The 72,089-nt window shown below is 35.9% G+C and overlaps 1 non-coding gene and 1 pseudogene across 1 annotated transcript; one reads left to right on the top strand and one right to left on the bottom strand.

Moving 5' to 3' along the window:
* Nucleotides 1–32,359: 32,359 nt before the first annotated feature.
* Nucleotides 32,360–32,433, bottom strand: TRNAR-UCG (transfer RNA arginine (anticodon UCG)). The gene has a single exon. It is a non-coding gene; the product is annotated as a tRNA-Arg (tRNA).
* A 1,648-nt stretch (nt 32,434–34,081) lies between these two features.
* Nucleotides 34,082–36,020, top strand: LOC149539328 (uncharacterized; annotated as a pseudogene).
* The last annotated feature ends 36,069 nt before the right edge of the window (nt 36,021–72,089 follow it).

The following is a 72,089-nucleotide window of genomic DNA, read 5'->3' as shown; positions in this document are numbered from 1 at the left end:
GAGAAAACTCCTTATCACAACTTTGGGGTTCATTTTTGGGAGACACGAATTTGGACGGGAATTTTTGGGAGACAACTTTTGGAAGCGAATCTCAGAAGGCTAATTCCAAGAAAGATTTTTGGAAGAAGGTTATTGAAGAGGAGCGAATTCTCTTACAGTCCTGGGGATTGCATAATAGCATCAGGATCAGGTAGGGTCTTGTGTTTTGATCATCGATTAAATATGCGATTATCCTTTCCTGTCTTCTTCGTGCCTGTGGATTGTATAACTAAATTCTCTGTGATGAAAGCTTAAATATTTCAATATTGTAAATTATTAAATGCTTGTCAATATATTTGACATACGTAAAAATTAGAAGAGTGATCAAGAATTCTTATTTGATAGATTAAAGAAATTTGAATTTAATTGGGGAAGGGTTAAATTTTAAACTTATAAATGAAAATTGTAGATTGAAATTCGAATGGTCAATATTATTTTCTCTATCAGAATATATTTGTGAATGTTTTATATATATATATATATATATATATATATACATAAATAAACATATATTATTAAATTTTAATTAAGAGAGAATTGTCTTTTGATAAACAAAACTATTTTTTAAAAAAAGGCGATTTTAAATTAAGTTTAAAAGTTTTTTTTTTTGTTATAAACAAAATAATATATATAAAAAACTTGATATTTGTAAGTATGGGGGGGGGGAGGGATTTACCCCGTGCCCCACCCCCTATCGCTGTCTACGACCAGTACTCTATGTTGCAAGTACTGCGACGGCAGGGTACTTTGTACTCGGCCGCTACAGGCCCTGCGAAAGTAGGTACTATGGCTTTGAGGTCGGCAGCCTTTTTAAAAAGGCTTTCTTTTATTTATTTATTTTGATTTCTTTATTACGTGCATCTTAAATCATATTTATTTTATGGAATTTTAAATAATATTAAATTCATAATATTAATTATTAATAATTTTATTAATAAATTTATATTTTTATTAAATAAAATTTTATTATTAAGTTATATTATTAATTAATAATTAAATAAATTATTAATTCATGAATAATAGTTAAATAAATTATTAGTTAATTTAATTATATTTGATTTAATTAAAGATTAATCCTAAACTATTTTAGGATAGTAAATTTAATAATAAGGGTAACCTTATATGTATTTTTGAGCTAATAAATTAATGGGTTGACTTGTAAATTAAGCGGAGAATCTCATGCACTTAGAATGTACTTTGAAATGCAAACTGAACTTTACTGCTAACCCTATTATGTATTTTGAAAATCAACCCAAACTATGAATTGTATTGTTTTGTTTATGTTATTTATGTTTTGGAGTTGATTAGATGTTGACCAGTCTTAGGATGTTACCAGAGGTTTGGGGGTTGTGCGATTGTGATGTTATGGTGAGTTGTTCTCGATCTTTATACCTGACCTTGGTAATGTGATGCTATGCTCTATTATGGATGTCTTTACTGGTTGTTATTGCTTTCCAATTTCCTTGTGTGAAGCTGAGGTGTTTTTAAGTGAATTGTTCTTGGTGATGTCACGTTGTGACATGTTTTGACTTGACCATTTTGGAGTCTTCGATCAGTATTGTGATCTATTATTGGGATACTTGTTGGTTGCTCATTGGAGAACCATTGGATATTGTGACTTATTATTGATGCCTTCAGTTGTTGATAGAGAACTGTTGTGATCATTATGATTATCATTTGATGCTTTCCAGTCACTTGTATAGAGCTGAGGTGATATTTTTGATTTGTGATTTCATGAGCCTAGGGTAGGTTATCTATGTATAGTGTCGAGAAGTGGCTTGCGATGGGGGCCGGGGCCCTAAGTGGCTGCCAGGGTAACTCATTGTAAGTTGTTTTAATAAGTGAAAAAATCTCACCTAAATATTAACTTAAATGAATCTTTTAAGATAACTGTATGTTCTCTCCCATGCCTTGAGTGCTAGTACAAACTGGGATGGGATAGAGAGAACACTTGGTTGCGACCTTGCATTTCGTAGTATGCCTTGTCAGTACGAGAGGATACTAGTGGCCGCAGGAACACAGGGGACTCGAGATTCCTAAGGGATTACTCGGGTAACTTTCGACATGACTTTTGTGATGACACTTTTTCGCTTGCATGGTAGGTTTCCTACATGTCTTTGTGTGCCTCTGGGTTTAGATGTCAATCTATTTTTAGGAACCTTTGAGTTAGCATACTTATAGGATTTCTTGGACTTAGAGAGTATTTATGTTACATGTTTTGTTTCCATTGGGACTTGAGACTATATCCTTAGCATGGTGGGAGTGGACCATTTAGGTTCCACGTGGTCGGGTGGTAGTGCTTTTTACTCTTACCATTGAGATCCGTCCGAGACACCATGGCTGGAGTATTACTATTGGTATATACCTTCATTCTGTTCATGGATCATTATGATAGATGGTTATATTATATGTTGGATGTAGTATCATTTTATGATGTATGTATATCTCTTGATGTATGGATTTATTATGTATGATGAATGATTTCATTTATTTATTGCACGTGTATCATGGATCTGAAGAGGATGATGTATATTTATCTTGTTTATGTATATTCTTTTAAGCCTTTCATACCCTGTGACATGTACAGTGGATGAATGAGCATTCTGAATTAATTTGCCAAGAGGCATTTAGAACAATTGTATATTTTACGAACATTGGACTATTCATTATTCCTTCATATGGATGTATTAAATGATGGACTTGGTTTTAGATTAGATTTTACATGTGATTCAACGTCATGGGATCTTTAAGGAATGCAACCTGTTATGTATGTTATTGCTTCCGCTACTTTGTGTTTGATGTGTATGTTATACTTTCTTTTAAAAAAAAAAAATGCTATCAAACTTTGTCAAACTTTAGGTTATTTCTTTTGGATCCCTTGGCAGGGTGTTACATGACTTGAGATTCAGGGTGTCTTTTAGCAATAATTCTAGATGGGGTTTTTGTCATTCTTAAACCAGTATTTGTTATTTTGGAGTTTGAACAGTTTTCTTGTTCAGTTTCATAAGCAATTTCAGACTCAACATTTTCAAAGTTTCTATCATCATGCAAAGTTTCTGGTTTTTGAAATGATACTTCTTCAGGATCCTCTTTATTATTGCAAGATAAAGAGTTTTCATCAAATACAACATTTATTGCTTCCACTATCTTATTCAAACTTTTGTTATAGCATTTAAAAGCTTTGCTATGTGTAGAGTATCCAAGAAAAATTTCTTTATCAGATCTTGAATTGAAATTTTCTAGACAATCATCATTCTTTTTGATAAAACATTTACAGCAATTTTTTTAAAAATTTCTAAGATTAGCTATTTTACCATTCCATAATTCATATGGAGTATGAGCTATTCTTACTCTTATTTGAGCTTGATTTAAAATGTAGACAGTTGTATGAACAACTTCTTTCTAGAATTTATCTGGTAATTTTTCTTCATTTAGCATAGTTCTGGCCATCTCTTTGACAATTCTGTTTTTCCTTTCCACAACACTATTTTGTTGTGGTGTTCGAGAAGTTGAGTATTGTCTTTTAATGCCATGTTTCTCACAATACTCAATGAATTCTTGAGAAGTGAAGTCTCCACCCCTATCTAACCTTAAACACTTTAGCTTTAAATCAGTTTCCCTTTTAACCATTTTTCTAATTTTTTTGAAATGAACAAAACTTCTCATTTGTGTTTTAGAAAAGTTACCCAAACCATTCTTGAATAGTCATCTTCGAATAACATAAAATATTTGTCACCATTTAATGATGCAGTTTTAGTAGGTCCACATAGATCAATATGCACAAGTTCAAGTGGCCTGTTAGATGAGTATTCTTTTATTTTAAAAGACACCCTTGTCTATTTTCCTTTCACACATTCTTTAGAAATGTTCACTAGTTTGCTGATTTGAGGTAGTCCTTTGACCTTTTTATTCTTACTAATCCTAGCAAGATTATCAAAGTTGAGATGTCCCAATCTTTTATGCCACAACCAATTTTCTTCTCCCTGACTCATAAGGCAAGTGTTAATTAATAATGTCACCTGAATTGTAGAATCAATTAGATTATAAAGGTTTCCACCTATCCTTAAGCCACTAGCAATGACTTTATCTCTTCTATTTTCAATGAAGCATCCTTTAGCATTAAAGGAGATAGAATACCCACTATCACATATTTGACTAACACTCAAAAGATTATGTTTCAAATCTTCTACACTATATACATCATGAATAGGTGTATCTTTGTTTAAAATTATTGAACCTCTTCCTATTATATAGGCTCCTGAATTATCACCAAAACGAACAAACCCTCCATCAAAATCTTCTAGGGTTTTGAACTTACTTCTACATCCAATCATATGATGTGAGAAACAAGTATCGAAAACCCATGTTGCAAGTTTTTGAGAAAATAGGGTTGTTTCAACTATTAAAGACTTTTTAGATGTCTTAACTTGTTTCCAAATTTGTTTAGGTTTTAGATTTAGTTTGCATTGATTTGCAAAGTGACCATAATGAAAACATCTGAAACATTTGATGACTTTTCTCTTACCTTGACTAGTACTATTTTCACAAAGAGTTTCCTTATGCCCAAAAATATTATAGTTAAAGCAGTAACCTTAAAGAAGAATTTAGTTTTCATTTTAGAAGACTTTTTTGATGAGCATTGTAAAGCATTCAGTCTTTTATCCTTTATAACAAGTAAAATTTTATGATTTTCAATGACCTGATTTGCTTCTTCTAACTCTTCTTGAAGTCTTTTTTTGTTATTTTCATAATTTAAAATTAGCTTCTTTAACCTCTTAAGTTCTTGCAGAGATTTTAGAAGTTCTTCTTCAAGATCAACATCTGTATCAGATGAAGATTTAGATTCACTAGACTCAAATTTTGAAGTGTTGACTATTTCAGCCATGAATAACCTTTCCCCTTCTTCATCAGGATCACTAGACTCTTCATTTGAGTCTTCTTTTGACAAAAGATTTTTCTTTTTGAAATCCTTAAATCTTTTGTTTTGATTCCAAGGTTTTCTTTTTGAAAACTTTTTAGTTTTCTCATTATTGTCTTTTGGTTCTACATTTCGACATTTTGCTGCAAAATGTCCTAATTGACCACAACTAAAACATTTTGGTTTTCTTTTATATTTCTTTCTCATTTTCCTAACTAATAATGCTTCTAAAGCAACTGTTAAATCTGAATCACTTTCTTCAACCTTAAAGGCTATCCCTTTTGATTTAGAACTAGCTTGACTGCTAATTCTCATTTCATAAGTAGTTAGAGTTCCTTGTAATTGGTGCAAAGTCATTTTAGTAAAACTTTTCTTTTCTTCTAAAGTGGAAATTTTAGTTTTAAATTTAAGTAGAATTGACCGTATAACTTTTGAAACTATATCACGTTATTCAATTTGTTCACCTAGACCTTTTCTAGCATTGACTATTTCATCACTTTTCAAGAAGTATGCAAAAATATTTTCATCTTCATTCATCTTTAAGTTATCAAACTATGTTTTGAGAGTTAACAATTTTGACTCTTTAACCTTTTCATCTCCTTGATAAATAGTTTCCAATTTTCTCCAAATATCATTTGCTAATTTACAGTAGACTACTTTAGCAAACACATCTTTAGTGAGACCACACAGAAGAGCATATTTTGCCATTTTATCTAGTTCACATGTTAGTTTATCATTAGCATCAATAGGTACTATTGGTGGAATAGTATACTTTGTAATATCAACATCCCACATTCTAACATCTAAAGAATGTATAAACACCTCCATCGTAACATTCCAAAAAACATAGTCATTACCATCAAATAATGGAGCCTAGTTAAGGGAAGCTCCTTCAGCCTGTCCATTTTACTTCCAATAAAAATCCTTGGAACAATTCCTAAAAGGAATCTTAGGCTCTGATACCACTTGTTGGAAGTATTGGAGTTCTGGGAGGGGGGGCGGGGGCTGAATTAGAACTCACTATTTTGCTTAACCAATTACAAATATCAACTTTAAAATTCTATAAATTGAATGAATTCAAATAATATTCAAATAATAATCATTCACCATGCATGAATAAAAAAACATGAACTCACAGAAGATAGAGACACAAATTTTTGCCAAGTGGGAAACCCTCAAAATTCCTTAAGGATTCATCATAGGGAGAAAAACCACTCCATGAACCTATAATCTTTACTGAGCTTCAACTCTTTACAATCAACAACAAAAACTACTTAGGGATTCAACCCTATTTATCTCTTTTTAATGGTATTACAACCTTACATACACATATAACTGTATGTAATACACCATACACCTATACATGTGGATAAGTTTATAATCAACCCTTCAGATCTCTTATACAACTTCAAAATATTTTGTGTCTTTGCTCTTATGTCACTGTATCACACTACTATATCAAGTGTTTACAACAATCTCTTTAAATAGAGATGTAACTCATACAAAATTAGTTTTGAAAAAACAAACTGAACCAATTAGAGTCATTAAAAAATAAAATGCCATTATTATATGTGGTTCAAAACAATCTGTTAATAGTTAAACCACCGAATTCTTCATGTGCCTTTTGAATAGTAAAATCATACCAGCATATGCCTTATAAAACAACAAACTGTGACATAAAACCTTCAAGTTTTTTTTTTCTTATTTTGAAACCTCTTTTTAAAAATAATGCCATTAGGGTTCAAACCAAAGAACCTTCATTTCTTTTCTTCTTATTTGTTTTGAAAGTTCTTTTCAAAAATAATGCCATTAGGGTTCAAAAGAGAAAAACACTTTTATTTTACACAAAAATCTCATATCTTCAAGATAAATGAAACATTCAAACTGATTGAAAAAATTCCAAACTTTTATTCCTCTTTTTCATTCCTTTTCAAAAAAAATTCAACTAACTGCAGTACTTTCAGCCTTTTATTTACCTTATTCTTCCTTTTCAAATTTTTTTTGAGCAAACTGAGAACAATCATACCTATGACTGAGCTTTACCTCCATTTTCTTTATTTTTCAATGAACCCTTTCTCTGTTCATAGTTTTGGAAAAAATCCTTTCTTTAATTTGCCTTCGCCATCCATGCACGCACATGAGAGATCAAAAGAGTGAGTATTTATATAAAGAAAAATATGAGAAGAGATTTATCAAAACTTTGATACTTTACTCAGCGATTTCATACTTTGTTTCTTAGAGCAATAAAAAAAATTCTTTCCAAATCATTTTCACAGTAACTCCATATTTGCAGAACATGAAAAATTTTGCACTTTTGCAAGGCAAAGAACATTTCATTTTTGCAAAGAAAAAGGTAAATATTTCAAATACAAAAGAGATACCCACAACCTGAATCAAGTTTAAACCTTCTTTCAGGTCCGCCATAAAAAGCTTACACTTGGCGAGTTTTGTATTACATGCAGTCCCTTATTAATTTCCATGTACAACCTATGCTCAAGCTATTTAAAACTTTATTTACTATGCCATTGTTTTACAATACCACATTTAACTTTGCTTTAATGTCAGAACAATAAAAAATATACCTTGTGCCACGTGTTTCAAATTTTCCTTTCTTGCCTTTGCTTTGTATTTGTGCCACGTAATCCAAACTTACTCTTGCCACCTTTTTGATGGGAGAACGTCAAAGCTAGTTAACTTACCACCTTTTTTGCCACCTTTTCGAAAGCATGGTCAACACAAAACTTCTAATAAAATGGTTACAATTGTTTATAATTTTTTTTTCTCTTTCATACGTTTGGAAATTGGCATACAAACTTAGCACATGCATCTGCTAGTTATTAATTCAAACTGATTGACTAATTAGGGAAAGCATTGGTAACATGGAAACTAAAATCACTAGTTATGATCAAAGCAACTATGCTTATGATCACAAATTAAATTAAGATGCATAGTGTTGAAGGTGAGTTAAAGAATCAGTTTTCTCAGCATCTTGTAAAGAAATTGGCAGTGAGAGCAAAGAGAAAACTTGATTAGCATTGGGGGAATTCTTATAAACTTCTTTCGATCTGGGTTGCATGGGATCTGCGCTATGCTTTTATGAGACACCAATATGGTTTCTTCTTTTTAAGTGTTGTGTGGTATTGGACATGGACATTTTCATTATCCAAGAAAACCACTGTGCTCTATGCACATGTTAACTATTGTGAAATGGAAGGGCTTAAAGGGTACTATAGGAAAATTGGCAAAGAGCCAAAAGGACAAGATTGTATTGCCATTGGCCCTTTAATAGGGGGACAGTTTAAATCATTATTTTAGAAATATGCAGATGTAGACTAAATCTTGTATTGCAATTATAAAAGATTTATATTAAATTATGTTGTAAAAGTTATTTTTAAGAGAGGATGGAAAGTATATAAAATTATTTTTAAATTAAGGTAAAATTAGTTTTTTTTGCATAATACAAAAATAAAAATGAAGGAGTTCAAAATTATAATAGTGTTGGTAAAGGATAAAACTTTGTAATTTTCAGCATCCTAAAATTAAAGTCTAGCACAAAACCAAAATTTAGCACATTGACCATATCAACTAAAGAAAAAAATAAAAAATAGATAGAGAACCTTGACTAAGCTAACTCCTTGAATAGCTTGGCCACTTGGATCTTAGCAACTTTCTCCTCTGTATTCTTTTCCACAACATTCTTTGCAACAACATTCACTTTCCACTTGTTATTTTACCTTGTCCACTCACTGCTTCAACCCGATAACCTTTTTCCTCTCTAGTCAAGTCCACCCTAAGCTTAATGCCCTCAACATTTGTTTTCCCTTTAGTTGTGATGAGTTTCTGAACTAGCCCTTGAATTTTGGAATCGTTATCCCCTAGAACTTTCTTTAGTTCCTGAATTTTCCTTGGGATACCTTCTTCTAGGTTTCTTCTAGCTTCAACCTCTTGTTGCAATTGCTTATCAATTTTACCCACCACCTCTTTAATGACTTTAATTTTGGTTATGAACCAATTGTCAAAACCAATCAAAGCCTCCACTTTCTCCTTAGCCCTATGAATGCTGTTAGCAACTTCCTGGTTAGGGGTGAGAGAAATGTCTTCCTTTTCTTTCAGACTATCATCACTATGATCATCTTCAAAATCCAAAACTGCCCTCTCCACACTTATCTTTAACAATGTCCCCTACCTACTTCTCCTTTCTCTCTTCTTTGGAGGTCTTCCTCTTAGTGGGGGAAAATAGGGGTTTTAAATTCTCTTGGCCAAAGGGGAATCATCACTTTCTTCGCCTACATCATCATCACCCACTTCCTTCCCATTTAATCTTTATTATCAGTGAAATAATATTTATTATGATATTTTAAATAATTAGAAAATAATAAAATTACAATGAATAAATAAAGAAATAAAATTTAGTATAAGAGACAATATTGGAGAAAGCATGTTAACTTTCTAAATTGAATTTAATAATAAATAGTAATAAACACAAAAAAGTAAGTAAATAAACAATATAAATTAACTAAATCTAATGAAAAATCAAGAGATATTTATTTAATAGACATGATCCTTGAAATTAAGATATAAAAGGGAGGAGAGTTTATCTTAGAGAGGGGGGAAAAGAAGAAGAGAAGATAGGAGTTCTCAAAGGAAAATTGGAAGAGGAAAGTAATATGAAGAAAATAGGGAAGTGACTTTCTCAAAAGGTATTAATGATATTGAAAGGATGTGAACCCTCAAAAAGATCAAAATTATAAATAGTTGTGAATCTTAAAAAATATTGTAATTATAAAGTATTAGGACTTTTCCAAAAGATTTTAGTTATGAAGTGTTGTTACTTTTCGAAAGGATTATAAGTATGAAGTGTTGTGACTTTTCAAAGAATTTGTATTATGAAAGATTGTGACTCTTAGGAAAGAAGAAATAAAAAAGTACATTTTATCCTTTTCTTATAATTAGAGAGGGAAGAATCTTAGAAAGTAAATATAGAGTTGAGATAATCTAGAAGGAACAATTCATTGAAGGGCCGGCTAAGGATATAGCCACATGGACCAAGCAAAGAGGAAGGTAAGAAAGGTATGCATGTAGATTATGTTTAATTAATTATGTTAATGGATTTATTTATATTAATGAGTCATACCTGTGGATAAGTGGAATGCAAATAGATAACACACATGACTTAATGGTTAATGATTTAAGATAAAGATAGTCCCTTTTTGGATTAATAAATAATCTAAAATAAATGATCTTAATGTTCATTAAAGGTTACTTCATCAACAAAATATCTTATGGAGAGAAGATTTGATCTTAATTTTTATAGTGGCAGTATCAGAGATGGGTGTAATCTCCCATTTGGCTAACACAATGAAGTAGACCACAAAGTCTCAGTGTTAGTATTAGAGATGGGTGTAAGTACTTATTTAGCTGACACAATAGAGATGGACATTTAGTGTTGGTATCAAAGATTGGTTAAATGCCCATTTGGCCAAATACTACATAAAAGGATACAACCTCTAGAATGTTAGTATGCGAGAAATTTTGTCTCCATTTGACCACCATGCCTGATGAAATAGAATGGTACGCATATTTTGATGGTGTCAACATACATGCATATGATAGCCTTAAAAGGTGCACTCTAGAAAAGACAGTTGAATTTAACTAAGGGTTAGGAAATCTGATCTAGAGATGTTTTTAAGGTTTGGGTTTAGACTAGAGGGTAGGAAAATATAATAAGATATGTTATTATTAAGATCCTAAGTTTAATTTTTGCAGCTTTTACCAACTTTAGTAGCATGGACATTACAACTCCTTTGCCAAAATCATTACAAATCTTAACTTTAGTGCAAGCTTTGAGGTCCTCAAGAGTGACATACTATTTCATTGTGGTTTCCCAATTAGTTTCAAATCTATTAATCCAGACATATGGCTCACCATTTCCATTAAAAAGAGATGTGCTTTCCCTTATGGTGGAATAATTGTCTTGTATTTTATTACAATCTAGCATCTCAACATAGCTAGGCCTCAATATGTAGGATGTCTATAGCATTGATCCCACCTAGATTTGTACTTTGATAGGGCCTTGTGTCAAGTTTTGAGTCCTGGTCTCTCCTCCAATATTCCTCAAACAAAAGCATGGCAATAAATGACACATCTTTAACCTTGGGTAACTATGGCCTTCAATGCAATACCTAGGTTGATAGCATTGCAGAGGAGATACACAAATGCTTAGAGCTTCTACAAGAAATCCAAAAGGTAATATGAAATGGAGGAGTTTGAAGGATTTTAATAGAAAAATTGGTAGCATTGGTGAACTAACGGTGGTGGGCACAAAATTTTGAAATTGGGAGCTACACTTTGCTATTATTGAGGTAACTTGTCATTGCTTACACCTGACGTAAATAATAGTTTCCTCAATTGATTACACTTTTTGCATTAATGGAAATTTTAATTTTTCATTTTTTCTCATGCTTCCCACGTTAAGCAATGGAGGATGATAGTGAAGGTGTTCCCATTGGAAAATTTAATAGAAAGAATTACAAAATAATGAGAAATAATCAAGGTTAAGTTATTTTTTCGTTAATTAATATTTAGAAGCATTTTATGAATATAAATATAGTGTAAAAATTTGTATACTCCTTGAGGGGATTGGAGGAAAATGGAAAGGAATCATTTTCCCTCTGCTAGGGTTTCATGCATTTTTTGAGTTTCCTTGCGTATGACTCTTTGTGTGAGTTTTCTTTCTATGTTCACCACCTGTTAAACCACATCTAGTGCAGGAGTTTTTAGGGCTAGTTTATAATAGCCCTGGCCACCAGTAACCTAGTTGTTGATACTAGTGTTCACGTTGTTGCTTTATATAGCCATGGCTCCTCCATTGAACAAGCACCCTCACAAATTTGTCTTGAAAGTCTTTCATGAGGTAATCTTGATATTATCCTTCCTCTACAAGAATTTAATGATGATTGTGATTGGTTAGAACAAAATACTTTGATAGGGTATTTTGTGGGTAGGACTCCTCCCAAAGCTATACTTCGAGAATGGGTTAACAAGAGTTGGACTCCTCACAGAGTTTGCCTTGATGTTGTGCAAAACCTTACCAAAGTTTTTTTTTAATTTCATTTTTCCAACCCATCTTAGGCAGACACGGCTTTTAACAATGGCCCTTGGTTAGTGTGTTCCTCCTTGCTAGTGTTTCAAAGATGGTCACAAGACTCCACTATCTCTGATGACAACAGGCTTAGGGTTCCTATGTGGGTTGAGTTCCTAGGTTTACCCTTTCCATGTTGGCCTTTTAGTGAGGCCATTACCAATATTCTTAGCAAATTTGTTACTAAGGAGCACAATTTTTTTTAATTCTTGTCCTCAAAAACAAATTTGTGTTGAGCTTGATCTCTCCAAGGATCTCAAGGATTCTGTGGAGATATAGATTGGTTTCCAAACCTTCTCACAAAAGATTCTCTATTTGAACTTTCCCAACACCTACTATGGGTGCTAGTCAGCAAAACAAAAGATTAGGGATTGCTCTTTGTAGTACCCAAGGTTAAATTCCCACCTAAGGGGGCCCTTGCCAAACTAGCAAAAGGAAAATAAAAGGAGGAATGGACTATTGTTGGGCACAAGGTCAAGGCTTCCTTGGCTCCTAAATAGTTATATGTTATTGTCATTTTAGTTCTTTCTATTCGAACAGGAGTGAAAACCTCATCCATTATAGGGTTGATGATAATTTTTCTAGAGTCAAATCATGTTGTTTCTCAAGTTTCAAACCCTAGTAGTTCACAGGGGATCAAGGCAGCCTCAAGGGCTACCACTTCTATTGTGGGTTGCACTCTATTTGCTGCATTATCCATTGTGACTCAGAATGTGCAGTATTCTTGTAGTCCTCCTAGACATGCTGAGAAACTAGAGGAGAAACAATGGGCTATCAATCCAAAAGAGTTTCCTATTGGCTTCAACCAAGTTTCTACTTTCTTGCAAAATAGCTACTCCTCTCTCGAGGATGAAGAAGATATGAAATAGTTTTCATGAATTTTTTTATCATGGAATGTGCAAGGTCTTATAGACCTCTCTAGAAAGTACTATGTCAGGGACACCCATCATGGACTTGGTAATTTAGATTTCATTTGCATGTAGGAGGTTAAAATTTATGGTTTCATGCTTTCTTCTACATGTCACATCATTTGGATGAAAGACATTATGTTTTCCTCTTAGCACAAAATTGGTAGAGGTGGTGTAGTTACTCTTTTGTCACCTCGTCTTCATTCTGCTATTATTTTGCATGGTTCTGACCCCATGCACAAAATAATTTGGATTTTTATTTCTATCAACAATCATTCCTTTGGAGTAGTTAATGTTTATGCTTCCAATGATGTTGTGGAAAGATCTCAATTGTGGTGTTGGACGGTTAACAACTTGCCTCCAGCTACTTGGGTTATGTGTGGTGATTTTAATATGGTTAAGTTGGCCTTTGACAAAGAAAACATTTTTCCTTTTTTTCGAACAATTGGGGAAAGGGAAGCCTGGTACTACATGCATAATAAATTGGGCCTTTATTATCCCAATACTAACTATCACCAGCATAGTGGGGTCTGGCACACTTGGCCTAATTTTTGAGCTAGCGCTGACCACATTTAAAAATGTCTCGATCATGCCATGATTATTGCACAATTTTTTTTCTCCTTTTGTGAGGATCAAGAATTTCCTATCATTCCTCTACTAGATGTGACATTATCAGACCACTAGCCCATTTATTTTACCATTTCTTGGCATACAGTTATCCAGCGAGCTGTCAAGATGTAGTTTTTCCTCAATACATTAGTGCTGACACATGCTTCCACTGTTGCTCATATCCTATATTTTTGGAGTTTGGAGCCACATCCCAATTCTCAAATAAGTTGGATTCAATGGTGGAATGACGTTGTTACAAAAACTCTTAGATTTCTATGCATCTATGTGCGGCAATTGGTACTTTTCAGACGATGCTCTTATGACTCCATTACCAAGGCCCTCAAGAAGGCTTTTGAAGCTCTCAACCTTAACCCTTTTGATGTTGATTTAAAAATCCCACTTGCCAAGCTTCATCATGACAAGAAAATTGTAGATAATTATGCTGCTCAAGGGGCCCAAATCTAAGTATGCCTCCATTGGTTAGAGGTTGGCAATAAGACTTCTAAAGATTTCTTGTAGGCTCTTAGAGCTTTTCATATCAATTTTGTGATTAAAAAGATTAAATAGGGAAATTCTATTCTCTCTAGTCTCCTCGACATCCTGCAAACCTTTTTTCACCATTATGAAAATGTTTTTGCTTCATAGGGAAAATTGGTTGCTTGGGAGGAAGCCCTTAAAAAGTATATTTTTGTTACTCTAAACCACCTAGCGGTCAAGCAACATGCTTTTTGTGAGTAGCTTCTCACCATCTGAGACCTCAAGAAGGCTATCTTTTCCATGACTAATGAAAAATTCCCCAGGTGTGATGGGTTTCCCTATATATTTTACAAGCACCTCTAGAAGTCTATTGTTCTAGACCTACACAAGGTTCATCTTGAAGCCTGTTATTATAAGAGTCTAGGAGCCATTATCAACCAAGGAAACATAAAATTCATACCTAAAGCTAGATATCCTAAGGATATTTGTAACTGGCAGCCCATCACTTTTCTTAATGTGTCATGGGTATGTGTAGGATCATGGTGTACCAAACTATGGCCTTAAGTGGCAGTGAAAAATTAGCAAATTAGGGTTATGTCAACTTGACACATAATTTTAAAGTGGTTATGGACTTTATATCAAAAAGTTGTAAGAAAATAATCTGTAGAAAATTGAATTTAGTTTCTAAACTACTAGGCCTTATCAGGAGAAAAAAATAATTGATTGGTCAAAAGTTTGGATTTTAATGTAATACTAGAAAAATTTCAAGGCAAAAATAAAAAGTAGGTGTATGTCTGACCACCTTAATCAAAATCAAATGATAATATTTTTTAAATATAATTATAGATATAAAAAGTAGACTCATGCTCGGATGTGACAAATATTTTTTGGTATTTTTATTCCAAATAAATAATTAAATATGAATTTTCTACCAAAACTTTTTCAGAAAAAAAAACTCCCGAGTCTGACCACCTTAACTAATAGAAAATTTTACCAAATTTAATTAATTTTTTATTTTTCTTATACTAGGCGAAGCATAGAATGTGACACAACTTTTATATTTCAAAAATGTTATACCATTTGAAAGTTATAGCTATTTTTCAATGAGTATGTCAATCAACACTTTACAATAATCTTCATTGAAAATTAACTAATAAATACTTATCAAACTCAGAATTTGATAGCAATTATATCGATGAAATCTCGAGAGTGATATTAAAAAATTCTTTTTGTTTCATTCAATTTCGATCAAAATAACATTGTCAGAAGGCTACCCGAAGTTTGAGTGTCACTGAAATCTTCCTCAAACAAGTTTTATGGGTTGACCAGGTAGGCTTGGTAAATAATAGGCCTAATGGGATATCCGATATGCTCTGATAAGTTCCCACCCATTTTTTGAGAAAAATTTGAAAAGGGAAGTTTTTTAAAATTTTAAATTTGGAGGGAGACAAATTTAAAGGGAAATAAACTTAAGAAAATAACTTTAGATAATTTTAGAAGAAAATATATTTTGTGAATGTGTGAACATTAATATTATAATTATTATTATATTATAGTAATATATATGATGATTATTATTAAATATAATATAGTTTTAAATATAATATAGTGATATATATGACATATATTATTATTATTAAATATATATAGTAGTATTATATGACAAAATTATTCTATATAATATATATATTGTTATTATTATTATTAAATCTATAATCTAGTAACATATATGATTATTATTGTTATATAATCTAATATTATATTATTATTATATTAAAATATATAATATAATATAATTATTAAATATAATATTGTCCCTTCGACCCATATGAAGGATTCTAATATGTCCCTAGGGGTCCTAGGACCCCTAGGGACATATGTCATCATGTAACGGGTTGAAGGAGATCATAGGTCAACCTATGACACCCTTCAACCCATACGAAAGATTCTAATATGTCCCTAGGGGTCCTAGGACCCCTAGGGACATATTTTATCATGTAATAGGTTGAAGGGGGTCATAGGTCACCCTATGACCCCCTTCGACCCATAAGAAGCATTCTAATATGTCCCTAGGGGTCCTAGGACCCCTAGGGACATATGTCGTCATGTAATGGGTCGAAGGGGGTCATAGGTCACCAAATGAACCCCTTCAACCTATATGAAAGATTCTAACATGTCCCTAGGGGTCTTAGGACCTCTAGGGACATATGTCATCATTTAATGAGTCGAAGTGGGTCATAGGTCAACCTATGACCCCCTTCGACCCATACGAAGGATTCTAATATGTCCCTCTAAGACCCCTAGGGACATATGTCATCATGTAATGGGTTGAAGGGGGTGATAGGTCACCTCATGAACCCCTTCAACTTATATGAAGGATTCTAATATGTTGATAGGGGTCCTAGGACCCCTAGAGACATCTGTCATCATGTAATGTGTCGAAAGGGGTCATCAGTCACCCCATGACCCCCTTCGACCCATATGAAAGATTGTAATATAGGACCCCTAGGGACATATGTCATCATTTAAAGGGTCAAAGTTTGTTATAAGTCAACCTATGACCCTGTTCGACCCATACAAAGGACTCTAACATATGTTGTCATGTAATTGGTCGAAGGGGGTCATAGGTCAACCTAAGAACCCCTTCGACCCATAGGAAGGATTCTAATATGTCCCTAGGAGTTCTAGGAGCCCTAGGGACATATGTTGGCATGTAATGGGTCGAAGGGCGTCATTGGTCAACCTATGAACCCCTTCAATCCATAAGAAGAATTCTAATATGTTCCTAGGAGTCTTAGGACCCTAGGGACATATATCATCACGTAATGTGTAAAGGGGGTCATAGGTCACCCTATGACCCCCTGCAACCCATAAGAGGCATTCTAATATGTCCCTAGGAGTCCTAGGACCCCTAGGGACATATATCATCATGTAATGGGTCAAAGGGGGTCATAGGTCAACCTATGACCACCGTCGACTCATAGGAAGCATTCTAATATGTTTCTAGGGGTCCTAAGACCCCTAGTGACATACATCATTATGTAATGGGTCAAAGGGGGTAATAGATCAACCTATGATGCCCTTCAACTCATAGGAAGAATTCTAATATGTCTCTAGGGGTCCTAGAACCCCTAGGGACATATGTCATCATGTAATGGGTCAAAGGGGGTCATAGGTCAACCCATGACCCCCTTCAACCCATAAGAAGGATTCTAATATGTCCCTAGGGATCTTAGGATGCCTAGGAACATATGTCATCATGTAATGGGTCAAAAGGGGTCATAAGTCACCCCATGATCCCCTTCGACCCATATAAAGGATTTTAATATGTCCCTAGGCATCCTAAGACTCCTAGGGACATATGCCATAATTTAATGGGTCGAAGTAGGTCATAGGTCAACCTATGACCACCTTCAACCCATACAAAGGATTTTAATATGTCCCTAGGGGTCCTAGGAACCCTACATACATATGTCATCATGTAATGGGTCGAAAGAGGTGACCTATGACCCCCTTTGACCCATAGGAACCATTCTAATATGTCCTTAGGGGTCCTAGGACCCCTAAGGATATATGTTATCATGTAATGGGTTGAAAGGGGTGACCTATGACGCCCTTCGACCCATAGGAAGAATTTTAATATGTTCCTAGGACCCCTAGGGAAATATGTCATCATTTAATGGGTCGAAGGGGGTCGTAGATCACCGTATGACCCCCTTCAACCCAGAGGAAAGATTTTAATTTGTCTATAGGGGTCTTAGGACCCCTAGGGACATATGTCATCATCTAATGGGCTAAAGGGGGTCATAGGTCAACCTATGACCCTCTATGACACCCTTTGACCCATAAGAAGGATTCTAATATGTTCTTAGGGGTCCTAGTACCCCCAGGGACATATGTCCTCATGTAATGAGTTGAAGGAGGTCATAAGTCACCCTGTGATCCCATTTGACCTCTGAGAAGCATTCTAATATGTCCCTAGGGGTCTTAGGACTCCTATGGACATATGTCGTCATGTAATGGGTCAGAGGGGGTCATAGGTATATCTATGACCCCCTTCGACCCATACGAAGGATTCTAATATGTACCTAGGGGTCCTAGGACCCCTAGGAACATATTTCATTATGTAATGGGCCAAAGGGGGTCATCGGTCACCCCATGACCCCTTTTGACCCATACGAAGGATTCTAACATGTCCCTAGGGGTCCTAGGGACATATGTCATCATTTAATAGGTTGAAGTGGGTCATAGGTCAACCTATGAACACCTTCGACACATAAGAAGGATTCTAATATGTTCCTAGGGTTCCTAGGACCCCTAGGGACATATATCATCATGTAATGGGTCGAAGGGGGTCATAGGTCAACCTATGACCCCTTTCGACCCATACGAAGGATTCTAATATGTCCCTAGGGTTCCTAAGACTCCTAGAGACATATGTTGTCATGTAATGGGTCAAAGGGTGACCTATGACCCCCTTCAATCCATAGGAAGCATTCTAATATGTCCCTAGGGGTCCTAGGACCCCTAGGGACATATGTCATCATGTAGTGGGTCGAAGGGGGTCATAGGTTACCAAATGACCCCTTTCGACCCATATGAAGGATTCCAACATGTCCCAAGGGGTCCTAAGACCCCTGGGGACATATGTCATAATTTAATGGGTCGAAGTGGGTCATAGATCAACCTATGACCTCCTTCGACCCATAGAAAGGATTCTAATATGTCCCTAGGGGTTCTAGAACCTGTAGGGACACATGTCATCATGTAATGGGTCGAAGGGGGTCATAGGTCACCCCATGACCCCCTTCAACTCATATGAAGGATTCTAACAAGTCACCCCATGACCCCCTTCAACCCATATGAAGGATTCTAACATGTCCCTAGGGGTCCTAAGACTCGTAGGGACATATGTTGTCATTTAATAGGTCAAAGTGGGATATAGATCAACCTATGACCCCTTCGACCCATTCGAAGGATTCTAACATATGTCATCATGTAATGGGTCAAAGTATGACCCCCTTCAACAGATAGGAAATATTCTAATATGTCCCTAGGGGTCCTAGGACCCCTAGGGAAATATGTCATCATGTAATGGGTTTAAAGGGGTCATAGGTCAACCTATAAGCCCATTCGACCCATAAGAAAGATTCTAATATGTCCCTAGAGTTCCTAGTACCCCTAGGGACATATGTCATCATGTAATAGGCTAGAGACGGTCATAGGTCACCCCATGACCTCCTTTGACCCATATGAAGGATTCTAACATGTCCTTAGGGTTCTTAGGACCCTTCGGGAGATATGTCATCATTTAAAAGATCAAAATGAGCCATAGGTCAACCTATGACCCCCTTTGACCCATACAAAGGATTCTAATATGTCCCTAGGGGTCTTAGGACCCCTAGTGACATATGTCATCATGTAATGGGTTGAAGTGGGTCATAGGTCAACCTATGACCCCCTTCGACCAATACGAAGCATTCTAATATGTCCCATGGGGTCTTAGGACCCCTAGGGACATATGTCATCATGTAATGGGTCAAAGGGGGTCATAGGTCAACCTATGAGCCCCTTCAACCCATAGGAAGTGTTTTAATATTTCGCTAGGGGTCTGGAAAATATGTCATCATTTAATGGGTCGAAGGGGGTTGTAGGTCACCCTATGACCCCCTTCAACCCATAGGAAGGATTCTAATAGGTCGCTAGGGATCCTAGGACCCCTAGGGACATATGTCATCATTTAATGGGTTGAAGTGGGTCATAGGTCAACCTATGACCCTCTTCGACCCATAAGAATGATTCTAATATGTCCTTAGGGGTCCTAGGACCCCTAAGTATATATGTCATCATATAATGGGTCGAAAGGGGTCATAAGTCAACCTATGACCCCCTTCGACCCATATGAAAGATTCTATTATGTCCTTAATGTTTAAGGGTTGAAAAGGGTCATAGGTCACCTTATGAACCCCTCTAATGCATAATAAACATTCTAATATGTCCCTAGTGTTCCTAGGACCCCTAGGGACATATGTCGTCATGTAATAGGTCGAACGGGGTAATAGGTCAACCTATCACCCCCTTGACCTATACGAAGTATTCTAATATGTCGCTAGGGGTCCTAAGACCCCTAGGGACATATGTCATCATGTAATGGGTCGAAGGGGGTCAACGATCACCCCATGACCCCCTTTCACCTATATGAAGAATTCTAACATGTCTGTAGGCGTCCTAGGACCCCTAAGGACATATGTCATCATTTAATGGGTCAAAGTGGGTCATAGGTACCCATAAGAAGGATTCTAATATGTCTCTAAGGGTCCTAGGACCCCTAGGGACATATGTCATTATTTAATGGGTCGAATTGGGTTATAGGTCAACCTATGACCCCCTTAACCCATAAGAAGGATTCTAATATGTCTTTATGGGTCCTGTGACCCCAAAAGACATATGTCGTTGGGTAATGGGTCAAAGGGGGTCATAGGTTAACCTATGACCCTATTTTATCCATACAAAGTATTTTAATATGTCCCATGGGGTCATAGGACCCCTAGAAACATATGTCATCATGTAATGGGTCAAAGGAGGTCATAGGTCAAACTATGAGCCCCTTCAAAACATAAGAAGCATTCTAATATGTTTGTAGGGGTCTTAAGACCCCTAGAAAAATATGTCATCATTTAATGGGTTGAAAGGGGTCATAGGTCACCCTATGACCCCCTTCGACTCATAAGAAGGATTCTAATATCTCCCTAGGGGTCCTAGAACCCCTAGGGACATATGTCATTATTTAATGGGTCAAAGTGGGTCATAGGTAACCCTATGACCCCGTTCAACCCATATGAAGGATTCTAATATGTCCCTAGGTGTCCTAAGACCCTTAGGGACATATGTCATCATTGAATGAGTCGAATTGGGTTATAAGTCAACCTACGACCCCTTTCAACCCATAGGAAGGGCTCTAATATGTCACTATAGGTCCTGTGACCCCTAGGGACATATGTTGTCATGTAATGGGTCGAAGGAGGTCATAGGTCAACCTATGACCCCATTTGACCCATACGAAGCATTTTAATGTCTCATGGGATCATAGGACCCCTAGGGACATATGTCATCATGTAATGGGTCAAAGGGGGTCATAGGTCAACCTATGAGCCCCTTTAACCCATAGGAAGCATTCTAATGTCCCTAGGGGTCCTAAGACCGCTAGAGAAATATGTCATCATTTAATGAGTCGAAGGGGGTCATAGGTCACCCTATGATCCCCTTCGACCCATAGGAAGGATTCTAATATGTCCCTAGGTGTCTTAGGACCCCTAGGGACATATGTCATCATTTAATGAGTCAAATTGGATGATAGGTCAAGCTATGACCCCCTTCGACCCATAGGAAGGATTCTAATATGTTCCTACGCATCCTATGACCCCTAGGGATATATGTCACCATTTAACGGGTCGAAATGTGTCATAGGTCAACTTATGACCCCCTTCGAGCCATAAGAAAGATTCTAATATGTCCCTAAGGACATATGTCATCATGTAATGAGTTGAAGGGGGTCATAGGTCAACCTATGACCCCCTTCAACCCATAGGAAGGATTCTAATATGTCCTTAGGGGTCCTAGTACCCCTAGGGACATATATCCTTATGTAATGGGTCAAAGGGGGTCATAGGGTTCGACCCATAAGAAGCATTCTAATATGTCCCTAGGGGTCCTAGGACCCCTAGGGACATATGTTGTCATGTAATGGGTCAAAGGGGTTCATAGGTCAACCTGTGACCCCCTTTGACCCATACAAAAGATTATAATATGTCTCTAGGGGTTCTAGGGACATATGTCATCATGTAATGGGTTAAAGGGGGTCATAGGTCAACCTATGACCCCCTTCAACCTGTACGAAGCATTCTAATATGTGTCTAGGGGTCCTAGGACCCCTAGGGACATATGTCATCATGTAATTGGTTGAAGAGGGTCATAGGGTGACCTATGACCCCCTTCGACCCATAGGAAGCATTCTAATATGTCCCTAGGGGTCCTAAGACCCCTAGGTTTACATATGTCATCATGTAATGGGTCAAAGTGGGCCATAGATCACCTTATGACCCCCTTCAACCCATATGAAGCATTCTAATATGTCTTTAGTGATCCTAGGACCCCTAGGTAGATATGTCATCATGTAATGGGTTGAAGGGGGCCATAGGTCACCTTATGACCCCCTTCAAAACATACAAAGGATTCTAATATGTCCTTAGGGGTCCTAAGACCACTAAAGACATATGTTATCATGTAATGGGTTGAATGGGGTCATAGGTCAACCTATTACCCCTTTTGACCCATACGAAGGATTCTAATATGTTTCTAAGAGTCCTAGGACCCCTAGGGACATATGTCATCATGTAATGGGTCAAACGTTGTCATAGGTCACCCTATGACCCCCTTCGACCCATAATAAGCATTCTAATATCTCCCTAGGGGTTCTAAGACCCCTTGGGACATATGTCATTATGTAATGGGTCGAACCTTCAACCCATAGGAAGGATTCTTATATGTCTTTAGGGGTCCTATGACCCCTAGGGACATCTGTCCTCATGTAATGGGTCAAAGGGGGTCATAGGGTTCGATCCATAAGAAGCATTCTAATATGTCCCTATGGGTCTTAGGACCCCTATAGACATATGTCATCATGTAATGGGTCGAAGGGGGTCATAGGTCAAACTATGACCGCCTTCGACCCATACGAAGGATTCTAATATGTCCCTAGGGGTTCTAGGACTCCTAGGGAGATATGTCATCATGTAATGGGTCGAAGGGGGTCATAGGTCTACCTATGACCCCCTTTGACCCATACAAAGCATTCTAATATGTCTGTCATCATGTAATTGGTCAAAAGTGGTCATAGGTCACCCTATGACCCCCTTCAACCCATAGCAAGAATTCTAATATGTCCATAGGGGTCCTAGGACCCCTAGGTACATATTTCATCATGTAATTGGTCGAAGGGGGCTATAGGTCACCCTATGTCCCCCTTCGACCTATATGAAGCATTCTAATGTCTTTAAGGGTTCTAAGACCCCTAGGTAGATATGTCATCATATAATGGGTCAAAAGGGGCCATAGGTCACCCTATGACCCCCTTCGACCCATACCAAGGGTTCTAATATGTCCCTAGGGGTCTTAGGACCCCTAAGGACATATTCTATCATGTAATGGGTCGAACGGGGTCATAGGTCAACCTATGACCCCCTTCGACCCATACAAAGGATTCTAATATGTCCCTAGGTGTCCTAGAACCACTAGGGACATATGTCATCATGTAATGGATTGATGGTGGTCATAGGTCACCCTATGACCCCCTTCGATCCATAAGAAGCATTCTAATATCTCCTTAAGGGTCCTATATGTCGTCATGTAATAGGTTGAAAGGGGTCATAGGTCACCCCATTCCTCCCTTCGACATATAAATTATATTTATAGATTATAGTACTAATAACATAATATATTATGATATATTAATAACATAGGTCATAATAATAATAATAATATATTATAGATGATAATAATAATAATAATAATAATATATATTAATAACATATATACGTATATAATATTACATTATTATATTTAATAAAAATATACGAAAAATAATAATATAATATAATAATATATATTATATTTATAGATTATAATAAGAATAACATAATATAATATTATATATTAATAGATTTTATGTTATATCTTTACATTACGTTATTATATATATAATATATTCTAATATATCTGTAAACACCTACAAATCTTTTAGAAAATAAAGTATTTTTATTTTTAGAAAAAGTTCCTAATGACATTATCATTTATTAATTAATTAATTTATTTTTATGCTATTTAATCCTTTTATCTTAATTAAAAATATTTAATTAAGGAATCCCTCCCAAAAATGTTTAAATCTTATTTAAACATTATTTCCTTATTTATTAATTATTTAATTAATAAATTGACCAAAAATTCCAAAATAAATAATTTAATTTATTTTTTGTCCAAAAGTTGGCCAATTTCCTTAAGACCACTAACCTCTTCCAAAATCTTCTAATCTTTCTTTAATTTTGATTAAAGGCTAACCTTATCATTTTCTACCCCTAATCCCAACTCAAAATATTTAATTAAGATTAAATATTAATCCTCATGTTTATTAAAAATATTTTAATAAATATCTCCTCCTTCACCCACCCTCATTAAATGCCATCCACTTGCCCATCTTTAACAAGCCTAATCTAATCTTAACCTAAGCCTAATCCAAGCCTTAATCATTTGCACATTCCTAAGTCAAGCTTAAGACTTTCATAATCCAACCCAAGTCAAAATATCTCAACTCTCTCACAAATATCCCAACCATAAAACTTTATGAAGCCCTCAAAGCCATAAATGACTCTTACAAGCCCATTCATTTCTCTTACAAGCCATTATGAAGGTCTTTATGAGCTTTGAGCCCTCTTTGTTGACCCCTCAACCCCTCTTGCTCTAACCAATGACCCTGTGACATGTGTCACTCCCTGATTGGCTGTAAAGAAGCACAATCCATGTGCTCTCCTCTCATTCAATCTAAACCTTCCATAAACTATCTCATCCTTGCATCCTATCCCTTGATCCTTCAAGCCCTTTGCCTATTTAAGGAATCCTCTCCCAAGCCATTTTAAACATCATCACCCATAGTAACAAAGTAATGCCATTTTGATCATGAAGTAAAGCCATAATACCATTTTTGACAAGCCATTTTACATCAAATCCATTCACCCAAGCCAAAATCCATCAAGAACACCATTGAAGTGTTTGAAAAATTGAGCATACATCCTATCTAATTAGACAAAGCTACTCAACAAGAGAGCTTCTCATTAAGAGAGCCCATTAATGGCTCATATTCTCAATTGAGAGCTCATCGTAGTCTATCTTGAAGTTACGTTTATTTAGTTTTGTGAATACTTTTGATTTGATATTTAGTGTTCTTTGCATTACTAATCCTCTTATACATTCTAGCATGCCCGGTGGGACCCCGCATGGGTCATGCTTGTTATCATTTGTAGTCAAAATTGAATGTTTTGTACTAACTTTGGCTAATTTTCATGTTTTGGTGATTGGTAGGGGAATTTAATCAGGTTTTGCAGGTCCAAGGAAGCAAGAAGAAGATGAAGCAAGAGTTCTTTGCAAACATTCTGATGGGATTTAGAGTGTTTTTAGATTTTTCAAGCTTATAGGTGGATGGAGCACTTGGAATTCTTCTTCCTCTTCTTGTCTATATTCTTCTTCTATTCCGTCTACTACTTCTTCTTCTTCTTGTGGGATCTTGGCCATTTTTTTTAAGGAAGCAAAATCATACACACCTTGTTTTAGTGCTTAAAATGAACCCCCAAATCATACTTAAATCCATTAAAAACTAAAAATTTGAAAAAAAATAAAAAAATCTTTTAACAAGTGAAACTAAATCAATCCAATCATTTGCATACTTGCAACATCAAGGTTTTAGATGCATTCATGCAAAGTTAGGAACACTTCATTTTTGAAAACTTAAAAAGAACTTCAAGTTTCCATTTCAAAAGGTTCAAAATCAACACTAAGTGCACACAAAATTCTAAATCAAACTCAAAGCATTAATCAGGGATAAAATGAACTTCATTTGCAAATATTTTAAAGTTCTTTTAAAATCTCATGAAAATTAAGAGTCCTAAATGGTTGCCAAAATTGTTGTAAAAGCTTTGTTATTTGTTCCAAACAAATGCCTTGTTGCAAAATCTTGAATGTTTCTTAAGTTTTTCATGCATCAAAACAATCTAGGAATATCATTTTTGGGCTTAAAACATGCAAACTAGACCACAAAATCTTGAATGAAAACCAAAGTCCAAAGAGTCATTTTTTTGAGTCAAAAACAATCTTGAATGATCTAAATTGGAAAGAAAAGTATCCCTATTCCTTCCTCTTTGAATTTCAATTCAAACAAACTCAATCTTGAATGATCTAAAGTTAAAACAAAGCACTTCAAAGTTCTTAAAATAACACGCAAAATCTCAATCTTGAATGCTCGAAGGAAAGAACTTGAATGTTTAAACACTCGTCTTTGAATGCATGTTGTTAAATCACTCTTGTGTGCCATGAATTAAAATCAAGTTTGTTTTTTTAATTGGAATGCATAACAAATCCAATCTTGAATGCCACAGATCAAATAATCATTATCATACATCACCCATCATAGATCAAAACAAATAAAGACACTTTGAGTGAGTTTGTTGTTGGAGTTACCCTCTTTAATCATCCATCATTCTAACCATTGGTTGCAATATCAGCGCCATATATGGGGATGGGTCTACCTAAGAAGGTGTTAAATTCTCCACAAAAATCAAACTCCACTCACTTGAATTTTTATTGGTTTTTCTAAGATAAAATTTTTTCTTGAATGCACATTCGTCTCGCTAACACTTCATTTGGGCATAAAAATTGAACAAATCTTGAAGTGGAGGGCCTTCGAGCACGCACTTGAAATCGACCTTTACACACATCTTTGTTTTGAGCTTAAAACAAAATCACACTCTATCTTGAATGCCTTAAAGAAAATCAATCGATACTTGACATGGAGGGCCTTCGGGCACGCATGTTTATTTTCTTGTTGATCCTAACTCTTCTTCTTTCTTGCATTCTTCGATCAATTTTACTTTTGTTGGCACATTTCAAATTGGAATTGAACCTTTGCATCTTAATCATGTGTGTTTTCAAAAATTCTAGATCAGAAAACTTAAGCGTCAGTTGGAAAAGAACTCTATCTTTTAGCCCAAGATCATCCAAGTCTTCTCTCCCCTTGTCGTCTTTCGAGGCCATCTTGGGTGCATAAGATTGGGATCCAAAATCTTGTTTAAGTTTTAGGAGGCCTGCTCAGGGATTTCATCACCCCTTGGGATGACCTCAACTCCAACATTCCAGTGGAGTATAAAGATTGAGAGGTGAATCCAAAGACACCTCTCTTGGGATCAAAATTCTGTCACTTGGACTAAGACTTAAAGAACTTTATACCCTTGAGAAGTGAAAGAGGAGAAGTGGGTTACCACTCCTCTTAGCTGTGTGACATCTTTTTAGTTTCATCTATGGATTTGGGCCTCACATACGTTGTGTATATTGAGGACTCCCTAGCTAAACCAAATTTCATCCTTGTAGAAAGCTTCCTAGGATGTTGGTGTGTTTGACGTGCTTGCTCCAAACTTTTGTTTGCTTGTTTGTTCATAGCTTTTGAATGAATGTTTTCCAACTTTGGTCAAAATCCCAGAAAAGAAAAATCTCCCAGCTCAAGGCATACTTAGTGTAGTCACTGCTTCATCAGAAAATCATCCAAACTCCCCCACTACAATTGAATCTATCTAGTTCTTTGCTTTAGAACAATACCAAATCCAAAGTCCATCCAAATCATCCCCCCAGCCAGCTAGCAACCTAATCCAAAATCACTCAAGCCTTTAAGGAATTTTTGTTACTCTGCTAGAGTTTGCTATCCAATCAATCTATCCAAATCCCTCAATCTCCCCAAGGTTATCCTTTTGATAGAGCTTTGTCTAGGGTAATCTAGCCTTGTCACTTGTCATCCCTCATCACCTTAAGCTAAATGTTGAGATCTACAAGTGGTCAATCTTGTGTCATGCCCATAGGATCATTTGTCTATCCTCAAGTTGACACCAAAAGCCACCAATCCTGCACATAGGGAAGCAAAACTCTCACTTTTTGACAGCATACCCTTGAAGTCTTCCATCCATAGGAAAGCCAGAAATCTCTAGCCAATCCTCCTTAGGTCTTTCATGTAGCTCTGACTCTCCCTAGGAAATCTTTCATCAGCCAATCCAAAATTTGCGCTTAATCCAAATCCAACCATGAGCTTCTGTGTTCATCCATATGCAAGACCCCATCCCCATCCAACTCATCATCAAAATATGAAATCCCAACCCTATCATGATGAGTTTGGTCACATTTTCCTTTCTCCTACTACATTCTATTCCAATGATGATGAAAATCTTGTTGACTATGATGGGTATCTTGAGAGCCTTAGATGCCTTCCGCCAACCATCCCCCAAAATCCAAGCATTCCTCCAAACTATCTAGTCATACCATCTCATATCCCAGCTTCTCCTCCATCACCAAATCAACCAAGATTCCAATCTTCTACCCCCATCACACTAGCTATTCCTGTCAATCCACAACCTCCATCTCCAACACATGAGTCTCCCAGGAATCTCCTAGAGGAAATACAAGAAAAGCTGCCTCCAACAGTCAATAAGCCATGTCATCTTATCCAACCATGTGAAGTAGTTAGTGATGAAGCTTCCCCATCTATAATATCACCTCCATCTCCCATAGCTATCATCCCCATACCATCCATCAAATTGTTTAAAATCTTTCCACTTCTCGCAAGCATCAAAATCCCACCACCTGTCAAATCCCTCCAAATCCTATCCACATCACCTCCAAGCATTTCCCAAATCTCTTGTAATGAACCTTATGCATCCATCTTCTACTCACCCATCTCCACTACCAAATCTCCCATCTATCCATCCCCTGCCTTTGAAGAATCTATCCCTTCACCTTCTATCGTACCATCCACTCTAATCCAATCCTATCAAGATCCTGCCCAAAAGCATGTTGAAATCCCCCAAAGCATAAACAAAGATATCATCATACCATGTCTTCCATCCATAGTGCAGTCACCATCCCCTCCATCTCCAAAACCTCAAGCCATACCTCCTCTACTGCAAGATATCTTTTAATCCCATCAGCTAAATCAAGATCCTATCCTACCATCTCCTCTGCTCCATGCTTCCATCTTACCACCTATCCAAGCTATTCCACCATCTATAATCTACCCTTTTGGTTCACTTACATTCATCCATGGTGGCCCCCTCTTAGTAGAAGAATTAAGAACAGTATCTCCCCATTGCAGTACATCCAATAAAGCACTTCTACCATTTTCTACAAGCAAAAAGTTTCCTCAGCTCGTTCAAATGCTCAATCGATGGCATTATCAAGGTCAAGGTTTAGGACCACAAGAGCAAGGAATAAGAAAGCCTATTATTGCACAAAAGAATCTAGGATTTCATGGTCTTGGATATGTGTCCAAAGGCTCACTATCTAAAAGTGTTGGTACATGCCATCCCCAAACCAAGCCTATCTCCAGACCCACCATGCCAGCCTCCCATCACTCCTTCAAGAAATCTTATGTCATCCCCCCTCCACCATCTTTGCAACCCAAAACAACTTACCATATCCCCCCTTCATCCACTAAATTCATTTTGGGTCCCTATGTACCAAAATCTACCATCAGCCATCCTCCTATCATCCAGCATAAAAATCCCACTCCTTTCATTCTTATTCAGAATCAACAAAGGTACATCTCTCTACCTATCATCCATCATCCTCCCACTATAAGCTCCTACATATCCTCTCCATCTCGTAAACCTTCTCATAACCATCTTCCCAAAGCTTACCACAGCAATGTGAATGCCAACTTCAAAATGGATAGAGCTAAAAATCCACATCCTAGGCAATCATATGTCTATTCTAAAAGACATACTCCAAAAAGGAAAAATCTAATCAAAGAATGCAAAATAATGCAAAAGCCTATGAAAAGAAAATCCAAAACCATGTGGATCCCAAAGAAAAAAGTTGAAACCCAATGCATAATGGCATCCACCATTGCTAATCCCCCATCCAATGACTCATGTGCCCCATCTCCTAACTCCATCTTGGGTGCCTATATCCCCAAGTGCGCTTCCACAAATTCTCCATCAAGCCCGCATCTACCATCTATCCCCCATATGCTCTTTTCACACCCATCCCAAAATGTGCCAATGTTGATTCTGCTAGCATCCCCATCTCATGATCCTTTTCATCCCTCCATCTCCTACCATCAATCTCATCTAATCCAGTCCATTGCATAAATCACACATCTGGTGTACCAACAGCTAGCAACAAAATTGAACATTCCAACAGCTAGTGAAAAATTCCAAAAATGCAAAAAAAATAGCTGAAGAAAGCCAAAATCATTCTAGCTAAGTCCAAAGTCAAAAAGTAAAAAAAATAAAGAAAAATAAAGCATCCACTGGTGAAAACTTGGAAATTCAAGCGCCTTGGACAAGTACCATTGAATACTTGGCAAACAAGTGTCACGTGTAATCCAGCCATCCCCAGCTTAGCTTATCATCCTCATGCTTTTGGTCACATCTTGCCATCTAGCTCCATCTTCCAATTTATCCACCTATCTTTCATCCTCTAGCTTTTATCTATCACTATCCACTTATCTTCTGCAACCTCACCCCATCATCCCAGCTATCATCCATCTCCCTAGCACCTTTAGCTTTTTCATCCTAGCTTCAATCCTATCACATCCATCGTAAGACTTCCTTCCACATGTCATCTTCTGACTAGGGGCACTGTATTCCTTGGAGATCTTGTCTTGTCCATCCTCTTTTGTCATTGGTATCTCGCTCTAGGCTATCCTCATGCAAATCCAATGTCATCCTCTCATTAGCCATTCACTCTAGTGCCATCTATCAGCTCAGCTACCACCAACCTTAACATTGTCTCCATCCTTGGTCGCACATCTATCATCATCATTGGATGCATCCTGCCAAATCCATATCTTTTGCTATCACCTCATCCTTAGCTTTTGCATCTTGCACCAACTTGAGCCATCCTGCTATCTTATCATCCGGAGCTCCTATACAGCTTGTAAATAATCTTGTATCCAACACTTGTATCATACCTTGTATCATATCTTGTATATCCAATCTTGTCCAAAACAACTTATACATTTGTACCATATCTTGGTCTGTCAGCTTGTACATCCTCTTTATCTTAGTACCATTGTATCTATCCAACTTTCATGTTAGTTCATCCTTGATTAACATCTTGCACACATCGCACAGATCTTGGTTAGTTATTCCAATGCATCGTTTAGCTAGATCTCCTATCATCAAAGTGTTATCCTTCTCAGTTCAGCTTAGCAAGTGCATCACTCATCCAAATCCACCAACTTAGGTGCTCTCTGATAGATCCTTGCAGGATATAGCTTTCCTCATGTCTATATGTTGGTCTATTAGTACCTCGTCCTACCTATCTCATTGGCAAACGGTTCTCTTTTAGATTTTCTCTTTCTTTTGATTTGGAATATTCCCTTTTGGGTCTTGAAGTATCTTTTCCAAGCAATCTTTTTGTTCCCTCCTCAAGGTTGCCATGATCTTCCATATCATGGTATGCTGCGAATGGGGCACTCTGAGCATAGGGTTTTGATCAAGTCCTTCATTTGTTTCTTTTTTGCTTGTGGGTTACCCAGTATTGGTTCCACGTTGTTTCCTCCAGGTTTCATGTGTGATACTGGGGCAATCCTTGTGTGTTTGTTTTGAGTCAGTCTGTCAGTCCTCTGGATGGTTGGTGACATGGCCTTGATTTTCTTGGTAACCTTGGCAATTAACCAACAGTCACTAATACATTAGGGGTCAATTTGTGGCATTAATTTGTGACAGCAAGAAAAGGTAATGTGGTTTTCACTTTTTTTTTTCAATTTTAGCCCGATGCCATTGCAATTGCGATGGCAGGCATCACAATTGTGACGCTAACGGGATATAAGAGAAAAAGAAGAAGCCAAAAACCCTCATTTGAATGAAATCACGTGACACAGGGTTCTTCTAAAAGGAAAGGTGTGTGTGTGGGAGATCACTTTAGTAGCATTGAGAGGGGCATTGAGGCGAACTCGAGGTATTCAGAGGGTCAGGCAGAGACACGCATCGGCAAGGTGTAAGACAAATAAACCCATTACTCCTTTGTTCTCCATGTTTTTTAGGATCAAAAGCATGCCCATTCATTTTAGTGTCCAAATGTTTGAGCTCCTTCAAGTCTTTTAACGACTACAGAGCAAAAGAGGCAAACAAGAGGCCTTTTAGTAGACATTTAGGGTAAACAATTGTTTTATTAAGAAATGGCATATATCTATGAATATGTATAGATGAACAAACATCAATATGCATTTCACTATCACTACCTTCACATATATGGTAACATAAACGTTTTAAAACAATCCTCTAGTCATTCAGAAAACTAGTTGTAAAAGATAAGGAAAGAGCCATATTGATAGTGTCACCTAAGACCATGCTACAAGAAGAGCTTTAAACTCATAGAAAGCAGAGTAGTGCTCGCATTTTGTAGCGAACTTTGAGAAACATGTCAAAAATGAAATGATAAAATCCATTTTGACAAACTCGACCACAGTGGCAGTCAAACCCACGACCTTTTGATCCGAAGTCAAACGCGCTAATCCACTGCGCTATGCGGCCCTGTGATGATTGTTGTGGCCAAATTAAGTTTTTGTTACATTTTATGTTGACTATCATTTCAATGCCTATTATAATTCTATGGGACACAATTGCTCTCAACATTTTGTAGGTATACAATGAAGCTTATATAACTACTTCTCTTCAAATAATTGTGAAAAATGAAACGTCAAATTCATTCCTAAGGCTGAAAATATAGAGATTAGAAGTTGGTGACCAATAATTCTCTTTAAGATGGAGGACACATTTTTGGTTACTTAGATAATGGGAATTTTACTTTGTTGGTAATTTGAGAATCTTGGAAAACCTTAGAGATCATTAAATTCCTCCATCTTAAACACTTTTTGATTAAACAAACTAGCCCCAAATCAGTATATTTCTCAATTTATAGGCACAAAATATCTATGGTAGTAGGAATACACCTGAATTAGAAAGCAACTTACAGGAAAACAAATTTTAATTCCCATGAATAGGAGATCAATATAAATGCCAACAAATTATAGTTCTTCCACTGCTTTTATTTCAACAATCCATGCGGTTGCACCATAATTGGATGCTTATCTTACAGTGATGGAAGATGTTGCTCCCTTATGTTTTAACTTGTCATGATCACCCCCTAGTGGACGTCGTGGTGGGTGAATGTGTTTGCACTATGAGGAATTATCAACATATTTTTCATTCACACTCTTCATTTCAGATACTTCAACCTTGGTACACACAGAGAAGAAAGAGGCCATAAAAGCAGTTCTTAATGAATCCTTTATTTTCCTCACATAAGCAATTGGGGTTGGTGAGCTTTTGTTGTGTTTGGCGAGAGGCTCTTTCCAATGAGCTCTACGCATTCTTCTGCATGTCTTTTGCACATCCTTCTCCAGTAACATCAGAAGACATTAACGTTCAGTAACATCAAGTTCCAGTTTAAATGTCATAAGACATTATGGTCTTGACAATAATATGGCAATCTACATTTGACCAAAGAAAATTTCAAAATATCAACCTTTATGAGATAAATTCATTTTGGTAATTGTATTCTGGTTCACTAGGCTCAAGCTATTTGCAATTTATCTTCCCATGTCCCAAAGATGGTCATGCATTCTCATTATAACTATTAATGTTTCTCATGAATGCCCTTTCATTTCTTGAACAAGACACTTGTTTTTAAGTGTTTCCATTGCATGCCGAGAGCTCCATGCTGATGCCTCCCATACTTCCATGGCAGTGTGCTTGGATTTGTCAACAAAAAGACATGCAAAATCCATGAAAATTTGTTGTTCCTCATAGTCCAATGCATCAAAGCTTATTTTATTTTGCATAGCCTTGGGTGGTAAGATCTCACTCCCGAAGCCCATTATGGTAGGATGGTAGCAATATATTTACGACTATATATTAAAAATTTGGGATATAAGTTGGAAAATTGTTACAAGTATCCCATTACATGAGATCAAGATTCAAGTTTAAACGTTCATATAATGAATAAAATTCAAAAATCCTTGCTCAATATTCATTAATTCAAGTATAAAAGTAATAATAGAACATTATTTTCATTGGAAATGAAAGGCCCTAAGTCCAAAAAATGGCCAGTAATAAAAAGTACATTTGGTTGCATGTATCTTACACAGAAATGTAGTGGTATTATATATCTGGCATAGTTATGAAAGTATGGCCCTCATTGCGAAGGTCTATAGTATCTAACTTGAGGCATCCTCATTTTCAGCCTTACATTGCTAAAGGCAGGACACATTTTGGCCTTGTTCACTGTCCGACCCCAGATAGGGTCTTGAGGGGTGGATACCATCTTGAACAGGAAAATATAGATGAAAGAAACATCAGTTGTGATAGAGAAGGTTCCAATAATAGTGATCTAACTTGTCTAGTAAGGCCCTCTCGTGATTATGTGAATGCTAGAGATAGTGCATTGTAGGATAGCCTTTTGCATAACATTGGAAGTGAAGGTACATGGTCATACACAAGAAAGGAATTACTAAAATCTTCCAAGAAGGTTTTTTTAAATAAATATTCAGCTGTGTAGGAACTAGAGGAATCAAATTTGTGTTCAGAGGATGTTCCATTGGATAGGAATTGTGGCCATAGCTTTCTTGCAGAAAATCCGAAAAGTCTTGTAGATAGAAATAAATAAGTAAAGCACCCCATGGTTCATAAGAAAAGCTCTCTTGAAAATGCAACAAAGTGACTTGCAAAAGAGATTGTTGGAGTGGGAAGCCCTCAAACCCCTGATCGAGTTTTTCCCACTCCTAGAGTAAAAATAGATTCTGTAAAGAAGGCACATCTTACTCAAGGTAGGCAATCTGTAAGTTCCAAATTCTTATTATTTCTACAATTTTCTTTTGTTATCTTAACTGTAATGTTAACTTGAGTCATAAATTTGATAGCTACCCTATGGAGAACCTTCACCATGAGTTTTCTTGACACCAAAATTGGATGGTAAATATTCACACACAAAACAATCTCAACGTCCATCTTGTGTACCAGGTTCAACTCTAGGTATTTCTAGTCGTAGGGCCTCCCTACCTCTACCAACAAAGCCATCAGTTTCACGGCCTACATTCATTACTAACATTCCTCAGAATGGAACACCTAAAGTAAAAGCTTTTAACAATGAATCTGTAACACGTAGGCCACAAAAATCTTCTTTAACTTCACGCTCATCAACATCTTCATTTGGAAGAATTGAAGCACTCACTGAGAGATCAAACCTTACTCCAGAAGATGGAACTACTGAGTCACCTTATGTTTCTAAAGCTGCCACTTTGTGGTATTCTGACAGAAAAAAATATTTAGGGCTTCGAGCTATGCAATCTCCTGATGTATTAGTTAATGCACCCAGACTTGATCGAATTGTGGAGTTCTCCATAGCCCCTTCTAAAAATTTGTTGCTCGCTGCAAAATAGTGTGTTAAAGGTACTAGCTTAGACATTCCTAGAGAAGAAAGTTGTCATTTGAGAGTAGAGAGTAGCCCATATGGATTGCGTTTAGAAAGGTCCACCTGATCAAGCTCAGGTTCAGATAGGGATGATGCAAACTGTGATAGAACATAGGAGAAGTGCACGATCTAGATCAATGCAAAAGCTCCTACTTCTTTTCACGTGAAACCAACCTTCAATGATGTTATTCATGTAATTAGACACAGTGCTTTTCGAGTTGGTATAGATCAAGCTGAGTTAGAGAGAGGAACTGTGAGCAGCTTGCTGCAAGGAAGAACAGATGTGAATTCATTTTTAGATGCAGACAATAATGATCTAGATATCCTATCAGTTTCCATGGGGACAACTATTACTGGCCATCATATTGTAGATGAGCACCTTAAGACAACCTCAACCTCCAGCAGAGATTTTGATTATTCTCAAAAATGAGTAAAAGGACAAATAGATCTTAAATCATATCAACAAAGAGCAAAAGCTCTTGAAGGCTTGCTAGAGCTTAGTGCATAATTACTCCAATAGCAGAGACTAAAAGAACTTGGCATAGTTTTGAGGCCTTTTGGATGTGGTAAAGTCTCCCCAAGAGAAACAACCATTTGGTTGACAAAAAGCCTGAAAGGAGCAATGAGTGATGTTCACTACATGGGTTGAGAAATATAGATATTTCAACATGGCACTTGTTTATATATGTTTTGTATCTAGTTTTCTGATGTGTAAATATTACTTGGCCCTCAATTTGGCTCCAAGTGGAACATTTCCTCTTTATATCCGACTTACACTGTCTCATCTATAGCATCTTTTTGCAGATAGATGGATGATGTCTGTTTGTCCATATAGGATCTGATTTTTGGGTAGTCGTTGATGGTGTTGCTATATGCTTTTTGGTCGATGGTTGGTCTGATCGCTTTCTTTAACTATGGGTTTTCTTGATGGCAGCAACCCAATTGTTGAGAAAATTTGGGGTAACCTAGTCGCTTCTTTTTTCAAGGTGATCTGAGTTGGTTATTACTTTAGTTCACCCTGAGGAATGTCGGCAGGAGGCACAACAACCCTGCATTGTCCTATGGATGATTCTCTTGTTGAGTTTGTATGGTTACAATGGGTTTTATAATATAGTAGGTTTACAATTTTGTCTTGAGCTGCATGGTTATATATTTGCAATATCATTTTTTTCTACAAGAGTAGCAAAGATGCCAAAAGAATTGAAGTCAAATTCCTAAGTTGTGTGCCATAACCATAATACAGTGCGGTTTTTGGAAGGGAATGCAAGCTCACAGTATCATATTTTGTGTAATGGAATAAAATGCAACATATTCTTTTGGAAACAGTGGTCAATTTGCAATAGACCAGACTGCAAGTGCATTGTTATATCGTTTAATTCCAATCAAAATTTTAATAGTCCAGCACATTGATAAAGTTAATTGTAATAGGCCAGCTAATTTCAAGAGTTAATTGTAATTCTCTCTTTTTAAAGGAGCCTGTAACATTATTGATCATGGCATTATATTTTATGTAAATGAAAGTTTGCAGTGGTTTCCTACTATCTACCATAGTAGTAAAAATCTTCTTAGTAAAAAAAAGGCAAACCAAAAGATTCAAAAATTATCGAACTATCACAAATCAATCAAGAAAAATAATATTTGCAACACATGTAAAATAAAGATGAAAAAATTAACAAAACATGGTTTTAGAGAATAGAGATACAAAAATAAAATAAAATGAAAGCTTATTCCATGAACTATGAGATACATTTTTTCTTATTTATGTTCATATTGTATTTGATTAAATTGTATTGCACAATACATACTACACACTGCATAAATGATAACTAATTGTTGATAGTTTTCAATTACATTTTTTCCTTTGTATGAAGTCAACCTAAAAACTAAGTACAAGGTTGCAAAAAATTCTATGTTCCTTTAGAGTCTTGGAAAGGGTGGGACCTAGGATCTTGATTTGGGGATGGTGGTTAGCAAGGGTTGATTTGGGGACAATCGTTGGCACAGGTTTAGGGATGGAGCACCTAAAAGGGTCAAGAGGAAATGTCCCTTATAGGGATTTGGGGTTAGTACCCTCAGCAAGATTGACAAGCAACATCCCTTTTGTAATACAAGCAACATCACACTACCATTTTTCACAGTGATAGGATGAAAATTGATTGTAAATTAGAGTAGATACAATTCAGACATGTCCTTCACAATTACATAATCATGAACGTTGGCAATTAGTGATTAATCAAAAAATCACATTTTTTGGCTTCATCAACACATTCCTCACAGCATCATATGAAGTTCCTTACACAGTTGGCAAATGTGGGCTTAGCAAAAACTTTGGTAAATTAAAAATTGCTTAAGTTTATTTAAAAACAACTTTTTGTTAGACATAACAATTTTTCTGCTATCCAAGATTTTACTTGATGTTGTTTCTAGAAGAGATTGTATATGTTTTTTGAATCACAATGTTTCAGATCTCACTCTATGACAATCATATGGGATCTAGTTATGATCCTCTATATTCATATTAGAGGCTTTGATGTTGAAATTGGCTTAGCAAATAATCATGACGATGACCATAGGGTCTCTTGATAATTTTTTTGGTGACTAATCTATTATGTTAAAGCAGGATGTATCAGCATTGACTGTAGTAGAAAAAAAGTTACACAGATGAAAACTTGCATTGTTGCACTTACATCTGACATTTGACACTTGGAGTTCATATGCACGTTTCTTTGAGGTGGGTGATAACAAAGAGCTCATTAATTTTCACTGTGTTATCTTCTGGCTACAAGTCTACACCATTCTTCACTATTTTTTATTTATACCTAATACAATTTTATTTTTCAAAATGTTTATCACTGCCACAGTTTTTGACAGTTGGCTTCTTTGTATTAACACCTATAAGGAGCCATTGGATTTTGGAAGATAAAGGTTATAAATCTCAGGTAGTTTGTCTGTGAGATTTCTTTTGGATTTGGCTGTGTTACATGAAATACTAAAGTAAGATGCACTGATTTCAACCCATTCTGATTGATTTGTACAGATTCTTATAACCAGTTCCATATATTTAATTACATTTAGACACTATCTTTTAATGCTTTATTTCAGTGTGCTACATATTCTATTTCATATTTGTGATATATGATGAAAGTATTATAACATATGGAGGAATAGTCCATGAGTGGCGTGGCCAGTTGAAATGGTTTTAGTTTCAATTTTACACCATTTGATACAAATAATCAGTTTACCAATCGACCCCTAGGTTCATTCCATTTGCAGTAAAATCTTCATTACATAGAAAATGTTCACAAAATCTATGTCAATGCTCACACATCTTCTTGGACTTACACAAATCTATGTCAATCCTCACACATTTTCTTGGACTTACGCAGGAACTATGCTGCCCTGCAACTCTTGTTAAATATGTTATCAACTTGACTTTTCTATTAAAGGCTCTCATGCTGAATTGAAAACTAGGTAAAGAAAAGGATATTATACACTATTTTGTTGGTACCCTGTGCAACACAACAAACTTGTTCTTACTATAAGAAAATTTTCTTTTCTTTTGTTTCATTGCAAATCTTCTGCTTGCACGAAGGTCTCTCCCCATCATTAGACACACTTGATAACATTCGAGCTTTGGATCGTATATAGGAAGTGCGTCTATACACATAAGTATAAACTTCTTCTTTTCCCACAACACATATAACAACAATTTTAAGTGCTTGCAAGGTATATACTTATGAATAAATATTACATCCTGATTTAAATGTATGAAAACAATTTTCATTCCTTTTAAGCTTCATTCATCTCAAGGTGCAATTCACAAACTCAAGAATAGTGGCTTTTATTCTTCAGGATACCTTTAGGGGAAGAGTATGTGAATGCCCCCTTGTGTCTGGAGTCCAGTTTAGAGGAGATGACTATTTACACTGCTAAGGTTTGTTGAATCTAATTCTGAATAACATTGCTTGCTATTGTTGAATCTAATCTAATGTATATTTTAACTAGACTTGTAGCTTATATGTTTTGAATTTTTTGTTAGGCCTTGTAGTTTGAATAATTTGATTGCTGGAGAGATTCTATAGCTAAGCAAGAAGGCTGTTGCACGAGTTATAGCCACGCACTCGGGTATGAAAATTGTTTTATTTTATTCTAATGTATATTTTAACTAGACTTTTAGCTTATATGTTTTGAAATTGCTTTTAGTGCCTTAATGTTGTAAGGTCTCTTGAAATAAGACCTTTAGGTGGTTGGTCAAAGTTTTACAAATAATCTTAGGAATAAAGTTAAAGAAAGTATTTTTAAAATATTAAAGTATTTAGCTAGGTCTAAGAAGATTTGTGTACTTTCAACAGTTTTTCTTAGTTTGTGAAAGTTGTAGACCGAGGTTTTCATAGCCCAATTTTGCTTCCTGCAAAGAACGATCATGTCAGATAATATAAGTGAAGAACAAAATAGGGAGACAATCACTAGATTGTGGTCTAACTTGAAAACAAAAGGTGATGGAAAATCTTATTGTCCTTGCAATATTTGTAAGGGCTTAAACCGTAGAAGACTGCTAATCAAAACAGTTAAGAGACATTGTAGGGAGAATGGTTACATTGAAGGGGGGCATGACTATCATCCACTGGTAAGTCATTCATTATATCATTTTAACAATTTATATACATATGAAATCACTTGATGATGAGTTGATGATCATGGTTTATTTATGTTAATCAATTTTATATAGGTTGATCTTCCCAGGGAAGTACATGATATGAACCACAACAATCCAAAGAATATGGTTTTTGAAGTGGAGGAACATGGAGGTGCAAATATCCAAGGTGAAGATAACGATCCCATGGAAGATGACGATCATGCACCAGAAAACACAATTGAAGAGGATGGTATAAATACATTGATGCATGACACATCTAGTCCAAGCATATCTAATCATGATGATGATGATAGCCTCGATGTACCTCTACTTCAGAAGGCATACGAGCCCCTATACAAAGACTCCCAAACAACTCTTCTCTCTGCTGTATTGTTGTTGTTGAACTTGAAGGTTATGAATGGTTTATCCAACATAACAATGTCACGTATGTTAAGGTATGTCATATATGTCTTTATAGTTAACAAAGGGTGAATAATGTACCACTAATATTTTTTATATTAACAACTTATATTTTTTGCTGTAGATTGATAGGTGAGTTTCTATTACCATCATCAAATATTCTACCTCACTCATATCGAGAATTAACTGTTGTTATGAAAGATATTGGAATGGAGTATGAAGCAATACATGCTTGTCCCAATGATCATATTATATATTATAAAGAACATGAATTTGCAACACTGCCCTGTATGTCATACGAGTAGATATTGAATAGATTGACTAACAAAAAAGATGCCTCAAAAGATTCTTCGTTACATCCCCATTATTCCACGGATGCGACAATTATTTAGGTGTAGTAGCTTGGCTCAATTTATGGATTATCATGCATGCAATAGAAGTCGAGATGACATTATTCGAATCCCTATGGATGGTTCAACATTTATGCACATAGAGAAAAAGTGGCAACACTTCAAAGAAGAACCTCGTAATCTCAGGCTTTCATTGGCAATGGACGGTGTCAATCCATTTGGAGAGATGAGATCTGTTTACTCAGTGTGGCTTGTTTTTGTTATCAACAATAAAATTCCTCCATGGATGTCAATAAAGAGGGAGCACATTATGTTGGCAATGATTGTTCTAGGTATCTTATCATTTGATAGTTATTAATTTACATGTACTTACAAATCTTGTAGTAAAACAGTCACAATAATTATGTAATATTACTGTTCATTCAAGTAGGTAAATATCAAGTAAAAGATATGAATGTATATATTGAGCCTCTTATTGACGAGTTGGTGGAGTTATGGAATGGTGTCACTATGTATGACATGTCTAGACCAATAAGACAAAGACAATTTCAATTCCATGCAATACTTGCATGGATAATACATGATGCCCCAGGGCTAACACATTTTTGTGGTATGTTATAGTGAATTCAAGTTGTGCACAATAATTCTAATTATAAAAATCAACATATTTAATAATCCAATTACATCATTATCTTGTAGGTCTTCAAACAAAGGGAAAATTTGCATGTCCAGTTTGTGGTCCAAAGATGAAATCTCGTCATTCAAAAAGTTTAGGAAAGCAAGTGTTTGATGAGTGTAGACACTTCCTCCATAGGAATCATAAGTATTGAAGTACAAAAAAACTTCTTTTCAATGGGAAAGAAGAGACTACATCAAAGCCACAAAGAATGACACCTCGCCTATGGAAGTTGGAATATAATAGAATTAATCATCGAGGTAATGCCGTTCCACCTAATGGTTTATGTTTGTAATTTATATATTTCTATTGTGATTTTTGTTGACTAATTGTGTAATTGATGATCGTGAAGGTCATCAAGGCAATACTGACAACCTTCCAAAGGGACTAAAAAGCTATCCCAGACAATTTAGTAGGTTGCCCTACTACGAGCACTTACAAATTGTGCATTTGTTTGATACTATACGTATTGGAAAGAATATAATAGAGACATTGTGGAAGATATTGGATGGAAGGCGCGACAAAGAAAAAATTGTCAAAATTTGTAATGACATACATGAATCCAATCATGCATTGAAAAACTTCATTCAATCAAATAGAAATAGAGATCAGATTAATGTAAGTGCCCTTCCATGGTTATTAACGGAGCAGCAAAGTGATGCCATAAAAGAAGTCATACGAAAAATTTGATTTCCCACAGGATTTGCTGCGAACATAAACAATCTCATATAAAAAAAAAGTGAATTTGGGCCAGGGCTCAAAATGCATGATTAGAATACTTTCATCAAGGTAACTTATGTTCTTCTGTATTTACAATATATTCATAAACTACATGTACTGTTCGTTATGTTATGTTAGAAAACAATGAGATGATTGGTTTATAATTACTGCAGTATGTGCTTCCTCTATCTCTCCCAGAGCACTTCAACAATAACATAAAACAAGTGATATAAGATCTTGGAAAATATATGAGGTAAGCATTAATATCTGTTCAATTTGTTGTATATATTTATTATATTTGCGATTTTTTTTTCTTGCTATGTAATCTATTGTATATTATTTTGTAAAGTCTCATATCTATATATTTTTTGTGACTTGAATCTCTTAATGTAGGTGGTTGTCATCTAAAGAAATCCATAAAGAAGATATAAACTATTGGAAGAGAAAAATTCCTCATTTACTGTGTGAAATGCAAGTGTCTACCTCCAACTTTTTTCAATGCACAGGAACACTACCTCATACACCTAGTTGAGGAGATTGAATTGTGTGGACTTGTACACACTAGGTCAATGTGGATGGTTGAGAGGCATTTGAAATATTTAAAGGCTTTGGTTTGAAAAAGAGCACATCCTGAGGGTTCTATGGTAGAGGGATATATGGTATATCAGACTATGGTGTACATTACTGAATATCTTCCTAAGTTTGCATCAAATATCCATGTAGATTGCATTTGGGATCTTGAGCCTTTTAAAAAATTAGAAGGGGAGTACTTGATGGGGAAAGGTACATTAAGGAAAGTGGGAGGTAATAAATTATAAGATGTTATTGTAATAAATTATTTCTTAATCTTCAAAATAAATCGGTTGTAAGTTGTCTATTTTTTTTTTGTACAGGTGCTCGAGAGTGGGATGCACTACATTTGTATATTGCAAACAATCTTGATTGGAGGACGGTATGGATTGAACGATGTCAACATTTTGGTCACACATTAACATGGGAAGGTGTATCTTCATTGGTTAAAGAAGCTCATAGTAATGGGGATTCCAATGTTACGCAAAGGGAAATAGATTTAGCACGTGGTTCAAGAGATTTCTAGGTACGTACAAATTTATTAATCACCCGCATGTTTATCAACTCACGATACAATAATTTTGATATGTTTCACATATTATTGCAGGTTAAACACCACAAGGCTATGTTCTATAATGGTCAAAAATTTTGGTTCAAAGTGTTGGATGACACAAAGAAAACTTGTGATTCAGGAATAACTACAGTCTTTCAAGTGACTAATATTTCATCTAGAAACGACTTACATCCTCAAGAGTCTGAAAATCAATACTATGGCATTTTGGATGAGATACTTGAGTGTGACTTTAGTTCCTTCAAATTAGTACTCTTCGTTGTCAAATGGTACAGGCTACGACTTAATCCAAATGATCCTAATAGAACTATTATTGAACATGATAATGGATTTATAATGGTTAATACAAGGTCGTTTGAGCTAGTTGGGGATGAGCCTTATGTTCTTCCAAGCCAATTTGAGCAGGTATTTTACTCAGAGGTTCCACATAAACCGGGCTGGTCATTTGTTGTTAGACATGAACCGAGAGAAAGGCCAATAAAGTATAATGCGATGGAAGAAGAAGATACCAAAGAAGCAGAAGATGATGTAGATGGTGATCATGATTGATAGTTATTGGATGATGTTCCTAACACAAATTTTCATGAAGAAGAAGAAAATGATGATGAAGATGATGCTGCTATTGATGATGATGATGAAGATGATGTTGATGTTGATGTTGATGATGATGTTGATGATGACAATGACGATGATGGTGAGGATGATGATGATGACGACAAGGATGATGATGATGGAATTTAGAGGTATGCCATCAATCCTTAATCTATTTAATATTCATTTCTTGATAGAAATATATTTGTCTTATATATATGGTTACATAGTTTATTCATTATCTATTTAAAAGCTACAAGTTTCAACTACAAATAGAATACTACTAATTTAAATTAACTATTAATCTAAATTAATTAAATAAAACTATTTAAAACACATATTGATGCGTGAATGTATTGAGCCTTATTTTCTTTCAGGTCAAAAGCATTTGTAAGTGTTTAGTTTAGAAAAGGGAATTCATTAAATATCTATAAAAGGGAGTTGTACCTAGAATAAAATTCATAGGGAAAACATAATATAAGTGCTTACCCAATTTTTTGGTTAATAATTTTGCCTCCATAGGTGATGCAGAGACCCTAGGTGGTCTTGTAATCATTCATAACAAGAGGGACTTCCATAGTGTTCTCACAACACCAACCAAGCATCTTCATAAGATCCCTCTCCTTGATCCAAGCCAACTCCATAACCTATTAGAGCGCACACCAAATCCTTATGCCACCTTAGGTTCGACATCTTTGGAATAATCCCATGAATGTCCCTCAATCCATCCAATAGATTCATCCAAGCAATCTAATCAACAAACTATCAAATGCTCACAATGCCTCAATAGGCACCAAACTTGACTTCACCTTAACTAGGTGTTTCCTCCACCTCCACACACATCAAACAACTTCAAATAGCATGTCCCCAAGGTGACTAAGCCCTCAACTCATTAGCTGATACAAAAACCCAATTTTAGCCCTTCACTAGGCCTACTTCCCTAGTAGGCTTATAATGTGAGCCTGATTTAAGTGTTTTATTATGTACCTTTTAATGTTTTTAATTTTTTTGTGATGCTAATGATGGATGTGATTATGATTATGATGTGATTATGCTCACAATAATTGAATTACATTTGCAGGAAACTGAACCCCTTTCAGGAGCATCCTGCACAATCTCATGGATCGACAGGTATAAGTCAATACTCCTTATAGACAGTCTATTTAGTAAACTTATCAATAGTAAGATTGATGTCTTCTAAGATCTCTCCCATTTTCAGGTACCAGCAAATAGGTATTTGTCAAAAGTGTCTTCCTCGAGTTAGGGAAATATAGGAATAGAAGAGGAAAGTGAGACATGCAGTTTATCTAGAATAGGGAGATTAACTAGAGGTCAAAGGACTAGAAGGAAATTCAATAAATGCATGAAATTTTTCCTTGCTCAAGGGGGGTCATGTTCTTATGATGATGAGATGAAAGGTGACATCGAGGTGCCCTTGAGGTACCAACATCTATAGAAACATTGGGTACCCAAGGAACTTCCTCCAATAAACACTGATTTTTGTGTTAACGAGAGGATATATCGCATAGCACCATCATCACTACATGGTTTGGGCCTATTTTCTATGGACGGCATAAAGGTGTCTTACAACAAAGTTTCTAAATTGATGGAGTATGTTGGACCATGTTACAATTACAAAAGTTGGATGCATATTGTTAAATAAAAAAAAAAGTATGCGTAGGTATGCCCTCTCGGAAAATTATATACAACAACAAGACAATAATCAAAGTAAAAGTGTGGCTATATACATTGATGGAAGGCCAAAAGCAATAGGGAATATTGTGGGTTTTATAAATAGTACATGACCTGGGTCAGCTATAAAGCAACCCAATTGCATATTTGAGGTGCACGAGGGAAATCGTGTATTCATCTGTGTGATAAAATCAATACGTGCAGGGGAAGAGCTTCTTATTGATTACAATTTGAACCGCATAGATACAAATGAGGCTACTATCATGGGGGTGGTGCATACTATTAAACCAACTTCTAATCAATGACTCCAACATACCATTTAGTCAATAAATTTTTGGCTAACATTTTTATACTTGATCTTTGACACAAGGGCACAATATGGAGCAACCGCCCGGAGGGGATGCTGGCGATGTTCCCGACTCATCTACACACGACCAGGTAAAACTCATTGTAATTGTGCAAACTAGATAGAAGCAAAATGTTATTTTTTTAATGTTGTTTTCTTCATTGTTTTGGATTAATTTTGATAATACTAATACTATTGTTGTCATAGAGGGCCAGTGGTCGGAGGGAGGGAAAGGAACCTGCAGTCCCTGATCAGCAGCCCCCCCTTGAGGAGGACCCTTTTTATATTGATTTAGTAGACACCAATGACCCGATTGGTTTGACTAAAAAGTTGCTAAAGAAAATTGGCAGAGAAATTTTACGTTTGGCAACCATAAAGCGTACTACTCAGGAAATAAGAGAAAGGGGAGCTGAATTGATGCACACCTCTAAAACCTTAAAAGTAAGTATTAATGAAATTTTTAATTATAACAAGAGTTCAATAATGGTTTTTATGTTATGCTTTTTTATGGCATTAATTAAAATATGGATGCATTGTCTTTCCAGAGTTTTTTGCGTGATTTCGAGCCCCGTTCCCATGATGAGGGTGGTATAGGTGGTTCAGGTAGATCGCATGTTCCATTCCCCACTTCTGTTTTCCACTGAATATATATAGGAATGATCATAATCATTGACAATACATGCTCAAACAATCCTTTTTTTAATGCTCTAACAATCTTGTCCATGCTAGTCCACGCATTCTATATTTATGCATGCTCTAACAATTTTATTCTTCAGCTTCACATCAATTGAATCCTATGATGACACCGCCTCCATCCAGGACAACCAAAAATATTTTTTCGATTGTTGAGTCAGCAACACGCAGCTTACAGGCATTGACTGTTGCACCATTTGCGGGTACACAAATCCCTCTTTTTCTCTCTTATGACAACAACAAACAGTTTTTTTTTTACAACTTTTTAACATCAATTATCATTTGTTCTTTTATACTTCGTGACAAAGACTTATGAAACTTATGAAAATTTTTGCAATAGGAGCTGTAGCATCATTTCTTGGATGTTCCTATGTTCCTAGTATAGGAACGGTGAAGGATGTCACATTGATCGTCAGCGACGATGAAGGCATTCCATTAAAAGTAGCCAAAGTTCTAGGTACTTTAAAGTTATTATTATTCTATAGTGATATAATAGTAATTTAGTTTTTGATCACTCTTCATCGACTAATGATCCCATGATTTTTTTGTAGGGAATGATCTTTTTTGGAGAAAACTTGGTGATGAGTGTTTGCAAATATTCGGGCCCACCATGCGTACCTGGTGGAACATCATATCCTAACTAAAACCCCAAACCACTATTTTGATTTCATATCATTGCTATAATAGTTTTCCTTTTCATCTATTTATTGAACTATATTAAAGGTAGCTTCACTTCATTTATGAGTCTAACATGTTTTTTTTACTTAAAAGGTGGAATAACCAATGCAAACTGTTGAAGGATGATCTTATAGAGAACATGACCCAACTCTTTGGACCTCATGCATTCGAGAGAAACAAGCTCCTTGAAAAAGCTAGTTTATGTTTGAAGTATATTAGGGATCAGTATAGAAAAAATTTACAGGATAACCCCAGGTACGAGCGTTCGCCCTATGTTCCGAAGTCTGAGTGGCAGGCTCTGATTTTGGATGGAAAGTATAAAGCTGACAAGAAAGATAATATTACACCAGTGGAGAGTACAGCAAGGTATGTGATACTATTAAGAATATAATTATGTACTAATTAACCTCTATATTTATACTATCTAACATATTTCAAACTTTTCATAGATTGCCTGACACATCAAAGGCAACAAAGGCAAGACTAGAAAAGCACGGGACACACAAGCTCGGCTCTAGTGGTTTTTTGAAACTTCAAGCAAGAGTTGTAAGTATTAGTAAATGAAAATTTGTATCAAATTTTTTATATAATGTGATGGGAAATGCTAGGACTCCCTTATTTACCTCATCAATTATAAATAGGTCAATAGAATATAATAAGAGTAGTTTATTTTCATATTCAATATAAACAATTCAACAATTGAAGTCAAACTCTGCAATATAGATTAGTGAAGATTCCTTCATTTACTAATATGAAATTATTTAAAATCTCACCCTTGATGTTTCCATCTCCATAGATTTTGAACTGATCTTGGGGAGGAGCAAGCTCAGAGGGATGGGTATGATAAAAGTAAGGCCACCCAGCAATAGAATTACAACAGATGTAAGTGTATGAAATGTTGGATGCCTCAATTTCCCTCCTAACAACTCTCTTTTCTTTGTAAAAGCTTAGCCCTAGTTCTACTGAATTGGCTCTGTCTATATCGTGCCCAAATTTCGAAGGAAGAAACCATTGCATCAAAGTTCAACAATTCTTAAGTCTATTACAGTTAACAAGCATTCATGGTAATAATGTTAGTGTCTTATATTTTGACCTTAATATTGCCAATTTCTTTAATGGTGTCTACAATCTTAAGCTGATCTGTAAGTTGACCATTGCCCACAATTGAAATAACAATATCAATGCCTTGCATGGCCTTTACCATTGAATTATGATCAGTTAAATCTCCCTGCAGAACACCCATTATAATATACATGCACATTAATAAGACCCATTACAGAACATGTAGACATTAATAAAACCCACTACAACACAAAATTTTTACAACTATAATATAGCTCATGATCCCAACCAAATTAGACTCATTGATAAGGAGATCACTGACCAAACACCCCTTCTTAACATAATTTCTAAATACCCAACTTCACAACAAGATAGTCAAACATGATTATTTGTGAGATGACCGCTATCTAACAATTTAGCAAACAACTACAATAGTAGCTACCATGAACAAACAAGAAAAGATTAATCATATATTCTAAACCTATATGACCAATCAAAACAATCTATAGTCTGTAAAATCAATATTTTAAACAAGTACACACACTTTACAACTGTGCCATACATATCTACCACAAAATCTTAGTTATGAACAGAGCTAGTGACATACATAGACAATGTTAACACCAGAATCTTTCAATTAATGGAGGCACTTTTCTTTGGCAGAATCATGGGTAGTGATGGGTCTAATGAGAGCATAGGTAGAATGGCCTGCATTTACAGCTACAAGAGCAACAAAGCGACCAATATAACCAGTGGCTCCAATCACTAATATTTTACTTTTCTCTTCGTTCACAAAATCCTCATATGAAGAAATCTCACAAATGGAGGCCATGGTTGAGACTGAATTTTCCTCCAATAGTTGAGAATAAAGGCAATGATGAATGAGGGAATGCAGTAGCACTTGCAGCCATTTTTATTTCCAAAGAGCTGAACTAACTCTTACCCAACTTAAGAATTTGGAGAAAATATGTTGGTACAAGAAAAACATACAAACACACAACATTTATATAGTAGATTGCTCCATCAAAACTGCTCGATTTTTCTCCTATTATATTGTGATGGATATAGATGATTTGCTGTTGATATTTTAACTACCCTCCATTGGTTGATGAAACAATGCAAGTAAAATTCACCATACCATGCAAAAATGCAGGGCTCAGAGTTCAAGAAATTCCTCACAGAAGAGGATAAGATAATTGGCTTCCAACAAGGCTATAGAGCCGTGGCTGAACGGCTACAAGCTGAAATCAGTGTGGAAGGTTCTAATAATGATGCATCTGAGCCACAGGTAAATAAGCTAAATGAAATTTATTTCAAATTGAATACTTTACCAATTAGTCTATTTGATGTTAAGTTCCAATATAAAGTGAGTATATTTGTTTTAAGCAAGCAATGATAACAATGCGTACGATGTTGGAATGTAGCCTGACAATCCTTCTACACAATCTGTGGATGCCAAAGGTTCGCATGATGTGCATCCCAGTGGTGGAGGTATACATTTGCTATTAAATTTTTTATATGTAATTGCAATTGGTGTTTGGATTAAAGTAACATTTTGTATAGCAGCTGTAGAGGATTGGGGGGTCGATGTTCATGACTGTGTTGACATTGAGTCTAGACAAAATGATGTGGTCAGATCAGGTAAAGAGTGCCATAGTTATGTTATTTAAAATAATTAAATACTTGTAACAATTATAATAAATTATTTTTAATTTAACTCTTTTATTTGTTATTGCAGAGGACCCCCCTTTGCAATAGCATAGGAATTTGAGATCATCAAGAACAAAGAATAGAACAACTGATGAGGGGGGAATTGATGATGACACTGATGCTCCTCTTAGAGCTTACATAGAAAAAAGAAATAGAAAGAAAAAAAAGAAATGATTTTCATCTACATACCTTAATTGATAATGACTGAATTTTGTGTCTCAATGAATTTAATTATGTGCTAATGAATGTTCATGAATTATGTGTTAATGCAGAATATTGATGAATGTTGCATGTTAACGAATCTAATGTGTTAATGAATGTTATCATGTGATATTGATTGAATGTTATCATGTGATATTGATTGAATGTTACATTTTATTAATGGTTGAAAGAATGAATGAATGTTAGATGTTAACGAGGAATGTAGAGTGATGTTAGGGGGAGGGGAGTGGGGCCAAATGAGCTTCCACCTTCACGTGGTTGGCCCTGTTTAGTAGAGAATATTAAACTATTTTCGAAACAAAGTGAAGCTCAATAAGATACTAACAATAGGTAGAAACAAGAAGCAATAACAAGCTCCTTCTAGAACAAAACTCTTCCCAATTATTGCTATCTTCCCCACACTAGGAATCTCCATCATATTCTCATATGCCTGCAACAAAATTAGAATAACTAACCAAAAATAACTCATATTTTCATACTTGTCCATGCTTGGAATATAATCACCTTGTTTAGCCTTCCCTTGGCTCTTCATCTCCATTGTCTTCTCATCCTTCTCTTTGCACCTTGAGACCTCTACTGCTGTCTACAACATGTCTTCACACCCTTGCCATTTGCCTTGGTATACCAACTCCTGGTTGGTGGCTATTCTATCTGATTTAGTCATCATTGTATTTTTGTGAATTTTCTTTGTCCAACTTTCAATGGACACCATATAGAACCAATCAATATCATATCTGCTTCTCCAAGCCTTGTTTCTTTGCTATTTACATCAGCATTTGTACTTTTCATCTTTGTTCCAATCATCTCCTTTCCCTCAAGCCCTTCAAGACCTAATCTTTTTTTGTCTTCATCAGCATCCTTTCTCTTTACCTCTGCTACAACCTTTTGAACCTTTTTGGTGTTAGGTTCTCCTTGCTCTTCAACACTTGTTTGCTGCTCATTTATTATTTCTCCTTCAAATGGACAACTTGTCTTCATATCATCCTTTTCTAGGTTCTTTTCCTCAACCTCATTCTCATTAGCTGTTTGCTTCAAAGCATCATCCTTTTTGATCAAAACATCTTCCATTGCTTCACCATCTTCCTCTTTTCTTAGGAACATTTCCCTCCCAAAGATAGTGGTAACAAGATACAAGGAGAGAAAATAGTTTTTGACACTTGGAAGGAATAGAAGCAGTTAATTTTTTGAGTCCTCCTTCTATCACAAATGAAATGAGTACATGGATTGATGATGATTATGAGATTGTTCTTACTGCATCTCAACATCATACATTGAGGATGACATAGTAGGGATTGAATCTAGGGGTCATCATTCAAATTATGTGAAGCTGCTTGGAGATAAGGATGTTGATCAAAATTATCCTTCACCTTTTAAAAAGTACATGACATTGACTAGCATGTCAGTGTTTGTGCATGAGAAGAGTAATATTTCTAATGTCAGTCAATCAAAAAATACATTGTGTGTCAAATCTAATCACCTCGATGAAGATAGACAAAGAGATGTGATAGTGAAGGATAGGAACAAGTAGGTGAGAAAATGTTTTGATGAAACTATGGCAAGCGAAGAACTAGGGAAATTAAGGGATTGTGCTGAAGATGTTGAAAGAGCTCTATGATATCTAGGCATGCCAAGACGATAGCTTCACAAGAAAGAGAGAAGTTGTAGAAAATTAAATAGGAGAGATTGTTCAGACTAAGTATTGTAATTCAAATATTGCTTCAAGAACTTCACTCACATTTACCTTGTCAAAAATCTCAACATATAGCATTGAAGTCCTTTAAGGATGAGGTAACAAGACAGTAAGCAAGAATAGATCAACAACTATATATCGTAGGACCTTGGATTGATATAAGTGAAAAAATGATAAGTTGATAGATGTTCATGAAAACATAAAAAATAGAAAATCAAGGTGTAGGAACAAAAAACTTCAAGGAACCAAAAGACAAAGGAAGAAATGATAAAGTGGACAACCTAGCTGAGACCTATGACTTGAAACGTTGTCCAGAGAAATCAGACAAGGAAAGTTTGGAAGAAGAGAGATTTGACTTCAGAAACAAGCTGGATAACTTTTAGCTTGTTAATAATCCCTTATTTGAGGTTAGAGCTAATGTTTGATGTTCCCTTATATGACTCCTAAGGGTCTGTGATTAAATCATTATATTTTAAATCACAATAAACTTCTTTCTATTATTACTTATACTCAATTCTTTATTTTGCCACAAATAAATGTTAGGTATTAATAACAATATTTTTTCGGGGTAGATATATCAATACAATTGTGCATGTATCTTGATGTTATGTACAAGTAATATCACCCATGCTTCTGATATATTCTTTAATTCACTACTAGAGAGATGCAACTGATCTTTGGTAAAGAATATAGATGAACAATATGCAAATGTCTTTTTAAGTAGTTCTGATATCTTCAATCAAACTTTGATAACCAAAAACACTTCCAATAATGATGGAAATGACTTTGTGAAAATTCCCAATCTAATCAATATCAAAGACTAAACAAGGATTATATATATTGAAGTTGGAAGTATAGTGATAGTCAACTAAATGACCTAATGTCATAGATCCTGACGATCTAATGTTGATTACTGATCTGCAATAAGTATCATTAGAATTTCTGTAGAGCAATTTGCAAGACCAAGTAATCACTATTACAGATTTATCATAATGTAAAAGTGATATGTACCATACTGGTCTGAAGTTATTCACTGTATTTGATATCTGCCTTATTGAAATGTGATATGATTGATTCTGTTTGGTTTGTAAAGATGTTGGATATTTATTTGATCTCTGTCTGATATAATATCTTTGTAATGGTGATGACCCAATGATGGGTGATCTGTACTGTTGCAATTTTTGATGTAACTCTTATTACTTATGTGATATATATGTCACTATTCTTGATCTTAATCATTGTACTCATGGGATGTGGCTTTCTGATGTCTAGTGGATTACTACCACTTATGTCTGTATAGAATATAAAGTAATCTTCTATTTGAATAATGTCCTTGGACTGTTTATTGATGCCTTTTTAATATCATTTGAAGAATTGAAACTCTTCATTGCATCTTTTAGTATTTGGCTCCTCTGTAATTATTGCACCCTTTTGGATAACTAATTTGTGATTAGTATTTGTGATCAGCATGATATAATTTAAAGAGAAAACACTTACATTTTAGTATCAAGCTTGTTTTATGAATGAATGGAGAAAAACTAGCGACATATCCATTTCAGCTTTGTGTTTTTTACTGTTAGTATTTGATTATTAGAACATAACTATACATCCTTGTGAATTGGAGTTTCAACAAAGATTTAATATTATTTGGATTTCTTTCTTATTGTAGCAAAGGTTATGGAGGCCCTGAACATTCCAAGAGGTGTTTGGCGTGTGCTTTTTTGAACACTTAATACTGATAGGTATTTTAAGTTTTAATAATATGGATCTGTATAATTCTAGTTTTAATACAATCTTATTACAGGTTGATAGATTTTCTTAACAAGTTTTCAAAGTGTTTTCTGTAAAGTCATTGTTCACTCCAGTTTGATCATCCTAACTTTTAGCTGCAGGTGCCTTGCCTTTGGTCAAGCATAAAGCTTTCCTTAGGCCCATGTAATATGGTGGGTAATTTGTTGGGTTTCTCCTTACCAATGAAAACTTTGATGTGACCCTTACTATATGCTTTTGCCATGCATAACATGAATAAAAAACTAGCAATACTACATTGATGTGCAATGGGTACACAATGGGTAAAAAGATGTTAGAAAATGATTGATTATGGTGTTCTTGTTCATGATGGTGGGAGCACACATTCTAGTCATTATTTTTGCTTTTTTGAGTCACTTAAACCTTTCAAAATTATTTTTATGTTGGGAACTCTAGGTTATAGTCTTAGAAAAGTATTTTATTCATTAACAATTGCTTTAATCTGGCTTGTAGGTGAAGTGCACACAATGTTCTTATTGATCAAATAAATTTGATCCTTTCTTAGATTTGAGCCTAGAGATCATTCGAGCAGATTCCTTATTGAAAGCATTATCCCATTACATGGTAGTGGAGCAGTTAGATGGGGATGTGAAAAGAGATCAATGTGAATGATGCAAAGTAAAAGTGAAGGCTCTAGAACAACTCAAAATTGATAAAGCACCACATGTTCTTGCAATTCATCTCAAGCGCTTCAGTGTAGTTGGATTTGGAGGAAAAATTGACAAAAAAGTAGACTTTGGTTGTATGTTGGATCTCAAACCATTTGTTAGTAGTTCACATGTAAGTAGCCCTTACAATATTATTTGCCAGTAGATCACATTTTCAGTGGAATCTAATAATATAGTTTTTGTAATATCTACTGGTTTTTTAATAAATATTGCACATTTGAATGATATTCTAGTTTCTCTATCTATTGATCAATCATAGGAGGGCAATTTTAAGAACACTCTTTATGGTGTTCTTGTTCATGATGGATGGAGCACACATTCTGGTCATTATTTCTACTTTATTCGTTCATCCACAAGCATCTGGCATGCTTTAGATGATAATCGGGTATACATTTTCTACAGTTGTGAAGACATGTTTAATTTTGTGGAGCAAGCTCATTATAATTTGTGTATAATAGGATACACAAGAGAGCTACAATTTTATGTAGAACCTTTTCTTTATATGGTAACACTAATTATACCGGAGTTGCTTAGACTGATTGAAGTTATTCTTATGACATTTTGTACTCTAGGTCTATTCAGTTAGTGAGAAAAGTGTGCTTTCCTAGAAAGCTTACATGCTATTCTATATACGAGATAAGAAAACTAGCATTCAAACAGCAGGTGGGTCTAAATCTCAGTATAATGGCTCTAAACTAAAGAAGAGGGTGTCATTGAACATTGGACACCCAAAGGAAAACCACTTACAAGATTCATATGCCCCCCAGGTGACAGAAAACATGCATTCTTTCCAAATGACAACAATCTCTTTTAGTGTTGTAGGTGTAAACAAGATATCCCAACAGGTAGAAAATTTGTCAAATGTCAATTTCATTTCAGAAAGTCTAGAAAAGAACACAAGTTCTGGCCAGTCATGCAGTAAATCTAGATCATCAGCAGATCATGATGCATCATGCTTGCGACAGGGCCATTGTGGCGGCAACGCGAGCGGCCTCATCGCAAGCATGATGCACCATGATCTACTGATGATCTAGATTTACTGCATGACTGGCCAGAACTTGTGTTCTTTTCTAGACTTTCTGAAATGAAATTGACATTTGACAAATTTTCTACCTGTTGGGATATCTTGTTTACACCTGCAACACTAAAAGAGATTGCTGTCATTTGGAAAGAATGCATGTTTTCTGTCACCTGGGGGGCATATGAATTCATATGCCCCATGATGCATCATGCTTGTGGTGGGGCTACTGTGACAACGATGACAATTGGTGTCATCGCCACAGTGGCCCCGCTATATTGCTAATTGCGAATGTTGTAATTGCGACGTCCGCCCACGCATTGCAACAAAATGTGCGTCACATGCATAGTGACGTTGTCACAATTCCTAACTTTGTGTCACAATTGTGACACATTTGGAAACATTACAATGGTCAGCGGTATCGACACCAGTGCTACCGCACCGCTAGCACCGTTGCGTCCCTATCGCAATTTTCCAAGGCCATCGCAAGTGCGACGCCCATGGAAGAACTGGAAAGGCTCTTGCCTTAGTGAACCCGTGGGCAGATGCCGACGCCACCCCATCGCAATGCGTGGGGAAGACGTCAAAATTGTGATAGGATCCGCATGCATTGCGATGGGAGCCGTGCTAGGTTAGAATGGTGAAATTGCAACAGATAGGCATCAAAATTGTGACGTCTAAGGATAGACATTGTAATTTGTGACTAAAAAACAATGACGTCTACTATCGTCATAGTGGTGACACATTACCATCGTAATTGCGACACTTAGCCATTGCAAATCAATGCCAAATGTATTAGTGAGTCCTATAGTAAATCTAGTGCTCAACTACATGGTGGTACTTCTCTTTGAAGTATCCCCCTGCTCCAAAAGCTTCAATGGATTCCCTTCATCTCCATTATCCCCCATCCATATCTAGCATCCGTCTCTCCTACCCAAGCTTGTGCAACTGTATCTCTCAGAATCAATCATCACTCTTAGCTTTAGGGATCCACAATCCTAGTCTTAGGGATCCACCCATCAAATCAATCCACCAAGCCTCATCTTTCAAGATCCACAATCCTAGTCCTAGGGATCTCTAACACCCATCTTCCATCAATCTGACTCTTTGAAATCCTGTTGCCTCAGCTTTATCTCATCCCATCATCCCTTCCCTTATCTTGGATTCCTTTTTATGGTGCTCCGCTCCTTCATCCTCCATCTCCCCTGAAGTCTTAAGCTTATTTACTCTTGTGCCTCTGATTCTCCCTTTATTATTCTCCCATAGTGAGAGTTTTAGCTAATTCAGCCCCTTCTCTTTGCCAATCTAAGTCTCCTTGCTCATCCCAGATTCTTGTATTTTTCAAGAAATCGTCGAGCCTCATTTTCTCTCCCTGCCACCTTCTTGAGGGGGCATCATGCAGTCCATTCTCTCTCTTCTACCCGAGATTGGGGCAACTGTGTTGCTCCATAAAGTCATCTCCATGTCGTTTATATTTGAACTTCTTTGAAATAGTGTTGTTTCAACACTATGTCAAAGAGGGGCAAAACGTAGACACCTAAAAATCTTTTAGAAAATAAAGTATTTTTATTTTCTAAAAAGGTCCCTGATGACATCATCATTAATTAATTAATTTATTTATTTTTATGCCATTAAATCCCATTATCTTAATTAAAAATATTTAATTAAGGAATCCCTCCCAAAAATGTTTAAATCTTGTATAAACATTATTTCCTTATTTATTAATTATTTAATTAATAAATTGACCAAAAATGCCAAAATAAATAATTTAATTTTTTTTTTGCCCAAAACTTGGCCAATTTCCTTAAGACCACTAACCTCTTTCAAAATCTTCTAATCCTTCTTTAATTTTGACTAAAGGCTAATCCCATCATTTCCTACCCCTAATCCCAACTCAAAATATTTAATTAAGATTAAATATTAATCCTAATGTTTATTAACAATATTTTAATAAATATCTCCTCCTTCACCCACCCTCATTAAATGCCATCCACTTGTCCATCTCTAACAAGCCTAATCTAATCTTAACCCAAGCCTAATCTAAGCCTTAATCATTTGCACATTCCTAAGTCAAGCTTAAGACTTTCTTAATCCAACCCAAGTCAAAATATCTCAACTCTCTCATAAATATTCCAACCATAAAACTTTATGAAGCCCACAAAGCCATAAATGACTCTTACAAGCCCATTCATTGCTCTTACAAGCCATTATGAGGGTCTTTATGAGCTTTGAGCCCCCTTTGTTGACCCCTCAACCCCTCTTGCTCTAACCAATGACTCTGTGACATGTGTCACTCCTTGATTGGCTGTAAGGAAACACAATCCATGTGCTCTCCTCTCATTCAATCTAAACCTTCCATAAACTTTCTCCCATCCTTGCATCCTAGGCTTTGATCCCTCAAGCCCTTTTCCTATTTAAGGAATCCTCTCCCAAGCCATTTTAAACATCATCACCCATAGTAACAAAGTAATGCCATTTTCATCATAAAGTAAAGCCATAATACCATTTTTGAGAAGCCATTTTACATCAAATCCATTCACCCAAGCCAAAATCCATCAAGAACACCATTGAAGCCTTTGAAAAATCGAGCATACATCCTATCTAATTAGACAAGCTACTCAACAAGAGAGCTTCTCATTGAGAGAGCCCATTAATGACTCATATTCTCAATTGAGAGCTCATCTTAGTCTATCTTGAAGTTATGTTTATTTAGTTTTGTGAATACTTTTGATTTGATATTTAGTGTTCTTTGCATTACTAATCCTCATATACAATATCTTTACATAATAATATAACTCAAGTAATTGAAAAGTCACAAACTATAACTCACATATTCGGATTTTCCTCCAAAATATTTTTGTGAGCATATCGAATATCCGATTTGATATCAGATATCCAATTTCAAATTGGATATCTGATATTACTTGCATCATTTTCCAACATATTGTCTATCCCTACAAACCTGACAACATCACTTTTTGATTTTTTTTCACGTGTTTTACAAAAGGTCACATTTTGTTGCCCAACCAATTGAAAAAAGTTTGAAAATATAACCATAGGTATCCGATATTATCATCTGAATGGGGAGCAGCAGTCGTCGAAAGGCTAAAAAAAAAAGGAAGGTATCCAATGAAGACATTGTGGCATATAGGGAAAGGGACAAAATGGAACACCGAAAAAAAAGATAAGGTATGTTAAATATCAGCCAAGTTGACGATGAATTAGTCGAAGGTGAAATCATAGAGTCAGATAATGAATATGTATAGTTGGGGAATGAAAATGTACCTATTGAAAATGATAATGCCAAACTTGGAAATTTAAAGAATGAAAATTTTTAGGACAAAATGCTACCAGGTCATAGTGCAAATTGCATAATTGACCATGTCGAACATAGAAATGCACATGACCCTAATGCACAAGAACCTTACATATCTCCTAATTATAATTGACATGAAGGTTTTAAAACACCAAAATGGATAATTGAAATTGATGAAACAATTATTACCAGTTTGGAAGGAAAAAAATTAGAAAGAACCACTTAGTTATGGGCTTCAAGACTATATAAGATGTTTTTTGGCAACAAGATAGTGGTAGAGCAATGTCAGCTTTTTATGCACTTATTAAAGATGCAAAAGATGAGACCTATGCTTTCCAAATTGAAGATTAGTGTCAATAAAAAGTTGGAAAGAAATGCCATTATTGTGAAGAATCTTTTCAGTGCACTCAAAAGCATTGGGAAAAATAGTAGGGAGAAGGATAAAATAAGCTGTTCAAAGGGTTATTACAACCTCTTTGGTAAGTCATCGTTTCAAAAAAGGGTAGATATATGAGACAAACTTGTATTGATTTGAATCTAAATCGTACTACTTTGAGAAGAGCACTTAGTTGATGAGAGAAAATTGATGATCCTTTTCAAAACATAGAGCTGACATTATGATAATAAAAACTATTTTGATCAAAATAATCAAATAAGAAAAATCTAGAAAGTATGGATGAACAATTAGAATACTTGATTTCTTAAAAACTAATTTGGGGAAGGTGTCAATAAGTTTTAATACTCATTCACAATGAGGCATTGAAACAAAAAGTGATTTTATAATGCTAATATTGTGTAAGCCTTTTACTACAAGTCTTATTAATGCATTTCATTATTTTTTATGGTGTGAAGTTTCCATTGTATATTTTACGTATTATTTTATTCTAATAATGTGATCTTGTATATTGTCAAAGTCAAACCCTTGTATATTGTCAACATTTGGGATTGAAGCAACATGTTGCATTTGATCCTCTCCATAACCATCTTCATGTTCAAGTCCATCATGGTTCATAGTATTTCTCCTTTTTTTTGGTTCATCATGGTTACCATGCATTATTACAACCATGCCAACTCTTCCTCCATTGGTTACCATGCTTAGAATCATTAGAAAAATTGCATATACTCTGAATTTTTAGTAACAAGGTTCTCACAAAAAACTTTTACAATACTATAAAAATAATCTTCTAAGCTTTGGTTAGCTACCATCTCCAAATGAGCTATTCTTTAATGTGGTGATTTAACATCACCAAAAAATGTTGAGCTCTTAGGCCCAACCCTTGAAACAAGAGTAAAATTGACAAGAATCCCTTTGCATGCAGTCTCAAGCCTCCCCAAATGAAGTAGTCATTACCAAGGTGGTTCAACATCACCCATTAGTGTTGAAACCTTATGTCCACCCTTCCAACTAAGAGGAAAACTGGTTCTTAGTCCAATAACATTAATGAAATACAGGGTTGTTGATCATGCACATACCTACTACACCTAATAAAAAGAATTTTCAAGAATGCATGACATGTTTCCAAATGCATATCCATAAAAATGCACAAAAATGAAATTCTATAATATTAAAGGATGCTAGTCCCTTTGCATACACCCTTTAGCATCTCTAGAAGAGCAAGTGATTTCTGTGTGGATTCAATATTACCCAAACATGTTGAGCCCTTAGGCACACCCATTTGAATTAGTAGTAAAATGGATTGGTTATCCAACAATTCTCATGCTAAGAAAGCTTGTTAATCAATCACATACCAACCACATCTCATAAAAAATAAATAAATCAAGTAACGCATACATGAGGTGTGCACAATCACTAACCATTCTATGCACTTTTTTATCACATCAATACATAGAACACTAGTGCAAAGCACCTAATCATTTTTCTTTTCTTGATGTAATAAGGTCTAGGGATAGATGTAATGATCTCCCTATGACCATCCACATTTATAATGGACACAAGACCCCATGGTACAACTATAAGCCTTGGCTATCAATTGGTCCAATAAAATGGATTTTTGGTAAATTCCATGTTTTTTAGGTAAGTCTAGATGTTTAGAACATTATTAGGGTCCCTAGGAGTTTGTAGAGTCCATTTGCAATAAAACTTGTCTTAGCGCAAAAATTGCAAAAATTGCAAAAAATTGCTTAGTAACTTTTGCAAATTTCTTGACAACTTTTCAAAATCTAACTCCTAATGGCTAGAACTATTAAAATCATTAGTGCCATTATCTATGAGTGGGTGGGTGAACCCTAGTGACATCCTTGTTCCAGCCACAGAGACCATCCATCGTCCACAGCCACCCCATACCGAGGAGTCTCCAAAGTGCTCTAAGTGCGTTTCGAGGTCAATCTTTCAAGTGTCATAACTCAGAGCTCGTGAGGGCTATTGATGAACTATCAAATGCTAGAGGATGGTGATGATGAGGCCTAAAATAAGTTATCTCATTTTTGAGAGATCACATTCTGTTTGGATTTGGCACAACGATCTCGTTCGATGCCAAAACTTGCAGTGTGCCTCAGTTCATAAGTATACCACAATGTAACTTTGAAACCGCTGATCTTGGCATCAAATTGTCAGTGCTATTAGCTTTGAGTGAGTGGGTGAACCCTAGTCACACCCTTTTTTAGGCCATAGAGACCATCCATTGTTTGTGGCCACACCATACCGAGGAGTCTCCAAGGTGCTCTAAGTACATTTCAAGGTTGATCTTCTGAGGGTCATAACTCAGAGCTCATGAGGGCTATCGATGAATTGTCAAATGCTACAAGACAGTGGTGATGTAACCTAAAATAACCCATCTCATTTTTGAGAGATCACATTCCATTTGGATTTAGCACAGCGATGTTGCTCGATGCCAAAACTCGCAGTGTGCCTCAGGTCATAGGTGCACCATAGTGTAACTTTGAAATTGCTGATCTTGGCATTGAATCATCAGTGCCATTAAATTTGGGTGGGTGCATGAACCCTAGTCACACCCTTGTTCTGGTCATGGAGACCATTCATCATTCACGGCCACCTCGTACCGAGGAGTCTCTAAGGTGCTCTAAGTTCGTTTTAAGGTCGATCTTCCAAGGGCCATAACTTGGAGCTCATGAGGGCTATTGATGAAATGTCAAATGCTACAAGATGGTGATGCTGAGGCCTACAATAACCTATCTCATTTTTGATAGATCACATTCTGTTTGGATTGACACAACAATCTTGCTCGATGCCAAAACTCATAGTGTGCCTTAGTTCATAGGTGCACCACAACGTAACTTTGAAACTGTTGATCTTGGCATCAAATCATTAGTGCCATTAGCTCCAGGTGGGTAGGCTAACCCTAGTGACACCCTTGTTCAGGCCACGGAGACCATCCATCATCCGTGGCCACCCCGTACTGAGGAGTCTCCAAGGTGCTCTAAGTGCATTTTGATGTCAATCTTTCGAGGGTCATAACTCAGAGCTTGTGAGGGCTATCATGAAATGTTGAATGCTACAAGATGGTGATGCTGAGGCCTAAAATAAACTATCTCATTTGTGAGAGATCACATTTATTTCGATTCGCCATAGTGATCTCGCTCGATGCCAAAACTCACAGTGTGCCTCAGTTCATAGGTGTACCACAATGTAACTTTGAAACCACTGATCTTGGCATCGAATCATCAGTACCATTAGCTCTAGGTGGGTGGGTGAACCCTAATGACACCCTTTCCACAAAGATCATACATCGTCTATGGCCACCCCATACCGAGGAGTCTCCAAGGTGCTCTAAGTGCATTTCAAGGTCGATCTTTTGAGGGTCATAACTCGAAGCTCGTGAGGGCTATCGATGAACTATAAAATGCTACAGGACAATGATGCTAAGGCCTAAAATAATCTATCTCATTTTCAAAAGATCACATTCCATTTGGATTTGGCACAATGATCTCACTCGATGCCAAAACTCACAGTATGCCTTAGTTCATAGGTGCACCACAATGTAACTTTGAAACTGCTGATTTTGACATCGAATCATCAATGCCATTAGCTCTGGGTGGGTGGGTGAACCCTAGTGACACCCTTGTTTCAGCCATGGAGACCATCCATTGACCGCGGCCACCCCGTACTAAGGAGTCTCCAAGGTGCTCTAAGTACATTTTGAGGTCGATATTTCAAGGGTCATAACTCAGAGCTCATGAGGGCTATTGATAAACTATTGAATGCTACAAGAAAGTGATGTTGAGACCTAAAATAACCTATCTCATTTTTGAGAGATCGCATTCCGTTTGGATTCGGCATAGCGATCTCCCTCGATGCCAAAACTCGTAGTGCACCTCAGTTTATAGGTGAACCCTAGTGACACCCTTGTTTCAGCCATGGAGACCATCCATCATCTGTGGCAACCCTGTACTAAGGAGTCTCTAGGGTGCTTTAAGTGCATTTCAAAGTTGATGGTTCAAGGGTCATAACTTAGAGCTTGTGAGGGCTATCGATGAACTGTCGAATGCTACAGGACGGTGATTATGAGACCTAAAATAACCTATCTCATTATTGAGAGATCACATTTCATTTGGATTTGGTATAGCAATCTCACTTGATGGAAAAATTCATAGTCTGCCTCAGTTCATAGGTGCACCACAACATAACTTTGAAACTGCTGATCTTGGCATCGAATCATCAGCGCCATTAGCTCTGAGTGGGCGGGTGAACCTTAGTGACACCATTGTTCTAGCCACAAAGACCATCCATCATCTGTGGCCACCCCATATTAAGAAGTCTCTAAGGTGCTCTAAGTGCATTTCGAGGTCGATATTCTGAGGGTCATAACTCAGAGCTCATGAGGGCTATCAATGAACCATTAAATGCTACAAGACGATGATGCTAAAGCCTAAAATAACTCAGAGCTTGTGAGGGCTATCAATGAACTGTCCAATCAAGTCTCTTAAGTTGAGATATTTTGAAGTTATGTTGAAATTGAAAAGTCATAGTATGAGGTGTTGGCATTATATTCTATTTGTCATTAGTGAAAAAACTTACTTAATTCTGAATGATTATAGAGTTCATCACTCACTCTACAGTGTATACAAAGCATTTAGTAGTTACCTTGTAGGTTCATCACTTAAGTAGTTCATACCAAGCATTCATGAAGCTACCAAGTGAGTGTGCAGTTAAGTAGTTCATATCGAGCATTCATGAAACTATCGAGTGGGTGTGCAGCCTAGTAGTATCTATCAAGCATACAGTGTTCACTAAGCTTCATAGTGTTTACCAAGTGATGGAAGCCTAGTGGTTACCAAGTAATGAAAGTGCAGTATTTACCAAGTGAAAGCAAGGTAAATGAAGGATTTAGTTTTTATCAAGTGATACTATATCTACCGAGTCTCCAATGGTTACCGAGTTCAAAGCTACGTTGTGTGATTAGTATGGATCGAGCCTTCACTTCTATTGAGTGCATAATGATGCTGAGTAATGCAGTGAACACCAAGTATTAGAAGGTTACCAAGTCAGCTTGAAGAACCCAAGTTTTCTACTATTTGGCCGACTCGGTAATATTTTGTTCACTTGTGTTTTGGTTGACCTTGCAATTGTAATTATTGGAATGGTATATATGTAATGTATTATATCATTTACAAAAAATACAAGTAAGTATCAAGATGGACATGTAATATTTTGATGTGAATAAATGTGAATCAGCAGCACAGAAAAATATTCAACAAGGTCTACAAGGAGTAGTAAAGATTCATCAGTCACAAGAGGTGATCTATACTTCAAGGATCTAATTAGCAATCAAGTTGTAAGTAGATCCACTATTTTATCCTAATAGGTGAATCCGTTTTGTAAATCCTTTAACAGGGTAGAATTAACAGTCTTTGTATAAATCTCCTAACAGAGTGCATACTTCAGTGTATGTTTGTAAAATCCTCTAACAAGGTGGACCTAGCAATCCTTTGTGCTCCTAACAAGGTAGATCACTAGAAGTGGTCAATGTAAGCCTTAACAGGCCAACCTCATACTGCAGTAATGAAGTTTTGTGGGTATCATCCCCACCCCAGTTTTACTTTCTATTTGAAAGGTTTTTGGGTTACCAAATCACCGTGTACATGTGTTATGGATGTTTGATTTCTCATATATGTAGTAGATTAGATGAATGAATGGTGAATAGTATATATGGTTAAAGTTCTGAATTGTTTAAAGTTTTGAAGTTATTGATTCACCCCTCCCCTCTTAGTAACCTATCATATCTTAAATATTTACAACAATTGGTATTAGAGCTTTTGTGATTCTCAGGATAAAAGTTGGACAACTTGAGCAAATTTCAAGGACAATGGAGATATTTAGGCTTGACAAAGCTATTGAAAATGAAAAGCTAGATCTAGAAATGGCCATGGCTCAACTCAAAGAAGCAAAGGATCATCTTTCTCAATCCCTGAAGAGAAGGAAGGAACTTGCAAGAAAAATGAATGACCATTAGTATGTTGAAGAAAAGATTGAAGACCTTTTACCATCAAGTAGTTTAGATGAAGCTAATGAGGCAATCAAAGAACTCCTAGCAAAGAATGACTCTCTACAGGAAGAAGTAAGAAAGCTTAAAAGAGAACAAGAAATCCAATCAATTAGGCTATGTGAAGTTTTGGAATAGAGAAACAAGTCAACTAAAGACTTAGAGACAAGAAATAATCAATCCAATAAAGATCTTGTGGATCAACTATCTAATGCAAAAGAAAAAATTATGAATCTGAGATCTAAAAATGGAAGCCTGAGGAATGATTTAATCACAAAAAGACAAATCAATGAAAGCTTACAAAGTGACTTAAGATTTCAAAAATAGATCAATCAGAGAATGATGAAATTTCAAGCAGACATGACTCAATTAAATCAACAAAGTGAGCAGAATCTTCATAGAGAAAAAGGTAAAGCTAGACTTGGTTATAAGGAAGAAGGTGAAACCTCCAAACAAGGTGCCCAAAGGAATCAAAGACCTACTTGCAATCACTATGGTAAGTTAGGTCACACATCAAAAAAGTGTTGGAGCAATGGAAAAAGTAAATTCAATGGTAAATGCTACAGTTGTAGTCAGCATGGTCATAAAGCTAATGAATGCAAGGAGAGACCAAAATTTGAAGGAAATTATCAAAAATGCAAGAAGCATGGTCACAAGGAATTCCAATGCAAATCCAAATCATTCAATCCAGTTGAACAACTTGTTAAAGCAATATTTGGATGGGACTACAATACCTGGTGCAGATGTCATTATTGTGGAGAATATGGACATATTGGTATAAGCTGTGCAAGACATCACTTAAGGAAGAAGGACACTACTGTAAGGTGCTATACATGTACAAAACTTGATCATATAGCTAAAAACTACATGAACATAGGAAAATTTGAAGATGAAGAAAAAGCTAAAGCTGAAAACATTTGAAAGCAGATGAGGCAATGGTGGATTCCTAAATCTACTGAGCATGATAGTTCAAATGATGACAATGTCAATCAAGAAGTGGGTGACTCCACCATCTCTAGTTAGATCCATAAACAAGGATATGGAACTACATCTTCTAGTAATATCTCAAGAAGTTCCAAAATAAAAGAAAGCAAAATGATCAAATCAGTATTCCAGATACACGAGGATCAAAGAAAGCGTATCTTTCACTAAGTTGCATCTACCAAGGAAAGTCAGTTGAAGACCTTACCAAGCTAGGTCGGGAGTAAAAAAAAGTTTTGTTTGATCACCAAATTATAAGCTTCTACTGAGCAAGTGAATGATAGCCTATCAAGCACTATGTCATCTCAACTACCTTTGTACCAAGCATTTATGGCAAAATTTTCATCAAAAGAGCATAATTTGATTTCATTCTTCACTGCGATTACAGAGCTAAGAAATTTCTAGCAATTCCAAAGCAAATTCCAAGTGATTTCAAGAAATTTTCAAGCAGGGAATTTGTTCAAAATTTTCTTACACCTACCGAGCAGTGATGGCATCCTAGAGTACCAGTAGCACCAATTTTATATCAGATTAATGATTTTATTGCTGACATGGGTGTAACTTTGAAAACATTATGGATAATTATTTTGAAGATTTCAAGGGAAGAATGAACAACAGGTTTTGAATTCTACCCAAACTAGTTGAAGATTACAAAGATGATGTATGCTTCATAGTTGACTGTGATAAGGTATACATTCAGGTAGTCAGACCCTGAGTTGCATGGGTGAAACCTCTTACTTATGAGGTGAATATTGGTGAGGCTAGGGACATTATTGAAGCACTAATAAATGAACCTATAGATCCTAAGCTTCCTGCCTTTGGCACTTATGATGAAGAGAAGACTAGAATTGAGCTTGAAATCAAGCTACCCTAGGCTATAAGCAAAGGCAAAAGAAAGATAGCAAAGTTGAAAACTGCAATCGGCCCTCTGATGCTTACTAAAGGAAAAGGTGAGAATGAAGAAGAAGAAGAAGAAGGTGAAGAACTTGAATCTGAAAAAGAAGAGGAACCTCCAAAGAAGAAAGGGAAGGCAATTATCACCAAACCTAAGAAGAAGCCTACTGCAGTATTCTCTAGAAGAACCAGACAAGGCAAGCAGGAAACTATACTTGTTAGGCCTCCACTCATATTTGAGGAAAGGCTAAAAAAATTGGAAGAGGGAGATGGCATCACAAATTCAAAGCATTGAAATTTGAAACAAGGACTGATGCAGAGAAAATGCAAATTGAGGAACTGGTACTCAATAAGATGAGAAAATGGAAATACTCCCCAGACCAGCTTGCCCCTCAAATCTCCAAAGAGCTATTGGAGAGATTGAAACTAAGATGGGAGTCAGCCACCCAAATGGTCAAAGACATATATGAGCAATCCCTGAAGAATCTTCTACCAAGTCTCACTGAAGTAGAAATAAAGGCAACAATGAAGAACAATGAAGGTAAAATGATGATTAGATTTCACACATGTTTGATTTTAATTAAGGACATTGAACATGTTGTAAGAGATGTAACAAACATGTGGAAGAACATCTATCATCTGCAAAAGCCCAGTGATGATCCTATTGAAATCAAGGATGATGACAATAGTGACAACAATGATTTTGATAGCACTCCATCCATCACAGTTACTCTAGGAGAGCTGCATGCACTAATGGAAGAGAAAGAGGAAGATGAAAAGGAGGAAGAAGCACATGAGGAAGAAAAAGATGAAGAAGATCTAGTAAAAATTGCAGCATAAGTTATTGCATCCCTTCCTCATTCTCCACCAAAGGTTGTTACATCTACTTTGGAGATAGCTTCTGCAAGTGAGATTGTCAGCACAATAGTCACATCAGTTGCTCAATCTTCACCAGCTACCTCCCAGCTCTAGCTTTCTAAAACTGAAGTGCCAATTACTTTATCTACTTAGTTTTCTATCACCTCTTCAGCCACCAAGTCAGCCTCCTTAGCTCCTTTATCAACAATGAGTGTACCAGTAAGTTCCATAATTTTGCTTTCATCAATTTTAGTAAGTTCTACAGTTTTGTTTCCATCTGCATCATATGTGTCCACTTTGACTCCAATCAGTTCAAATACTACTATGGGTACTCTACCGAGTGTGATACCATTTTTGGGAAGTGTTTTAGTTTTTGATCCAGTTAGCACTTCTATTGGCATTCAATCCTCGAGTCTTATCCTAGTTTTCACTGCTAGCCCTTCTATCTCCACTATTGTGTCTATTCCTAAGGTCAAACTAGTAATCAAAGAAGTCAAACAAAAGAATCCATTAAAAATTCTAATCAATGGAAAGGAAATTAGAGAAGACATTGACTTAGACATAGAAACAGTGATTCCAAAGATTGACTATGACACTGCTACCATTGAAGAGATGAGGTTAGCCAGTCAACTCATAGAGATGAAAGCTACGCATAAACAATTAAGATCAGAAAGGGATAAGGAATATAGAATAATTGAGAATGCAAAGGATATAATTATAGATGCTAGAGGTGTTGAAGTAGATTCTACTCAACACATTTTGATTCAGTTGGAAGAGGCAGTATAGAAATTTAATGAAGATTCTTCCGAACAAGAGAAACTTATTGAGAAAGTTGAAAGGAAATTTGATAATAAGGTGCTAGAGCATATTGCTCAAAAGATAGCAATCAAGCAAGTTGAATTGTCAACATTTTTGGGAAATTTTGAAAAGTCTTTTAATAATGTAGCATCACTTTTTGCCAAAATTTTTGATGTTTTTGGTTTTACTAAAGAAATAAAGGATAAGCTAAATAAGGTTGACATTGATATGCAATCAAGTGCATCCAAGTTAAAGATGGACTCCTCCTCCACAACCTCCCATCACACCAAAATTATATATTTGGCAGATGTACATGCAAAACTATTGAGAGAGGAAGCAAGGATTTGATCTACACTCATAGACATCCAACACATGATCCTTCCTATCATGGACACAATGCACAAACATATTACTCATTGAAAAACATTGGTCCAAGATTAGAACTTCTCAGTGGTTGATCACTTGATCCAATTATCAGTAGAAGTTCATATTTCTCTCTCCACCTGTCAAAATTTGTAGCAGACTTAGGATAATACTTTTTCCACCATCCTTAAGGTACATCAAGAATTTCTATCTCACTTTTTTGTAGTCATATAAACTATATATATATATATATGTAGTCCTTTGGCATTATTGTCAAAAAGGGGGAGAGATTTAGCATAATAAGTGAGGAGAGTTATCACTATAAGTGATAGGGGGAGTTAGCACTCAATAGAGTTAGCATGTGTACATAAGTATCTTTGTATATAAATCATCAAGAAGATATCTATAGAAATGTATATGCAACAGTTCTACAAAGATCAATTATGAAAAACCAAAATTCATTGAGTCAGGTTATGTACATATGTTTTGGCTTATAAGTGTTTTGTCACTAATGCCAAAGGGGGAGATTGTTGGAATTATATTATATTTGTCATTAGTGACAAGACTTACTTGATTCTAAATGATTACCAAGTTTATCACTTAGTCTACAGTGTATACCAAGCATTTAGTGGTTACCTTGTAAGTTCATCACTTAAGTAGTTCATACCGAGCATTTCTGAAGCTACCAAGTGAGTGTGCAGTCAAGTAGTTCATACCAAGCATTCATGAAGCTACCAAGTGGGTGTGCAGCCCAATAGTATCTACCAAGCATATAGTGTTCATTGAGCTTAATAGTGTTTACTGAGTGATGGAAGCCTAGTGTTTATTGAGTAATGAAAGAGTAGTGTTTACCAAGTGAAAACAAGGTAAATGAAGGATTCAATTTTTACCGAGTGATACTATATCTATCGAGTCTCCAATGGTTACCGAGTTCCAAGCTATGTTGTGTGATTAGTATGGATCGAGCCTTCACTTCTACTGAGTGCATGATGGTACTAAGTAATGCAGTGAATGCCGAGTATCAGAAGGTTACCAAGTCAGCTTGAAGAACCTAAGTTTTCTACTATTTGGCCAAATCTGTAACACCTCGCCAAGGGACCCAAAAGAATTAACCTAAAGTTTTACTAAGTTTTCCAAATTTTTTTTTTCTTTAATCATGATAGATAAACCATTGACATCAACACATATTAGCGGAAGCAATAACATACAATCAACCATAAGCATACATAACAGGTTACATTCCTTAAGGATCCTAAGATGTTAAGTCACATTTAATCTAACTAGTACTAAGTCTAACAACTACCACATCCACATGAAAGAAAATTTAAGAAGTCCAATATCCATAATATACATTCATTTTCAAATGCCTATTCAAAATGCTCAATCATCCACTATATATGTCATAGGGTATGAAAGGCTTAAAAGAATATACATATGTGAAATAAAGTACATCATCCTATTCCAATCCATGATACAAGTGCAATAAAGTAAATGAAACCAATAACTTGCATGATACATCCATCCATCAATAAAGATATAACAACTTTCATAAAAGATATCCATCCATCATAAAACACAACTAACTAAATGCATGGTTCCTCCCAACCGTCAATAGCATCATTAGACCATCGTGGGCCCTAGCCATCCCTCCACATGTAGCATCCCAAGTCACCAAAGAGATCATCAGTATTATCATAGTAGGGACATCACTCCTAAAACATACTACATTATATGTAGAAAGCAATCTAACATGCTACAACATATGCATCAAAAATCTAATCATGCAAAATAAGGCATAAGATAAGTAAACAACATCATTTATCAAATGCTAATCATCAATATAAGGATACATGTCCATCATTATAATCCAAGAATAGAATGAAGATAAGTGCCAATAAAGAATGCTCTAGCCATGGTGTCTATGGATGGATCTCAAATGGTAAGAGTGAAAATACACTACCACCCGACTGCATGGGACCTAAATGGTCCACTCCCACTATGCTGAGAAGATAGTCTCAAGTCCCAAATAGGTTATCAAATCATGTAACACAAGATAATAAATCACATAACACAAGTACTCTCTAAGTCCAGGAATCCTAAAAGTATACTAACTCAAAGGTTCCAATATAAAGGGTCTACACCTATACCCAGAGGCACACCAGACACGTAGGAAACCTACTATGTAAGTGAGAAAGTGTCATCGCATGAATCATGCTCAAGTTACCCTGGTAGCTTCTTAATAGAACCCAGCCCCCTAGTGATCCATATGCGACCACTAGTATCCTCTCATACTAATGAGGCATACTATAGAATGCAAGGTTGAAACCAAGTGTTCTCTCTACTCCCATCCTAGCCTATACTAGCACTCGAGACATGGGCGAGAAAATACAATTATCTTATTAGGTTCATTTTAATCCCCATTTAGTGTAAATGTTTTCACTTATTAAGTAACTTACAATGAGTTACCCTAGTAGCCACTTAGGGCCCTGGTCCCCATTGCAAGCCACTTTCCAACACTACAAGTAGATAACCTACCCTAGGCTCATGGAATCATAAATCAAAAAATCACCACAGTCCTATACAAGTGACTGGAAAAATACCAAAAGATAATCCACAATAAGAAAATCAAATCTCCATGAGCAACTAAAAAGAATCCATTGATAATCATGACCACAACAGTTCTCTATTGGCAACTAAAGGTATCAATGATAATCACAATATCCATCTATTCTCAACAAGCAACCTTAAAGAATCTCAAAATTAATCACAATATCCATTGGTTCTCAACAAGCAACCAAAAAGGCATCTCAAAGCAAATAATACTGATTGAAGACTCCAAAATGGTCGAGTCAAAACATGTCACAAGATGACAACATTAAGAATAAATTAGCACTTCAGTCCCATCATGGCGACTGGAAAGTAATC

The sequence above is a fragment of the Cupressus sempervirens genome, chromosome 9 (assembly GCF_028749045.1).
Source record: "Cupressus sempervirens isolate cs-2001-9-10 chromosome 9, ASM2874904v1, whole genome shotgun sequence".
In the NCBI taxonomy this organism is placed as follows: Eukaryota; Viridiplantae; Streptophyta; class Pinopsida; order Cupressales; family Cupressaceae; genus Cupressus; species Cupressus sempervirens.
The sequence above is the reverse complement of the archived record's forward strand: the minus strand, read 5'-3'. Positions and strand labels throughout refer to the sequence as shown.